The sequence below is a fragment of the Sorghum bicolor genome, chromosome 4, assembly GCF_000003195.3.
Source record: "Sorghum bicolor cultivar BTx623 chromosome 4, Sorghum_bicolor_NCBIv3, whole genome shotgun sequence".
NCBI lineage: Eukaryota > Viridiplantae > Streptophyta > Magnoliopsida > Poales > Poaceae > Sorghum > Sorghum bicolor.
This window is the reverse complement of record NC_012873.2, coordinates 51196075-51257022: the sequence shown is the minus strand read 5'-3', so window position 1 is coordinate 51257022 and position 60948 is coordinate 51196075. Positions and strand designations below refer to the sequence as shown.

General features: G+C 43.3%; 4 protein-coding genes and 1 long non-coding RNA gene across 6 annotated transcripts; 3 read left to right on the top strand and 2 right to left on the bottom strand.

Annotated features, from left to right (window-relative positions):
- LOC110434409 lies at positions 4165-6629 on the bottom strand. Its single transcript, XR_002451906.1, has 3 exons — positions 6544-6629; positions 4753-4836; positions 4165-4387 (listed from the first exon to the last, which is right to left on the bottom strand). It is a non-coding gene; the product is annotated as an uncharacterized LOC110434409 (long non-coding RNA).
- On the top strand, positions 11629-15351 carry LOC8059617 (heat stress transcription factor A-3). The gene is made up of 2 exons (XM_002453877.2): positions 11629-12469; positions 13868-15351. Exons 1-2 carry the CDS (start codon positions 12095-12097, stop codon positions 14981-14983), a joined length of 1491 nt encoding a protein of 496 aa, XP_002453922.1. The 5' UTR covers positions 11629-12094; the 3' UTR covers positions 14984-15351.
- On the top strand, positions 21166-22592 carry LOC8058633. Its single transcript, XM_002453876.2, has 2 exons — positions 21166-22154; positions 22235-22592. The coding sequence occupies exons 1-2, from the start codon at positions 21632-21634 to the stop codon at positions 22417-22419; spliced, it is 708 nt and encodes a 235-aa protein (XP_002453921.1). The 5' UTR covers positions 21166-21631; the 3' UTR covers positions 22420-22592.
- LOC8057260 (DNA repair protein RAD5A) lies at positions 22860-32241 on the bottom strand. 2 transcript variants are annotated; one of them, XM_002452147.2, is made up of 20 exons: positions 31578-32238; positions 31369-31502; positions 31134-31269; positions 30698-30751; positions 30474-30620; positions 30234-30385; positions 30058-30142; positions 29688-29945; positions 29359-29505; positions 28791-28946; positions 28557-28624; positions 26543-26665; positions 26238-26337; positions 26057-26169; positions 25617-25892; positions 25310-25510; positions 24999-25092; positions 24652-24723; positions 23398-23496; positions 22860-23230 (listed from the first exon to the last, which is right to left on the bottom strand). In XM_002452147.2, exons 1-20 carry the CDS (start codon positions 32112-32114, stop codon positions 23108-23110), a joined length of 3075 nt encoding a protein of 1024 aa, XP_002452192.1. In that variant the 5' UTR covers positions 32115-32238; the 3' UTR covers positions 22860-23107. The 2 variants fall into 2 exon arrangements, with proteins under 2 accessions (XP_002452192.1, XP_021315614.1); XM_021459939.1 differs by lacking the exons at positions 22860-23230; positions 23398-23496; positions 24652-24723; positions 24999-25092 and having other exon boundaries at positions 25369-25510; positions 25621-25892; positions 31578-32241.
- On the top strand, positions 40662-43079 carry LOC8059615 (suppressor protein SRP40). The gene has a single exon (XM_002453875.2). The coding sequence runs from the start codon at positions 41422-41424 to the stop codon at positions 42802-42804; it is 1383 nt and encodes a 460-aa protein (XP_002453920.1). The 5' UTR covers positions 40662-41421; the 3' UTR covers positions 42805-43079.

Here is a 60948-nt window from a genome sequence, read left to right as displayed (position 1 = left end):
AACTAGTAAGACCAGCAGGATCAACAAGAGCATTTAGATTAAGGCAAGTATAACCTGGGATCATCCTTGTTACCTATACACTTTTAATACATAGATCATATGCATGTGTCCACCTTGACAACCCTAGTAAAATCATAGATGATTGTTGTCTTGAATTCCTTGATACCTATTTGGATATGCATTTGAGGTAGTTCTTGCTAGTGCTTGATTATAATCCATGATCTTGTAACAAGAATGTTTGATATACAATAAACAATAAAATAAGCTTTCTAGCAACTTGAACATAAAGGGTGGAAAGAACTCTGGCTTTTGCTAGATTGATCTTGACCCTCCATAAGGACTTATCCCTTGGCAAAAGCTGGGACAACTCGTACAACCATGAGGGCTATATGGCTCTGGCTTTAGTCAAGTATGAGTAACTTTTCTAGCTCGTTAGTGGTTACCCATGTGGCGCAATTAGGGAATAGCAGACCGTGGATTCCTGCGGGTGAATCATATGGACTGACTAATGAAACCAAGCGGCCCTAACTTGTTAGACGAACCTTTGAAAGACTTCATGTGATCCCTGCCGACCTTCCTTAGTAGTGGGTTAAGAGGTCGACGGGCCTCGGGCGAAAGGGTAAATCATGACTCATGGGTAAAGATGTACAACCTCTGCAGAGTGTTAAATCTGGTATACTAGCCGTGCCCACGGATACGGGCGGCCCAAAAAACTAACGGAATAGATAGACACTGTTGAACCTGATTAGTGATGATAAATGATGGTTTATTATGTCGTTTATATGTATTATTCTTAATTCTTGTATACATTGATCATGTGGTTATGAGATTAATTATGCTACCTTGATATTTGCTATCCAATGATTAAATATGCTATCTACATATAAAAGCTAATTGCAGTCAAACCAGTGTCAGCTAATTGAGTATCATGAACCCCTGGTTATACTTGTGGAGTTCGACATAGACTCACTCTTGCTATTTTCCCCTTACTTCAAGAGGAGTGTTAGGCTTGGGATCAACCAGTCAGTTGGATCCTGTAGAGTAAAGTTAATACCCGAAATTTGGAGTTGACTATCCGCTGTTTGCTATTGAAGGTTATCTCTTTTATACTAAGTATGTTATATATTTATGCATTGTCTTTTGATATTACCCTTTACTTGTAGCTATATGTGAGAATTGACTTCTAAAACTCGCATATGATGTATATCTGTTTTGTCCTTGAAATCGTATATTACACCCAAGTCTCTGCAAACTCCCTTTTGCCTGTGCCCTCGTCAACTCGCTGGTACTGAGGTCATCAAATTGAGGGACGAGACGAGCCCCGGATGGGCAATAGGCTATTGTGTTAATTGTCTAAAAGATAAGAAATGATACTTTAACCCAACATAAATTGTATGCATATATACGCATATACAGTCATTTATTCATTTTCCCTCAAAATAGATGGGTATTTCTAGGAGAGAATTGCCCCGGTGGTCCTTCCAAAAGTTTGTGCACGAATATCAAAGCAGCCATGGGATTTTTGTTTTGATTAATTTCGTCTAGGGTTTTAAAATGGGCATGGCCCTGCCCTAGCTCTAAGGGAGCCCAGCCCATGTGCTTATGAGGTTTGGATTTGTCCGTGATATGTAGGTGTATCATTGGCAGATGAGTCCGTCGTGCGCTGCCATTCTGAGGGGCTGTTTGGTTCCCCTTGCTAAACTCTTAGGTGACTAATAGAACTAAACTATTTTAACTTTTTTTAGTCAATGTGTTTGGAATTTTAGCTATTAAATTGATTAAAGTTTATCTAGCTAAAATTTAGCAAGGAAAACCAAACAATGCCTCATTGTCGTCCCCTGGCCGGCCTCTGGTAGAGTGCAAATTTATCACAAGCTGCCGTTGAGTACTCGTTGTCTTCAAACCCGATTTGTGGCGGCTTCACCCCCCGGTGTCTTCGCGTCGCTCACCAGGACCGACAGTCCGACACCAGAAATAAAATGAGTTCAATTTGATGCATACACCAACATAAGCCATTATTGCTGAAGGAATTTTTTTTATTTATAAATTTAACGTTGGACTGCCGGCGCTCATCGTTCTCTCTCTCTCCCTTGTTCATCCAAATGTGCATGGAATGGAACCTCCACGAGCGGGAGGGGAAGCTCGACATGGCACACCCACCGATGTCGTTGAGTTAAATTGTTCTTGTAAGCTATAATATCATGATTTATATGGTGTTGTAATTTGGAGGTTTCTCTCTGCCTAGTTTATTCAACAAAGCAAAAATTATATAGTAAATGTAAGTCATTAAAATATACATCTTCTGTCCAAAATTATAGATCGTTTTATGGTTTTCAGGTACATAGCTTTTTGTTACACCTAGGTACTAGGTATATGATATGTTTAGATACGTAATAAAAATTATGTATCTAGAAAATGAAAATGACTAAAAATTGAAATGGAGGCAGTAACTTAGTTCAATTATACACTTTGATCGGCAAACAAAAAGTTTACACTGGTCCAATCCAGCAACGCCGTGCTCCTGTTTCTAGTGCACACAGCACACCTGAGCTCCACAAGACCTGACCAGCAGGGAAGCAGTACACGTGGATTAGCTGCGATTCTCCATGGATCGGGTAGGGCCTTCGTTGGATACGTTGGAGCCATCTACATACGTACGTGGCTCAATTTGGGCTACACGCCGTGAATTAGACAATAGGCGTTCTATGGGGCCCAACCGCGGAGGCCGAGTTTAAAATGCAGATGCGACCCAAAAGAGCTGCAAAATACCATCCGCTTTTCTCCTCCATTTTCTTTTCCTTTTCCCAGAACAGGGTAAGGGGTCAGTTATACCCAAATAAATAAAAATAAAAATAAAAAAGCAACGGGTATGGTTCAATCGCACGATCACGCCAGCCGGGCACTATGTTTTGCAACTTGCAAATTATATGTCACCTCTAGAGCATTCTCGGTTTGTTTAGATCAGATATGGGCCAGGCCATCTCAAACCCTTAGTCTTCGGCCACTTGTTCCCTGATGAGAAATATTCAAAACTACCACTTGTCACAAAAAAAAATTATGGGTGGTCAATTAAGATCCATGGAAAATTAATTATTCTAAAATAAGTGTACATCTCCTTTATCGAGGAGTCAAACTTTTTTAAGTTTGACCAATTATATACACAAAAATACTAATATTATGATGTATAATAAGCATCGTTACATTGATCATGAAATATACATACTTTCATAATATATTATTGAATATGTAAATATCGATACTATTTTCTATATAAAACTTAAAAGAATTTGACTCTTTGAAAAGCGTTATGTACGTTTATTTGGGAAGGAGAGAATATACGGCTCATGCAGACTTCTCTAGCGTAGTTGAGAGAGATCACCAGAGTACGCGTCGGGTAAACTACTTTGGAGGCAAAAGGGCTCTTCACCTACCCTTTTTTTTGCAAAAAGAGATTTCCATGACTACTCCTCTAGACTCTAGAACAAGGTAAATAAAATTGCACAAGAACGATCATAATCTCGTCTTGTAAGACAGATCAACAAAGTCCTAATGGTACCTCATATGAAAGAGAATCTTGCTCTATCCTTTCCTACGAAACTTCATACATATCATTGCTAGATGCTAAACAAGTGACTATATTTGCCCTAAATTGCCCCAACTTTCGTATGATGCTAAACAAAAGATGAGTTGTAATCATATAAAGGGTGGTGTTCGACTGTACACTACCAGATCACAGTTTTTTCCTGACGGCTAAAAACCGTCAGAAAAGACATGAAAACCGACAGGAGATACATTCCTGACGGCCCACCGTCAGGAATCAGCCGACATGAACAGCTCGACAGGAAAGACCTATTTTTTCTGATGGTGGGCCGACAGGAAACAATTTCTGACGGCAGTCCCTGACGACTTACATCTAACCTGCCAAAACCTGTTCCTGTCAGTGCAGCCGTCAGGACTTCCCGTCAGGAATATGAAACCGACAGGAATCCATTTTTATCCCTGTCATTTTAGGCCGTCATGAAAAAATGCAGAGCCGTCAGGAATTGAATTTTACAGAGTCATCAATACCCCCAGTATAATCCATATTTGTGCACTATATAATATGTATGTGTCCACTTGCAAGTCACAATCGGCATTAAAATAAACACAAATGATAATTACGAGGCTGCAATTCAATCACAAATCACATTCCAAATGGCACTTAATCTCAGTACATGTTCAATGTTCCGCCACCACTAGAAAATAACATGATATTCCTTGTACAAAGTCAAGATTACATGTTCACCACACTGCAAGTCCTAGTACTAACAGTTTCACAATATCTACATCATATTAATAACACAAACTAAGCAGCAACATTGTTTCCAGCATGGGACAACCAAGTTACCTACAAGGAGTAGAGTTAGAATAATCAACACATGTTGGAAGAGAAAACATTTGTACTATTGTATTTGGCTGTAGAGGTGCTATACAGGTTATTACTTGTATTAAACTGAGCTGTAACCATGCATGTCTAAATACCCGAACTATATTGCCATTCAAATGTTTCCTGTCTCCACTTAACAGAAAGAGGTGATGAAGCTATTTTTGACAATTATATAACAAAAGGCCTAATTTCTCAAACCAATGTAAAAACTATTTTCATTGAGCGAAATATCCAATGTTAAATACTTAAATTATTTTCTCAGTGACCGTGAAGTAGCAAGTTTTTAAGTAACTGTGAGTGCCCAAAAGGAATATATATACACTTACTGGTTCAAAATGCATCTACTATTCTTGATGCTTAATACACATGCCATAAATAATCCATGGATCATATCTTCACAGCTGGGCTGCCTGTTAAACACAAAATGGTTGTAACTAGCTGCAGAAAGAAGCAAGTATAATAGTACATATCGTTCAAGTAAACTTAAATTGAGTTAGAACATCTTCAAGGCATAGTTATTAGGACCGGACCGGACCGGCGGTCCGACCGGTAAAAGACCGAATCAGAGACTATAACGGTTCGGTTCACTTCAAAGACCGCTTATGCAATTGGACCGCTAAAAACCGGACGAACCGGCCGGTTTCTTGTAGAACCGGCGAACCGGCCGGTTCCATTCAAACCGGAGCGGTTCAAAAAGACTGGCATGCGGAAGCGTGCTCTGGCTGCTAGCGTGCATGCAACTGCGCCTGGGCGCTGGGAAGGGTGGACCATGCAGGGCCCAATATCTACTGTTACTCTGCCACCTGGTGATTCACGATTGGATTGGAGATTTGGAGTACTGAACATTTGCATGCATGCGTACTGGACTTTGGTCTTGGTGGGGCTGCAGCTAACGTCGATGCTTCCTTTTCATTTCAAAAAGAATAAACACTTTTTAATATGAGCTTTGAACTAATCAATAATATATTCATCTTAATTATTTCAACGAGCTTGCAATAGTGCAATCTATCTCATCTGAATGAATATTTAAATTAATATTCAACATCTAAGATTGTTTTTGTAACAATGAATATTTAAATTACTATTTGAGTTCTTTTTTCACCGACTTGTAAGTGCTCCGAATGTTCTTTTTTCATGTGTAATTTTTACCTATCTTGTAAAACAACTCTAGAGTTAGTTATATAGTTGTGTGTTTTATCATTTTATGTATGCATTGATTAAATATATGTTGCTAATTATTTGTTGTATATTATTAAATTACACCGGTTCAAAGTAATTGTGAGCGGTTCAATTCATCCGGTCCAAAATAATCGAACCGGCGGTTCAACCGGCTCTTAACGGTTGGACCAGTGAACCAGTGAACCGAAGCTCTCACCGGTTCGATTTCCGGTCCGGTCCTAATAACTATGCTTCAAGGTGATTTTTCTCTTGTATGTGACTGTCATTTATTCAGTGTCCTGAGTTGAGCTAAGCTAGTTGGGACTCAAGATTAGGTTACAACCAGTTGCACAATTAAATGGTCAGTTCTACTTGCGCAACTTATACTGCCTACAAGTAAAAGTTACAGTTATAACATTGCAGAACAATAATGTGTCAATAAAATATGTAGTTTACAATATAAACACTAAATTTGCAGAGAGAACATTAACAGGTTATGACAACTAAGCAAGTTCCTTCATGGTTGCACCTTAAATCTAATTCACCGCAAAAAAGGTAAAGTCATGGTGATTTGCTCAAATAGCACCAACTTTTGATAATTAAGGAACACTTTTACAATGTAAAAATTTAGCAATCGCTAGATATATATATTTTGTTTGCTATTTGTAATTTGTCTTGCACTAGAGGTTCTAGATAAATTCAACAGACACAAGAGCTAATTACAGGAAATGAGGAAAATATATTTTTATAACTTGTATACAAAGGCAAACTAAGTCAATTCAATTGTCCAGATCTACATGAGTTATACAAAACTGCATCATGGTGATTTGCTCTTGTATGTGACTGTCATTTTTCTTGTAATAACTAAAACATTAGCCAACAAACCACAAAAGTATTACTTGGAAAGAAACATCACTCCAGATCTGAGAGGGAGATTGAGAGAGAGAAACAGGACACACCTTATGCAGATCTGCAGGGGGCGAGGATACAGGCGGCGGCATGGGCATCGGGCAGACCTGGGGCGAGGGCCTGGGGAGCCCCTTCGAGATGGCGGCGGTGCACACATTGGGGAGGCAGCGGTAGGCATGGGAGGAGCCCGACGGCGGCTAGCGTGGGAGGATAGAATGGGGCAGGCGTGGGACTAGGGTTTCACGATTTTATTTGTCTCAACTTGGGACCCAAAATAATGTAAGTAGGCGCATTTCTGCCTGGCCGCGCACGAGGAGCAGTGGGTCGTGGGTGCGTCCTAAAGTTTTTTGCGCGTGACTCATGTGTGACCGGGAATCCTGTCGGATTAGACTAACCGTCAGGTGCATTCCTGACGGTCTTTATTTTTCATGTGAGTTTTCAAGAGCCGACAGAAATGCACAGACCTACTCCTGTCGGTTTTCAACAACTGACAGGACTAAATCAAATTTCTGACGGTTAAAATGGAACCGACACGAAAAATGAAAACCGTCAGGAAAAAGCCTGTTTCTGGTAGTGGTAGAAAGAAGCAGCTGCTACAAAGCTACTGTTGCCAGTATAGTGATACGAGAGAGGAGAAAAAGCCACGGCTTGAGTATACCTGGTGATATTAGAGAGGAGAAAGCCACAGCTGCAGCAGTAACTAATAATTCTTTCAGCAGTTGCACACCGGGCAAATCCCTAAGTATCGTACCTCTAGCTATGAAATATATAAAGTAAGGAGATGAAGAAAAAATGGATCCAGTGATTTTTTTTCTTAACTTGAGTCCTTTACGTGATTTTATAGTATTTTCGTGCCTCAAGAATTTTACTAAAACTACTGTTGTCCACCACTAACGTTATTTTTTAGTATTTTCGTGTCTAAAGGATTTTACTAAAACTAGTGTTGTCCACCACTAACACTAGACAGAGACATCAGGAGGGAAGGTGATCGTAACCAATAAACACAAAAATACTCCCTCTGATTTTAAAGAAATTAATTTTAGAGTTTTCTTAGACCAAACTTTTTAAAATGTAATCAAACTTACAGAAAAAAAAATAAGAATTATAACACCAAATTATTGCCATTAGATGCATCATAAAATATACTATTTTTCATAGTATACTTATTTGGTGTTATAAAAATTTATATTTGTTCAATAAATTTGATTAATATAGAAAAAAATTGACTAAAAAACTCTGAAAAAATAATTTATTCAGTAGCGGAAGGACTACGCCCTGTTTAGTTCTCCACCCAAAAAATTTTCATCCATCCCATCGAATCTTTGGACACATGCATGGAATGTTAAATGTAGATAAAAAATAAACTAATTACACAGTTTGGTTGAAAATAGCGAGACGAATCTTTTAAGCCTAGTTAGTCCATGATTAGCCTTAAGTGCTACAATAACTCACATGTGCTAATGATAGATTAATTATGCTTAATAGATTTGTCCTGTAGTTTCTAGACGAGCTATGTAATTTATTTTTTTATTAGTTTCTAAAAATCTCTCCCGACATCTTTCCGACACATCCGATGTGACACCCAAAAATTTTTCATCTCCAATCTAAACAGGGCGTTACCAAAAATAGTGTTGTCTGCCACTAGATCTGTTCATGCATCATCGAGTTTGGTTGCCCCCCCACACCTTTTCTGTCGTCTTTCTGTGTATCCATTAGCATTTAGCAACTTCCCCACTCCTAGTCCTATCACTCATTATTGCCTTCTCCAAGGTTCATGATCAGTCATTAGTCAAGTATTAGGCATCATCGCTTTTTCTTTTCCTTCTTGTCGCTTTCACAGTTGATTCTTAGCCTTGATTCTGTTTACATTTCTAAATATAAATATACTTTTTTACTTGTGGCTAGTAATTTTCATCACCAATGGTAAATCCAGAATAAAGGGCGTGTTTGGTTTCTTCATTTGGTACCATGTTGCCTTGCTAAGCGAGAATTCCAAGCAAGGTTGTGAGTTTGATTCTGTTGAGTGCGTGTCTTGGAGCTTGTGATGTCAACATTTAACTTGCTTCTCCCAAGCAACTTTTAAAAAAATGTCACATTGCATTCCTCGCACTATAATCGTTGTATTGCCATTTTACTAAATTGATTAAATTTAATGCTTCATGTCTAGTGTTACGCTAAATAACAAACGGTCGGTCATCCTTTTTAGCATTTAGACCATTTAGATAGTGTTTAAATGGAGTAAATGGTCTATATGCCTTTGTATAAGTTATAAACCCCTATACTTTGTCATTATACAAAAGATGGTTTATGACAAAATCACGAAAAGTATATCTATTATTATTGGTTCCCATATGCGCAAGTGTGAGAAGCTCACAAGTGGACACACGAGAAGGTACAAGCTGATCTAAAGGTTAAATGAGATTGTCTAGTTATCTGGCGACAGATTTTATATGGTTAAATTTGTTAGATTTTGTGGTACATGTAATGTCATATGGTATATATGTGATGTTCTATGATATACTTTGTGATGATCATATAGATACAAGTGATGTTCTATAAAATCTGATGGATTTAGTACCAAAAAAATCTGTCAAAAATAAATAGCATGTAGTGGCGGAGCCAGGATTTCATAGTTGGGTATTCCATGTATAAAAAAAATTTCAATGCATATGTGCAATAATAATAGGAGACAAAATTAATACAAAATTGATCCTAGTGCACAGCTCAAGTAGTAAATATAATTTTCTTAAAATATATGCTAGCTAAAATATTTGTTTATCCTGGTAAGAAGGCATCAGGCAAAGTGAGTCTAGTGTCGCCCCTGGTAAAAGTATATATATAAATTCTTTATCTATGTTACAATAACACAATGCAACATTTCTTTAAAAAAATCAGAACGCAGCAAAAAAAAGAAAAAACGAAACCTTCAATTCTTACTTTGAAGAATATAAAATATGTAGGATTTTTGTGTTCACCTTGTTGTTGCTTCAAGCCGTATACGAAAAAGGCCGTATATGAGAAAGGTGTTAAGGGGGAGCCGTATATGAGAAAGGCCGTATATGAGAAAGGCGTTAAGGGGGAGCCGTATATGAGAAAGCCTACAAAGACCACTGACCGCCGTCGCCGCTAGAGGAATGCCGTCGATGGGGTTTCTTTCTCATGAGTTCATGGGTTGCCGCTACTAGTTGTTCTACTAGGCTTAGAGCAACTTCAAAAGTTTAATTATTCTTGTTGTTTATGCCGAATTTGTATAGCAAAAAGTAGACTCCAACTAATATGCTATCTAATTTTATAAAATAGGAAGTTGGCTTTCTCTTGATTTTCGGTAGCTATATATAGCTTATTATAGACGCTAACTATAAGACTTTGTAAAATAACAAGATTGTCGTAGATCTCTCTTTTTTTTAGAAAAATTTCTATTCGACAAAATAGCTAAACAATAGAATTTGACAATTAATTTTAGCTAGACTATTGGAGTTGCTCTTATGGGCTAAACATATTTACAACATTCAATAAACTAACATATATACTGATTATACATGTGTATATATATATACATACATATATTTGTATTTATCATAAAAATTATGGGTATTCCATGGAATACAGGGGCATACCCCTAGCGCCGCCCATGATAGCATGTATGTTCTATGAAATATGTCAGATTTAGTACCAAAAAGTCTATCGGCAGATAAATAGAAAAAGTCAATTTAAATTTAAAAGAGGGCTAACTAATTGAAGAATATGGATAATACTTAAGTAAACTCACAAAAACTAAAGGATATCTTGTTTTGGTGTTGCTAGAAATTGCACAAAGATGGGATAGAATGGGAGAGGGAACAAAGAAAAATGAGAATGAGATAAAAATAGCTTGAAGCCATGTAGCCAACGGATTAGTTGATGATAGCTAATAAAAAGATTTCATGCCAATAATATATACCGTTAGGGCGCATGGGAGAGGACGACCAAAGTCGAATTGCAAAATCCTTTTTGACTAATAAGATAAATGTTATTATTAAAAAAGTTAGCTATTTATACTATTTACACATGTCACCTTATAAGTTTGGTTTAGTAGACAAGAGAGAGAGAGATCCGCTCCGCAGGCCTTGTGTGCCAGTATGTCACCTTATAAGGTCATGTTTAGTTCACGAAAAATTTTGGATTCATCTACTGCGTTTTTATTTATACTAGGTAATTATTTTTCAATCATACGCTAACTAGGTTCAAAAAATTTGTCTCATAAATTACAGATAAATTATACAATTAGTTATTTTTTATCTATATTAATGGCTCCATGCATACGTCCAAAGATTTGATGTGACAAGAAATGTTGAAAATTTTTGGAAACTAAGGCCTTATTTAGTTCCCTGGATGGAAAATTTTGGATACTTTAGCATTTTTGTTTGTATTTAGTAATTATTGTCTAATCATGGACTAGCTAGTCTCAAAAGATTCATCTAGTAAATTATAGACAAACTATGCAATTAGTTAATTTTTTATTTATATTTAATATTTTATATATATACCACAAGATTCGATATGATAAACAATCTTAAAAAGTTTTTTGAATTTCGGGTGTATAATTAAACAAGGGCCTTGTTTAGTTCCTGAACGAAAACATTTCGTGACACTGTAGCACTTTCGTTTGTTTGTAGTAATTATTGTTCAACTATGGACTAACTAGGTTTAAAAGATTCGTCTCGTCAATTTCGACTAAACTGTGCAATTAGTTTTTATTTTCGTCTATATTTAGTATTCCATGCATGCGTCTAAAGATTCGATGTGACGGGGAATTTTGAAAAATTTTGCGTTTTTGGGTGGAAGTAAACAAGGGCAAGACCGATTCATGAGCGAAATCGATGCAAACCGTTGTGACTCGTGACTCACTGGTCCTGATGCGTTCGTCGGCAGCGCCGGCTGTCGGCAGCCAGCCGTGGATGACGACCCCGTGATGACGCAAACCGGCGACGGCCACTTTCCACCACCGCCCCGGCCACGAGGGCTCCACGCCACCGCCGTCGCTGACACGGCCAGCGGCCACACCCTGACCCTGCCACTGCCACAGTGCCACGGCCCACGGCTACCAGACTCCACACGCCCCACCTGAACTCCGCAAGCAAAAATATCCCGGCCTCTCTTCGCCCCCAAGCAAACCCGCCGCCGCCCGGCGCCCGCGGGTCGCCTGCGCTGCGCTTTCCTTCTTCCCGCCAAGATATTTTTCCGGACGCTCTACCCTGCAGCTGTAGCGCGTGCGCGCACCGCCTTGCCCTGCGGTCCGCAGCCGCGAGACCGTCCAGGCCCCGGCGGCCGGCGCCAAGTGGCCCGAATCCCCCGCGGGGCCCGCCGCGATCACCCACCCAAAACCTCCCCCTCGGCTCGGGCATACACGGCCGTCTCTGAGCCAGTCTCCCGGCAGCGGCAGCCAGCAGTCCCCGGGGCTGTCCACGCGGAGCGCCCGCCGATGGCCGGCCCCGGCCACAGTATGTCGGTTCCACCCCCACCCGAAGCCTATAAATTCCTCGCCGCCCCGTCTCTCGCCGCCCATTTCCTCCGCCGCCTCCTCCTAGTCCTCAACCCCCGCGCGCGTCGTCGTATGCCACCATGGACCGCGCCCGCCCCACCGCCGCCGCCGCGATGCTGCTGGAGCCCAAGCTCGAGGACGAGGACGTGCCGCCGCTGCTGCAGCAGCTGGCGTCCCCGGGCCCCCCCTTCGTGTCCCTGGACCAGCTGATGCCGGCGCCGGCGGCCGAGCCGCCGCGCCCGCTGGAGGCGCTGCTGCAGGGCCCGCAGCTGCCGCCCTTCCTGTCCAAGACGTACGACCTGGTGAGCGAGCCGGCGCTGGACGGGGTCATCTCCTGGGGCGCGGCCGGGAACAGCTTCGTCGTCTGGGACCCCTCCACCTTCGCGCGCGACGTGCTGCCGCACAACTTCAAGCACAACAATTTCTCCAGCTTCGTCAGGCAGCTCAACACCTATGTGCGTACACAAACTCTTCCGTTCCTCTCTTTCTTCCTTCCTTCCCTTCCCTTCCCTTCCCTTCCCCCCTCTCACAAAACACACACGATTCGTGGCTCTGTTGTTGGAATGCTCTGCTTCGGCTCATGCCCATGCCGCCCCTCCCTGTTCTGTTGTTGATCATCTTGGATTGGATGTGCCTAAGTTAGATTCATGCTGCCGTGTAGACTACTGCCTATGGAGATATTGCTGCCCGTCGATTTGTTTCTCTTTTGGTTGTTGTTGTTGGTGTTGTATCGTGTGAATCATGTATAAACTGCCCTGTAAAATGGAGTGTGTACTCTGTTCCTGCTTTCTTGCTTGAGCTGAACCACGACATGTAACACGTATCGAAACTGGCCGCACCAAAATATAAGTTGGATTAGGATTCAGACAATCCTGAGGAGTAGATCCTGTGATGGGCAAGGTTAATCTGTTTCACGGGATGCGACGCTATGCAAGGTAAGCTTCACGATCCACATGTGCATACGCACCTCTGTTGCCATTCGATTCTTTTTTCTTGGAGTGTACAGCAGTAGGGCTAGACTGCGCATTCGTTTCCATTCCCCGTTCAAGTGCTGCAGAATGTTTTGTTGGTTGTTTGCTGCATTGTGTGGCTATGCATTTTCGGCTAAATACTCTGCCCCCCAGTCTTCGCAGGTTTGGCATAGTGCTTGTCTACCTCTTACAGCTTACAGTTTCTCAATGTTGCTGTACTTTCGTGAAGCTAACACACTATTATTTTGGGAAGATTTCCTTTTCTACTAATGAAATGAGCACCGTCTCAAGCTTGTTAGTTCAAAAAATTAGTTTTTTTTGGAAGATTAGCACTTCATATATACACCTATGTTTAAAACAAGTAAAGTTCCTTTGTATTAGTATAGGACTGGATGATAAGAATACATAAAGAGTAAATAAGCATGTCCCCCAATTGCTTTGATACTCTGTCCTGTCGTCTTCATTGTTAGGCCTAGATTTAGATTCTTGACTCCTCTAATGTCTATTTAGGGGTTTAATTGCCATGTCCTCCAATTTTATTGAGTTTTTTTCCCAGTCTCACTGGAACTCTGGAAGTTAGTTTCCTGATTGTCAATGATAAGGTTGGGGGATCCTAGTACTAATTCTTGATAGAAGTTTAGTTCTTGAGTAGTGATAACTGGAAGCTAGGTGAACTTTGAGGTGGAGATGACATTATGAATGAAGCTTTTGTCATATTACTGCATCAAATGGAATTCAGTGCATGTTTTATGTTTACACTCCTTTCAATAATTACGGTGTAGCTTTGTCGCAAAAAAAAAGTGTAGCTAATTCTTTTCTTTAAGAAAAAAGAATCTGTTTTGCTTTCTGGTAGTTATAACTTTTCTTGTTTCCTCTACTCAGGGTTTCCGCAAGGTTCATGCTGACAGATGGGAGTTTGCTCACGAAGATTTCCTGCGAGATAGCAAGCATCTGTTGAAGAGGATTGTCAGGCGCAGGTCCTCCCCAACAAAACAAAGCAGCATTCAGCCTGGTTCTTCTTCTGGAGAATCCATCCTGGACCCTGAGCTCCACACGCTGAGAAGAGAGAAGAACACGCTGCTTGAAGAAGTGGCAAGGTTGAAACAGGAACACCGCCAGACAATTGAGCACATGAGCACGCTGAATCACAGGCTGGAATCTGCAGAGGACCGGCAGAGGCAGATGGTCTCTTTCCTGGCCAAGCTCCTTCAGAACCCGAGTTTCGTGAGGCAGCTGAAGCTGCACAGGGAGAAGAAAGAGATTGACTCCACCAGGGTGAAAAGGAAGTTTCTGAAGCATGTTCCTCATAGCATAGAGTCAGGTGAGTCCAGCTCACAGCATGCCGGAGAGAGTGGTTCGCATTTCGCTGTGAGTTCTTCCATGGCTACAAGCCTGCACGACGACATCACAGAACTTCAGAATTTTCTCTTGGAAGACGATGACGTCAACTTTGGCATGGGTTCAGAAAACATGGGGCTTGAAGGCATCGATGCACCAGAGGATATTGGAGAATTGATTCAGGGGTTCGACACGCAAGAAGAACTTGAGCTGGGCAGTGGAGCTGAGCTACTGGAGATGCCTCCAGCTTCTGGTCCTCTGGGTCAAGATCCCACAATCGGCAGGTCCAAGGGAAAGAATGTGCTGTGTCCAGGTTTGGACGCTACCTCTTCTGAAGCCGACTGCCTCAGTCCATTGTCTGACAACATGGGGTTGCTTTCAGGCACCATGCTAGGGGCAGCAGGCAGGATGATGGACGCTGATGATCAGCAAGTGTGGGGCGTTGATGCCTCAGCAGCCCTGCAAAGCTCTTGCAGTGGCACTAGTCAACAAGCTTTCAGTAGCCATGCTAGTGATCCCTATCTGATGGACATTGCCAACAAGCCTGAGAGATTCTGGGAGCTTGATTTCCAGGCACTGGATGAAACTGATCTGCAGCTGGACAAGTGTGCTATTGATGACCCTGCTCTTCAGCAGCAGCCAAGTATGGAGAAGCCGTAGATGAATTTCCGTGTGAGACAGACAATATGGTGATACTTTATCCACTGATGAATGCTACAATTAGCTTATGGACGTTGATGTAGTTATTTTGATATTTGGGAGCGAGGCTGATGAGCTCCTAGATACGCCCACTATGGCACTTAGTAGTAGCAGCAGTAGTAGTATGTTTTTGTTTCCCATTCATTCACCCCTAGTGTTTTTGAATGGAAACTTTTATCCTATTGATTTGTTCAGAGCAGCTGTTAACTGCTCTGGCCGATTCTTTTTGCTCCCATTTATTTTATTTTTGTTTTTTCTTACTTGCGATTTGTGAATGTCTTGCAATGAGCAATGGAATTAAAAAAAGAAAGTCATTCTCAGAGAGCCAAGCAATTTGCAGATGTGCTGCTGAATGTCTCCTTTTCCTCCTCACTGGCTGTATTTCATCTTCGGAAATGAAATAGCTGAATTTTGTTTATCAGTCTGCTACCCTGTGGTCAGATATTTATTAAAATTTATGGTCCTCCTGCACCTGCAGTGATCGTGAGGAAACTGTGCCAGGACGTCTTTGTCAATATGAATATACAGGTAGTGCAATGCTGACCAAAATGATCATGAATATGTTGGCAGTGAACTGATTTGGTTGATCCAAGAACTCTGAACCGGCGTAACCTCATGATCCTTTGCCGACTACGCTGAAACTGAAAGATGCGCGACAGACTTTTTTCCGAGTCCACCATTTTGTAGACTCGGAGTGGTGATCAGTCCGGTGACAGTAGGCCATCGAAGCAGGGTGATCACAAGTATCAGTTTTTGCCCAGGAGTTGGTACTGAAACTCTCGTGGCTAATTTGTTTACGTGTTCATGTCGCCAAGTAATAGCCGAGTGAGCAGATATAATGGGAGGAGATTCCACCACGTACGTAGGTGCATCTCTTCCACAGAAGGTGGACGAACCCTAGTTGGACTTGAGAGCGGAGCAATCGAACCGGTTTTCCTTCTTGAATGACGCGATGATTGCCATGATTTCCTTCCACCATCTTAGCCTGACTTCAACACCTGGAACAATTTAATCATGTTAATGATTGCTCGTACAAATATCTTTTCTTGCAATAAAATGTCACACCAAGTCCTCTCTCTCTCTCTCTTCTCAAATACGGTGGTACAAGGGAGTTTTTTTTTTATTTTTCGCCAGGGGTAAAACGGTCTTTTTATCTCTAACTTAACACCGTTAGCTGCCTAAAACTGACAGAAGGCCATAGAGCCAAATAAATTTTGTTTTGAGGTCATAGAGCCAAATTCAAAAAAAAAAGAGAGCCATATACCTAAGATAAGTTTTTTTCCAGGGCCATGCACCTAATTCTCCCATAGGACAACCCTCAGAGCATCTCCAAGAGCCTTTCTAAAATCTATTCGCTAAATTATTATTTGAAGAGCCATTTAGTAAAATCGCTTTCTATATCTCTATGCCTTTCAACAGATTTTCTATATCTTGTGCGTAGTCCAAAGATCCATCACTTCATTTTTGACTAGCTATAAATCTAAAATATATGATGTTTATATTTAGATATCCGATTAAAAAGACTGTTGGAGGGTATTTTTTTTCATCAAAATCTCTATTTCTATAATAAATTAGAAAAAAATATAAAGAGTCTTTTGGAGATGGTCAACCGTAGCACTCAAACCAAGGCTACCGCAATCTCTCTCTTTTCTCGGATACTCTATATATTCTTTATATTTGACGCTGAATGATTCCAAACTATAATAATAATAATAGGAATAGTAATAGTAGTAGTAGTATACAACAACTTATATTAAAAAATTTAAATGAAATGTTAAATATAACAATTCAATCTTTGCATTTTAGGCTCGACTTCATTCACAAATTATCAAAGTACTATGTTTTAGTCCTCGAACTTTCCTTTTCAATTTAACTTGGTCCCTCGTACTACGTGGAATGGTGCACCGTCATGCCTAATCACAATTGGAGATAAAAATAATAATAGTATTTAAATAGAAATTTTATTACTGAATGCTCTAAAAACTCTTTAGCGGTCATTAATAATTCTAATATGTTGTTTTAAATGTTATCTTGTAATGGTGCCATTTTTATATATCCAACTACATTGCTTTAGTTGGAGTAATTATCTACCAGCACTATTTACTACCTCGACAATACATTGATGAATTAAAATAACATCATATCGATAATTTCTTTCCTTAGCTATTTCTAGTGTCAGGCTCAACTAATAATAAGTGACTGCGAGGATCTGAACAATTTGATCATTCATATTCGAGGATATTCATATCTATATTTATGTTCATTTTTACAAATATAAATATCAAAAGTATTCTATTTGACTCAACAGCTCGGGATGACACCAAGGACACTGGTACCTAATGATAACCCACCTAAAATTGTGTGGCCCTAGAGCTGATCAGGTGCAATATCATGGAGTTTCACATAGGGCAAGGGACGAAATTGAGCTGAAAATTGTTTAAGGTTTGAAACACAAATTTATAGTTTATGGATAAATTGAGCGCAAAATATAAAGTTTTAGGACTGAAACGATAACTTTGAAAGTTCTACGACAAAGTTGAGTCCAAAATAAAATTTTGAGTACTGGAATGGCCATTTTGAAAGTTCAAAAATAAAAATAAGTCTAGAACAATAGTTTGAAAGATGAAAATGACTACTCTATTCGGGAGAGTGGTATAGGCTTTTTGTCAGACCTAGGACTTGGTTGGGTACTTTTATACATATCTACATGTTGTGTTCCTTATTTAATAATGGAACAAAAAGTCTGGAATAAAAAATATAGGTTAGGGTTTCCCTGCTGACTTTAGTAAAAAAATAATAGAACAAGGTTTCGGCCACTACACCCCTGAAGGATATACAAAGCCATACAACAGACCACCAAGCACCATTAGGCTCACAAACCATAAAAAAAACTAGATACAAAAAAAAACAGACACTACCAAATAAACAAGAAAGAGAACCGAGACTAGTCTTCAATTCTATTCCTAACACCCCCTCCCCCCCCCCCCCATCCAAATTTGGTCTCCAAAAGTCTGCAGCCAACCTTTAAAGCAAATCTTTCTTCTTCCTTATATAGCAAGGACCACTACCGGATCTAATACATTGTCCTAAAAATTACATAAAAAAGAGTTTGATTTAGCATTCTCAAACACCATATCATTTCTATTCAACCAAATTGCCCAACAAAGCACTGCAGCACCTAATAAATTTTTGTTTTTAAGCTTTGGTGAAACCCCATTGAGCCTAGGAACAAACATATGTGAGATACTAGCAGGTGGTTTAATTCCAAATGTGATATATATATGTACTTTGTTCCAAAACAATCTAGAGAAATGGCAGCCAAAGAACAAATGTTATATGGTTTCTAATGAAGAACAAAAACAATATTTAGTGCAACCTTGCCAATTTATTCTTGCAAGATTATCTTTTGTGAGAGTAACACTTTTTTGAAGATACCAAAGAAAATTTTAATGTTCAACAGTATTTTAAGTTCCCATATTGGCTTTTCTTAGAAAAAAACTTCGTCTTGTATGTATCATAGCCAAATACATGGAGCGAACCGAAAAGATACCATTTCTATCTAGATCCCAGATAAAGGTGTCTTTATCATCATTAAGGTTAACTGTTACTACCTTTTGCACTAACTTGTGCTAATCCGCAAAATTCTCTCTCACCAAAGCACTTCTAAAGGTAATATTGAGTGGAATAGTACATACTTAAGACTTCTGCCATGGTGGCAAATATTGTAGATGGATGGATACTCCATGCATAAAGGGTTGTCTCCAATCCAAGTGTCTTCCCAAATCCAATTTGAGTGCCACATTGAATCGAGAACGAGCCTCCTGCCAAGGAATGGTCCTTAAATTTTATTAAGTTGGATAAAAAATGAGAGTCTCCAGGTTGTATTAGCAGTTGAATTATAGTTTTTGCCAAATATTTCTTTCTTAGCATATTTTGCCAAAAAATACCCTCCTCATTTAAAAGTTTATACAACCACTTACTTAAAAGGCACTTATTTGGGATGATTTTGAATTCCCAAACTTAGGTCTACACAACACGCTCTCCCTCCATGCTATAACTTTAACTTCTTATATTTACAAAAATATTTATGAAAAAAGTGATATACGTATATTTTTATGAAAATATTTTTTAAGATAAATCTATTCATATGGTTTTCCATTTGCAACTCGGCAACTTCAAAGTTATTTATATTTTTAATGTTTGATCCAAATCTTGTTCAAAACGACTTTATTTTTTTTAGTATGGAGGAAGTACTTCTTTCGTGTTCATCACGTTGCCAAAAGAACCGAGAACAATAATACTCAGAGTTTTTGTGTTCATAACAGTGAAATGATGTTTATTTTAGTTCAGCGAAATGATGTTCACTGTCTAAGAGGTGACAAACTGAAATTTCTCCTCGCGTGAAAGAAAGAAAGATAATTGGAAGAGTCTATGACATATGCATGGACATATATTTTTAAAGGCAGTATCTATCATAGATATCGCATGTTATTTGTGGCTGAATTTTCCGATTGCCATGTAATCACTAGGTTCCACATAGGCTATATATATCTATCTGCAGACAACAACTTATGTAGAGTAATAGTATACTCCGTAGATTAGTCTGGTGTAGTATGTCACTTGTCACATACAGCATCCGTCCTAGTACTATTTTCCAGTAGTGCCGCCGCCGCTAGCTGTATTACCAAGCCGTCGTCATCGTCATCTCAATCAGCAGATGCCGCCCGCCCCTCCCCCAGACGCGAGCTCCACCCCAAGTCGCCAATCTCCCTACTCCCGAGCTGTGCCGTACGTGTCACCAAGCGCCTACCACCGTCCGTCCTTTTGACGCAAATGGCCAATGCATGCCAGTCCTGATCGCATTATATATTATTCGCGTCACTTCACTGCACAAGCCTCGCTCAGATCAGCAGCAGACGGGACGGCGCCAAACGTGTCGTCATGGGAGATGGGACTATTTTTTTTTAAGCACGTTTAAGCGCGTATTTCATTAAGCAGTAGAAAGTTCGAAGGACAAGTTACAAGGTAACACCGATGTTACTCTCTGAAGCCGAACCCCAAGACAAGCAAGCCCCTAACCCCCAGCAAAACACGAAAAGGACCCTCAAGCCGTTGCACGCGCCAGCAAAGTAGCTAGATGTCCATTCCCAGCTTCACACCAAATTGCCGCTTCGTCCTTGATGAGAGCAGCCAGCCTTTGCGCGTCTGTAGCTCGTGCCTGGAATGTCCTGTCATTCCTCTCCTTCCAAAGCGACCAACCAACAAGCAAGACATAGAAGACAAAGCCTCGATGGAAGAATTTGGGCACGGCTTTCCTAGAGTTGATCCACCAATCCAGCGCCGAACGCTCCCCAGGCTGGGTATCCAAGTTGAGGTGCACCCTCCCCAGGCAGATATGCCAAACTTCTTGGCTGAAACAGCAGCCCATAAGAATGTGATCCAACGTTTCAGACCCCTAATCACAGAAGATGCAGGTATCTAAATCCTGCAAGCCATGATGAAAACGACGAGCTCCAGTCCAGCACCGGTTATGAACAGCCAGCCAGAAGAAGAAGCGCACTCTCGGCGGGGCAGCTGTCTTCCAAACCCCAAAGATAGGGGCCGCGCCTATAAACATGGCCCCATACGCAGAAGCGGCCGAGTAGCACTGATCAGGCGACAGTCTCCACGAGAAGGTATCAGGTTCTTGAGAAAGCTCAATATTTTCGATCAGGTCGCAGATATGAGCGATGTCAATGAGTATCTGTAACGACGAAGGTCCGCTAATATGCCGCACCCAAGCGTTCTCCGGCGATGCCTCTGCTGCAGTTGCACATCTCTTACTTCTTCGAACAGCCGTGAAAGCAGACGGGGCCTCCAACTCTAAACTGCGTCCATTAATCCATCTGTCAGTCCAGAAGAAAGTGGACTCCCCATTGCCCAAGTGGTGCACCGTTGCAGCCTGGAAGAGCGCAATCACCGCACGCTCACAGGACACCGGCGCTCTCCCACTTGTCCTATCTTTCCAAACCCATCGCACGCGGAGTGCCAAGCCTGCTTTCCTGAGATCTGTGATGCCTAGCCCCCCAACTCTTTCGGACGACACAGTTAGCCAAGCAACCTTAGACGTGCCCCGCGTCTTGCTCGTTGCCACCACAATCCCAAGTTCCCAACCCTACATGCACCATTTTCCTTCCCGCGGGGTTTAGGTTGATTCCCTGGCCCTTGATAGCACGCCGACGAGACGGCGACCTGCTAGTTTACATGTGTCAAAGCGAGGGTGCAAGCACTGCCGCGCCAGACTTTAACTCCGCCGTGCCGGACTATGGACCACCAAGCAGCCACCTGAATCAGCGACGGCGGCGCGGCGCGGCACGCCTCACACCGTCACACGTGGCGCCGCACGAGTCGAAGGCTCTCTCCTGTCCTGCCAACAATCAGCCGCCAGTGACGCCCAATCACCGGGGCCCCTGCTTTGCTTGTGTGTCTAGTATAAATGAGCTCAGCTCCGGCGACCTCTCCCGCCTTCCTCCTCTTGTTCAGGCCTCCAGCGATCGAGGTCAAGCTTGTAAGTAAAACCGGCCGTGAGCTGCTGCCCTGTCGCTGTTCTGTTCTGCCCAAATATCAAACATGCCCCCCTCTCTTGCGCCGCCGCCGCCGCCTGCGGCTGATCACAAGGCCTGGCCGAGGCAGCAGAGACACGCGGAGAAGAAGAAGAAGGCCGCGGGGTCGCCGGCACCGCGGAGGGCGTCGTTCCACGGGCGCGGCACGTCCGAGCAGGAGGAGCAGCAGCGGCAGCAGCGAGACCACCACCTGCTGAGACAGAGGCCCCGGACGCATCCGGACCTGCTGCTGCTGGCCGGCGTCAGGGAGCGTGGCTTCCGGCGAGCGGGCGTCGTCCACGCTACCACCACCACCACCGATGCTGCTGTCCCGTGGGGCAGCATCAGGGCGGCGCCGAGCAAGGCGCTGGTGACCGTCGCCGTGCAGCGGAGCATGTGGCCGCTGCACGTGATGGCGGGCGCCGAGTGGCGCGTCGCGGACCTGGTCGCCGCCGCGGTGGGGCTCTACGTCAGGGAAGGACGGCGCCCGCTGCTGCCGTCCGCCGACCCCTCCGCGTTCGGCCTCCATTACTCCCAGTTCAGCTTGGAAAGTACGTAGGTCACGCTGACGCCTACCTCGTGCTTGCCCTCCATCTCCATTGACATGCATGGCTGTTTTGCAAACAAACAGGCTTGGACCCGGAGGAGAAGCTCATGGAGCTTGAGGGCAGGAGCTTCTTCCTCTGCCCCAGGGCTACTGCGGCTCCCTCTACGCGCCCAGCGACTGAAGCTAGCAAGGCCACGCCCACCTCTGCCGACAGGCAAAACATGCTACCACCATGGCTCAGCTTCATGCACTTTTGGCCATTGTTGTAGCTTGCTTGGTAGTTTGAGTCTCTTACTCCGATCGCAAACGACACTTCGTCCCTACCTAGGTTAGATTCATAGATTAGTAGTACATACATTTGTACTTGGCCACCTTGCCAAATTAATTTGTTTACTGTTGAATTAATGATCGAGCAGACAACTGTCTTCATATTCCTGGAAAATGTTTAGTTCGTCTCTTCTTTTTCCAAAATCCAAACAGGTATTTCAATTTTATAAGACGATGTATTCGATTGATCCCAGTCGGCCAAGTTGGAATAGCCTCTTGCACATTTATTGGCGTTGCAAATCAAGTGGGGGAATGATTGAGGTTATATAGGTAGATTATCTTCATAGGAGCACACGCCATCTTCCAAGTTTCTTTTCGGTTGCTGTCTCAGTCTCACTCAGTGATGCGTCTTGGACTCTTGGCGGCCATTATATATGCACAGTTTACAAAAGAAACTTTTCTTCTGCCGATTGCTGACTCAAATTTTGTTCATGATATACAAACCACGCGTACAACAACAGCTAAACGCCCGAAGATGGAAGATATTTGGGCGGTGCAAATTTCCTACCCTCGCCTTACCTTCCAACTTCTGGCTTTGAGAAAAAAAGGACACCGGCCATCTTGTTTTAGCCATGGATGCAATGTGCAAGCATGCCGACCATCAGATGCTCAACAGCCCTTTTTTTCGTCTCAAGAGAAAAGCATCTTCAGTTCTTCTATACGTGCAGTGCGGACTTCTTGGTCAGTCAAAGCTCCAGAAATCATTCGCTGCTTTCGAGCCTGGACGGCCTCCATGCGTTCTTCGACAGTGCCCTGGATAGCCATATCATATCATATCATAATATCAATATCATATCATGATCAATCCAGAAAGTTACAGGAGAATCGGGGCATCAGAATGTCAAAGAGTCTGCCTCGTATACTCTGATAATAGCCCCATAAAAATATGGATTACGACAGATTTGATGGGAAAAATATACCTTCACAATGAATCTTCTGATAGAAACAGTCTTCGTTTGACCAATTCGATGGATGCGCATGACAGCTTGCTCTTCCACGGCAGGATTCCACCAAGGGTCCTTAAGCAAACATCTCATAAGACACTCACAAACAAGTGGAAGATAGCTAGAAGATACTTGTTAGCATAAAAAAATATGTTAACAGTACTCTGTATTACTGTTACACTCAGCGCCGGTCCAATGTTTTCTAGGGCCTAGAGCGAAACCGGCGATTAGGACCCCTTAATTTTAACATCGTGACAATAATAGTATAATGCACAATATATTTATATATATAATATTACTAATAAATAATTGAAATATATAAAAAATACATATTTTATGAAATAATTTATGCTCCCACATTTGAAATTGTAGATCATATTGAAATTGTCCTAATCAAACTTCTCTAGTTTTGATCATATTTAAAGAAAAGGTATTAAAACCTACAGTATCAGAAAAAATTGTTGCCTAAATATATTATATTTATATGGTATATTTAAAAAATCTTGTTTGATGTTGCAGACATTTGTGCATTTTCTATAGATTACTTTTTTTTATTACAATCTATAGATTTACTTAAGGTAGAGATGTTTCACTTAGGACAATTATCACTTGAACCGTGACTAGTGGATCTCAATTCTGAAGATGAGACGATAACTTATAGCGATGACAAATTTCTCTAGTGTGATGGTCGTTGTGCATCAATTTCAGCTTCTACCAGTGGCTGCTCCCCATGTACTTTTGGGGCAGCTCAAGCCACAAAAGCTACACTATGCTCAAAGCTATACGGCTCTACGTAGGACGGTAGGAGTACATACGTGTACACGCATAGCCGCTAGGGCCCCTTGGCATCGGAGGGCCTGGAATGGCCGCCCCGCTCGCCCAGCCCCAGGGCCGGGCCTGGTTACACTTACACTAATCAGGCAGGTGTAAGCACGGATGCAGCTTCACCGCCACGCAGCAAATGCATGTACTTGGTTCAATGCATCCATGGCATTGCCACCACCACAACACATTGATAAACCAAAAAAAATGAATGGATCAATGAATTCCATCTTTAGTTAACTCTGCTAATATCAAATATTAGCAGTAAAGATTCAAGGATGTTACGTTCAAAAAATAATAATTCAAGGATGTGAGACAGACAAAAAGGGGAGCACAATATCAAAGATATTATAACTTAAAACACAAAGTTTTTTGTTTGCAATTGCAAAGAAGTTCAATGGGGCATACCATGACAAATGCATTAGAAGCAGCAGTAAGGTTGATTCCAACACCACCAGCCTTCAGAGACATAAGCAGAACCTGCATAGGTCAAGTGCAATGAAGGTCCTAACACTTGTGATCTCTGTTATCATGTAAATTTTAGCAAGTAGTTAGGAAGTTAGGTAGGCAGTTAGGATAGGATCGGTAGGGTCTTCACGTCTCTGTGTAAGGCCTTGCAATATGAGGCGTCTATGGCGCCAATACCTCTTGTAAATATTTGCTACCTTCTTATCAATGAAAGCTGGTAATGGATCTTTCGAAAAAAAAAACACTAATCTAGAATGGAGTCTTGATCCAAGAAACAGAAGAAATACCAAAATGCCTTTGTCCTCTGAGAACTCCTTGATAACTTTCTCCCTTTGCTGAAGATTCAATGTCCCATCCAGCCTAGCAAATGAGAAATTATTCCTGCCATGCAAAAACTCAAAAATTAGTTGGTAAGATCAGTTTCGTCAAAACAATGAAGGAAGAAGACCTGCCAAAAAAGTAAACATGTAAACCAGAAGGTCTAGTATCGTGGGGATGGAGGTTCTTGGAAGAAATTATATGTATTTTAGATCTTACAGGTGGCAGCATGAAAAAAACATAATATGCTAGTGTTTCAAATAAACTGAACGCTACTTACCTAGAAAGTGGAATTTGCAAAAGATCTAAAAATGCAGTCCACTGGCTAAACACGATACTCTTGGCACCTGAACTGCGAAGAACCTCCAACTCCTGCAGGAGAGCAGATATCTTGGAAGATTCAACCCAGTTCTTTTCAACGTCAATTTGAAAGCGGTTATCAGTAGGAGCAGTTATAAGGTCCTGCTTGCTCATTGACTTTCTGCAATAATATAATCAAAGTGAAGGACATGACAAGATGACATGAAGAATTCTTTAAGAAAACTAAATGTACCAGAGAGACAGAAGAAGATTGAAATGTAAAATACCTACAGACAGGGCAAAGGCCTGCTGTTGCACTCCGCCAACTAGATAAGAGACACTCTCGGCATAAACGGTGAGCACATGGAGTTAATACTGCATCCTCAAAGGCTTCCAGGCAAATAGGGCACTCCCCTTCACCCTTTTGCAATTCTTGAACAACCTCTTCGATATAAGCTCTAGAGGGAATGCAAGAAGAATCACCATTAACAGCACCATTACCACCACGCAGAAAACGCTTTGCAAGCTTCTTTAGGTCTGCAAACTCTTGTGTATCCCCACGACTGTCAACCAAAAAAGCTCCATCATCAATAGGTAATTGACAACAAAATACAAGAAATATCGATGTTCAATTTTTAAAAGCTATTGCTATTCATGTAAGATATGAGCCCAAATTTCAAGTACCATAACAGGCTACTATTATGCATAGCATTGCATGTAAACAAACCTCATAACAAGGAATGGATGATCACAGCATTGTCTTAGGCGTAAAAGTAACTCCAAAATTGAAGCATAGTTGTGCAGAACCCTTCCTTGCTCAACAAATTGATCAAATTTTACCTATAACCAACACGAGGCAATTAATTTGTTTCTCTGAAAGAACATGCTTATCAGTAGAAGCACATTACCTTAGATCTTCGAAATAGAGCTTCATAGAAATCCTTCTCGGCCTCAGATAAAACACAGTATTTTACTTCAATATTTGCAGGGGGTAAATTAAGGATTGGCCTGCACGAAAGCATGCATGTAAGTTATGTGCCAATCAAATGATATGAAAAGGATTGTGGTTTAATAGAGTGCAGGCTTTTCAAATAAAATGTACACATCCTGGTTGTATCCCTTCTGAGCAATTTAATAAAGCAGAGGGGAGAAAGACAAAATGCATCATAACCCGGTGTGGAAAAAAATGCATCATAACCAAAGTTGAACATACCTGCCCTCCTTGTCTGTGCTGTTTTTAGTCCTTCTCAGCATTATTGGCTTCAAAATGGACTGCAGTAGCTTTAAGCCCCTTTCATCACCTTCTTCATATGGTTTCTGTACAAGTTTATTCCACCTAAACAGAAGGTGAAAATAAAAGTTACAAATACAATAGAAATATTCAATTACATTGCACAAAGAATACAGTCAGCATAACAAATTAACATACTTGGTACAAACAAAATAGAAGGGTAAATTTCATCAACAGTCCGTGAACTTGTCCCGTGTTCGCATCCAAGTCCCAGTACTCTCAAAATGAATTTTTGGCACTCTAAACCTGCTAACTGTACCACATGAGGTCCAAATCATCGGAACTTGACTAAACCGCACGTGTGGCATGCTGACTGTGCAATGACATGCCCCTTCAGCAGTCCTTAAACTTTCCCGCGTTCTCATCTAGGCCCCAGTAATCTCAAAATGGCATTCTCGTCTAGGCCCCAGTAATCTCAAAATGCACGTTTGGCACCCTAAACTCGCTATTAGTACCACATGAAATCCAATTCTTGTGAGAAGTGCCCATGTGTCATGTTGACTATGCAATGCAATGACATGTCTCTTGTCTCCTTTATTATCCTCTCTTTCCCACCAACGATGGCTCCTGGCCACACTGAGATTTGGCATTGTTGAGGTATGCTTGTACCAATGATGGCCTCGATGTCGATACTCCTTCATAGTATGCCTGGTCAGCTCGCTGAAAGGAAGAAGGCTAGATAAAGAGGAGGATAGGAGAGATGGAGTTGACAGTGTGCACCAGATGTGAGCCACATCATCGTATGATCAGCATGCCACAGATCGTTTAATGCAAGTTCTAAAGACTTACACTTAGCAACAAATTTAGGGTGAAAAAAATGTACTTTGAGAGTACCAGGACCTAAATGAGAATGCGGGACAAGTTCATGGACTGCTAATGAAATTTTCGCATCGGCATTGTCACAGTAGATAAATAAAAAAAACACTTGATCCCTGGGGTAAGGCCTCCCCCCAAGGCATTGACGGAAAGGTAGAAGATTCTCTTCCGTAGGATCGAGAAAAGGTCACGAACCCTGGCTATTCAGAACATGCCACTAACAGCAAGGACACACCTGCCAGTCGCATATCACGCCAGAAATGTTAGTGGACCACGTATTTCACTGAAAATAGCATAAGGAGTGGTCTCTTTTGGTGAGAACAGGGAGTTGAAGTGTTGAACTCCTGTCCTGTAGGTTGTACTTCTGCTTCCCTGCGCTAGGCGCACATACTCGCATTGTCGCACAGTCAGCATGCCACGTGGGCAGTTGAACACAAATGTTGAAGATTTGGACTTCATGCTCATGCTGTGCTATTATTAGCAAGCTTAGGATGACAAAAATGCATTTTGAGAGTAGTGCGACCTGGATGAGAACGCTAACAAGTTCAAGGATCACTGATGAAATTTACTCAAAATTATCAAGATTGGCGGACCAAAAGTGAATTGTATTTGATAATTTTCATTTTCAAGAAAAACAACAGTGCGGTTTGCATCTTGCAGCAATATCATCCTTGTAACTAACAGAAAAGTTTGTCAAGCCTCATCAAACAGAAGATATGGGTGCATTCACTACGAAATAGTGTAGAGGGACGGGGTGGCTAGCAGGGACCTTGGCTGCCCCCATGTTTAGTACATTCCTGTTACAACATTGAAATTTAACACTAATGCAGTAAGAAAAATCCTAATTGGATCCTCTTTATTGTTTCTCTCTTTCTGTTTGGCACCCTTAATATAATTGTTCTAATTCTCTGCCACTGCTGTGAAACAAATTAATCGTCTACACAATCTAAAATGTTCTCGTGATGTGTACAATAAATAGAAAATGTAAATAATGTAACAGACCATTATGAATTTCAAAAGTCCAATTAATTTATTTTTTTCTCGAACATGAGTCCAATTAATTTAGAGCTGTCAAATTCAACAAGAACAGTCAATGAAAACCAATAAAAAACACACTTACAAAGCCCAGTTCCTCCATGGTTCAACTTTCAAAAACCGGAAAAGGCTGTACAAATCCTCCAAGTTGTTCTGTCAGTAAAGTAAACTTCATAAATTTGAATGTGTGAGCACCTAGTATGCAAATACATGCGCGAAAATAAGAGTAAAATGTCTGATCCATTATCCTGCATTAGGGATAAATATGATATCTTCAGGGAGTTCTAACAAAGACTGATAGACCTGCACATATTCTCACCTGAATTGGTGTACCAGTGAGACACCAGCGCCGATCTGCAGTCAAAGCAGCCGCAGCTAGGGATATCAAACTTTTAGAAGATTTTATCATGTGTGCTTCATCAAGCACAACTCTGAACCAATGTACAGAGTACAAAGCCCCATTTTCCGTTGAACCCTACACAAGCAGATACGAAAAGTTCAGTAAAGAATAAGTTTGCATAATTCAAACCTAATATTAATAGCAATAGCCCCAGCAAGTTCCCCATCATTGCATGCACACTTTGGTTAACATGGCTATCTTCTTTATGCATGTATATGAACCAAATTTAAGCAAACCATATTTTACCAATAAGATTGCATAAGTATGACATGAAGGATCAAATGCAGAAATATGGGGGAAGGACGAAAGCAGAAAGACAAGCAAAAAGGCAATGCATTATCAAGTGACTGTTGTGGTAAAAGTATGCAAATGACCAGTCAATTGCATGGTCTGGTGCTATCTAAGTTATCTTAACCAACAAAAATGTTTACAAAAGCTTGAACATATTGAGAGTAAATTGAGAGAGAGATGAGATCTCAGAGCTTACATCCATTGAAAATTCTGATGACACAACACCATATGTAGTCAGGACAATATCACTCTGACCAATGATGCTCGCCTCTTTTGGCCTGTTTTGTCCATAGTGAACATATATACTCACAGTGCCTGGCTTAGTATGAGCTTCAATCTCCGCCTGTTATTCATAATATCAACTCTAGTGTTCAGAAAAATAGTTGCAGGAAACATTTACAGATGAAATTGGTAAAGCAAGTCAAAATTATGTTGACCTTTTATCTTTTACTTCTCTGCAGCAAAATGAGCACACATAAATGTAGCATAGGCAACAGTGTGGTGGTGCCACAATTAGAACTATACCTTCCACTGACTAATTAGTGTCATTGGACAGATAATTAGATTGCTTCCTCCAATAAGTGGGGCCTTAGGTTTCTTGTGTTTGCTAAAAGAGAAAGGGCTAGCAAGCTTCTTCACATCATCATGCGATTCACCCAACCCACTAGCTTCTCTAGGGATCTGAGCAGCATTCTGAGTTGTGATGCACCCTTTGCTAGAATCAGAAAGAAGAAGAGCTATCGTCATAATAGTCTTCCCCAGTCCCATTGCATCTGCCAGAATCTTAATTTTTGCTGAGTCAGTTAATAGAATTGGTCGTATATTTCAACCAGAAACAGTAGCTATCAATAGAAATGCTAAACATAAAGAAGTCCAATATTAAGAATGTCCTTACCCCTCCTCTAGAAAGTTGTAATGTACTAGGAAATTCAGTTGTAGCATCGCCTGAAAACACATTCAAGTACAAAACTAGCTCCCTCCTGAAATAATAAATGCAATAAAATGTGAAATGTAATGTTCAACTATTTGCTACAATGGTTATTAAAAACAGCTAATACAACACATACATACTTGTCCTCAAGTTTGTATGCTTCCCAACAAGGGTGAAGGGTTGTAGCGGCATCCTGGGAAGAACTACCTTTCTCAAGCTGCAGCATCCAATGCAGTGCCTGCTTTTGATAAGAGCGTAGATCACACAGCAGAGAATCAGGGGGAGCCCTTTCCTACAAAATATTGATTCAGAGCACACTGAGGTCAGGATAATATCAACTGGTTGCTGCAACTCTGCACAGCAATGTGCTGTTGAATTACCTCTAGTGCAGAGCTGTCTGAGATCCCAATTATATCATCCAAATCTGAATCTGAAACAGTTTCTTCGCCGTGATCGTCTTCATTTCCATCAGAAGACAACCTCAATCTCTCGGATGTCAACTTTGTGGCAGGCGCTCCTATACTGCTCTGTTCAGGCAGATAAAACATAAAAGGCAAATATTTATTATTTTGATAGCAGTGTAATGAATGTACTAAACTATTACCTTTGTTTCAATTGGTCGCTTCCTGGAATAAAGATCTTCTGGAGTAAAGGCGGCCTGTTTTGAATTTATGTCGAACCAAAAAAAATCAGACCATACTAAAATGCTGATTCCAGAGAAAGAGCAATACACATAACTTAAATGGAATTGTTTCTTTTAATGTCTTTTTATACCTTTATTCACATTCTAAAATCATATGATCTATACTGTTGAGGTAAAACGGTTTTCATACTTCTTAATTTTTTGCTTTCAGTATTCATCAATGACTATTCGGAAAATATCTATCAGGGATGATTTCAGGATACCAAAGAGTTCCTAATTACACAATTGTACAAACTTTGGCAATGCATATTTATACATTCACCTATACCAAGAGTTTTGAATTGATGATGCACTAGACGATAAAACCAACAGGAGATGATAAGAGCACACAGCTCACCTTTATAAAAGGAGCAACCCCTATCAATTTGAAAAGTGCAGGTAGGGGGTGAAATGTGGAGTCATCTGGAGCAACACGAGCTGCCTTGGGCGCCGATTGCTTTTGATCATGAAACATTGAACTGTTGATATATATACTAGAAAAGTACAAAACCTCAGTGAAGGTGGTGTAGTCAAGCAACAAAGATGCTAAAATGCAAATAAATTGGACTTAGTTTCAGTCGCAGTTCATTTACCTCACTGACAAGAGGACAGTGTCCATAATGGTAAGCACCTCGGGAGCTGATTTGCACGAGCCCTTGACTTTTAACTTGTTCTCCTTGAGAAGGGGAAGGAGGCACCTTGCCCACTCATTGGGGATGCGCCCCACCTAAAGAGTAACAAAGTGTTCATACTTCATACAATGGCTTGATGCAGCGTCAAGAATTGGGGCGGGCAGCAGTACCTCCCCGTGGCTTGAGGTGGAGAAGCGCATGATCTCGGAGGAGCAGGAAGCTAGGGCGGCACGGCCTGGACGGCTCTTGCCCACGGCGGCTGCGGCGTTGGGGAAGGTGAAGGTGACTGCGTCCCCTGAGGCAATTCGCCTGCCCTTGCAGGTGGACAGCCCCGCCATCTCGGCGCTCCCCACCAGCCACCAGTGCTCCCCGCCGCCACCGTTGGTTGTGGGTGCGGCGGGCTTAGATTTCTCTGCCGTGGGCATGGGCCGGGTAGGGGCTTTTCTTGGTGGTGGTGGTGGTGGGTTTGAGTCGACGAGGGCTTTGGCGGGTTTCCCCGGCGGAGGGGAGGGAGACGGCGACGGCGTCGGCGTCGGCGTCGGCGGGAGAGGTGGCGCAGCGTTGTGGTTGAAGTCGAGGAGGATGTTAATGGCCTTGGTGGGGTCGTCGCCGGCCATGTGGAGAGCACGGATGATGTCCATCTCCGGCGTGCCGTCGCCGAGCACCGCGCGCACCATGGCCACCTGCTCCTCCCGCTCCTTCCCCATCTCCCCCGCGAGACGGCGGCGGCGGCTCTGCTCGCACCCGGCCCGCGAAATTTTCCCCAAACTCCTGCCTCGCGCCGCCGACTATAGATTTCGCGGGAAGCTGGAGGGCTGGACCGATTTGCCCTCGCCACACTCCTTCGGTCGTTTAGGCTGTCTCCGACACCACACCCATTTGGCAACCCAAACCCAAAATGGGTTTCCAACACAATACCCATAGCCTCCAACAGAATACCCATACAGAAGACCTACTTTGGATATCAGGAGAGTCATAACCCAAATTTGGGTATCCTCTCTCTTCGAGACTCGTTTGTAGAGAGTGTTATCTTTTAGGTCTTGTGGTTGGAAAAGACTAAAAATAGGTATGAAACTTTTTAACTGTAGCGCTACCCAAAGGACAAATGGGTTTATATTTTGGGTGACGATTGTTGGAGATAGTCTTACTTTGTCCCTGGCCCGTGGGGACGGACAGGGGTTGTCGAGCAGCAGATCACCATAGTGCTGTGAGCCTAGCTTCCCCACAAGAACCAAGTTTCCAAAGGAAAAGGTTCTTCTGGTCTTCATGTCTTGTTATAATCTGATTTATCTCTTCAGACTAGGAGAACAAAATATTTGAACCCTTTAAATATCGATACTGCTAGCGCCCGGACGTCCGGCGCCAACAGCGCGTTCGGACGCCGAGCTCTCTACCCGCACCACATGGAGAAAAAAACCGTCAGCTCCCCAACCAACTCGCCCCGTGTAAAGGACCACCTTTCGTCCGCTCTCCGCACAAGAAGCCCATCCCCACCCCCACGAGCACGGGATCCGCCCGCCCCTCACCCCGCCGCACCCTAGCATATCCGTCTGCCGCCAACTCGTTCCCCACCGAAAACGACTCATGCCCCGCGCCCGCACAGAGAAGAAAGGCGACCCCACGTGCACAGATCTGTCCGCCCACAACCTCGCCAACCCAACACCTCTGACCTAACCACCAGCTCACCACCATAGTCTGTCCTCTAGCTATAACTATTGCAAACATCGAAAGACATCTAAAATGCAACACAAAGAGAAAACACTACTAAAACAAACGGAAAAAGCTATTGAAACATTGGAAACCATCTAATGCAACAAACAAAAAAATAAACTTCAACATAAAAAAATTCTATTGCAACATCGAGGGAAATATACTAAAACATTTGATAAAAACTTATTACAACATCTCAAGCACTACTAATGCAACATTCAAAAAAACGTATGTTGCAATAAAAAATCTACTGCAACATCGGGGGAGAATCTGCTGCAACAATGAGAAAAAACTATTACAATATCTCAATCACTACTAATGCAACATCGAAAAAAACACATGTTTCAACAAAAAAAATTCTTCTGCGACATCGGAGGAGAATCGGATGCAACAACAAAAAAAAAATAAAATATCTCAAGAACTGTTCTGCAACATCAGAGAAATACGTGTTGCAACAACCAAAAAAAAGGTACCGTTGCAACATTCCACATCATCTGTTGCAACATTGAAAATGAATCATTGCAAAACAGCGACGAGATCTAACTCACTGGAACACTAGCTACCACAAAAATCCTTAGATCGAGAAGGGGAAGAAGAGGAGGAGGAGGTGCAGCAGAAGGGAGCCAGATCTGGGGTCCAGTGGGAGAAAGGAGGGGAAGAGATACCTCAGATCTAGATCCCTCCCTACCTACCTCGTCGGAGCCACACATTGAGGTCACAGCACACGAGGATGCGAGAGCAGGGAGGGAGGGAGGGTGCGCGGCTCACTGGAAGCCACCCGCCGTGGCCCCACTCCGATGGCCATGGATGTCGCAAGGAAGGAGGAGAGAGAGGCTCATCTTCGATGGCGTGGAGGTCACATGGAGGAGGAGGGAGGCAGAGATGGTGAAAGCCCTAGTTTGGTTTTGGATAATTGATGAAACCCTAGTACTAACCTTTATGCTAAGTGTGTGTAAACTTAATGAGGTTGGTACATGCCAAGTGATGGAGCAAGAGATGATCATGGTGATGATGGTGATGACCACAAGGTGATCAAGTGCTCAACTTGGAAAAGAAGAAAGAGAAAAACAAAACTCTATGGAGATCAAGGCAAAGGTATTGCTTAGGGTTTTGGTTTTGGTGATCAAGACAGCATAGAGGGTGTGATCACATTTAGGATAGATAGCCGTACTATAAAGAGGGAAATTCTTTGGCTAAGCGGTTATCAAGTGCCACTAGGTGTCATTGTTCATGTGCATGCATTTAGAACCTAGTGAGCTAACTTAACTCCTTCAAAGAAAATGATTGTGAAAATGCTAACACACGTGCACAAGTTGGTTTACACTTTGTGGTGTTGGCACACTTTGAGAAGGAGGTGGAGTTTCAAGGGTAAAGAGAGGATGGGTTCCTCTCTCCCTCCCGCCGAGCTTGCGAGGCGGGATTCGGCGCTTTTCGAGAAAATGAAGTGCATATTTTCTATTGCGCCGGTGGGAAATTTGGAGAAGTCGCGGGAGTGTTTCTCGCTGAGGAACACTCACCGGACGCTGGCTCAGAGGCACCGGACGCTGTGTCTGAGCGTCCGGTGTGCAGGCTGCCTGGCTCAGCTAGGGTTAGGCACCGGACGCCAGGCACCGGACGCAAGCTGGAGCGTCCGGTGGTTAGCGTCCGGTGTGCGGGCGTTTTGCGACCCTCTCTGCGCATGAGTCCGGTGAGCACCGGACGCTGAGGGTGCGTCCGGTGGCTTGCGTCCGGTGACCCTGCGAGTTTGCGGAACTCTCTGCGCATGAGTCCGGTGTGCACCGGACGCGTCCGGTGCTAACTTGCTCAGCGTCCGGTGCACTACAGGTGACCGTTAGACTCTGACACACGGCTGACGTTGGAGCACCGGACGCTGGTGCTGAGCGTCCGGTGCCCCTTTAAGAGCGTCCGGTGACCCCGTATTTCGCCCAGTGAAAGAGCCAACGACTCTATTTGTTTGAGGGGTTATAAATACGTGTTTGGCCGGCTTGGGGCTCACACTCTTGGCATTCTAGCATACTTGACATCCTTGTGAGCCTAAGCAAACACCTCCCACTCATCTCCTTCATAGATTATACATCTTTGTGAGATTGGGAGTGATTCCAAGTGCATTTGCTTGAGTGATTGCATCTAGTGGCACTTGGGGATCGTTCTAGCTGTGGTTTTCTTGTTACTCTTGGTGGTTGCCGCCACCTAGACGGCTTGGAGCAGCAGAGGAGGATTGGCACGAGTTGGTGATTGTTCGTGGCCATCTTCCGGTGATTGTGAGGGGTCTTGTACCTTCCCCGGCGGAGAGCCGAAAGGTAACTCTAGTGGATTGCTCGTGTCATTGAGTTACCTCACTTGTGGGTGGGTTCTTGTGGTGTCCTAGTGAGGACGAGGTTCGTGCTACACCTCTTAGCCACCGAACCACCAAGTGTTGGTCGACACAACGGGGACGTAGCGTGCCGGCAAGCACGTGAACCTCGGGAGAAAAATTGTGTGTCTCCATTGTGATTGATTCATTGGATTTCTCCCGGTGATTGGACTTCACATTATTGATTGGTTCATCCCCTCTACGCGGCGGTATAAAGTTCGAACCATCTCTCTTACATTCCCGCAAACTAGAGTAGCTTACTTACTTGTATAGAAACTTTAGGTAGTTTTCTAGTGTAAGTAGTGACATAGCTCTTGTGTGCCTAGTGATTATATCAACTAGAATTGTTGGATAGGTGGCTTGCAAACACCCCATTAGAGCTAGAGCAAAAAGCTTCGCTTTGTTATTTACTAACATCTTGCTCTAGTGAGTTTGTAGTTTTTTAATAGGCTATTCACCCCCCCTCTAGCCATATTAGGACCTTTCAGATGGTGCGGCTCGCTGGAAGTCGCTGCCATCGCCCTCCTCTTCGTGTGACTTGGAGGTCGGAGGGAGGGAAGAAGGGAGGAAGGGAGAGGAAACAAGCGAGCTGGATCTGACTGTGTCTCTGTATTGATGAGCAGCAACGAAGGCAGCGGAAGCAGTGGGCGTCGAACGAATGGATAAGAAGCCAGGGCGCGTCAGGTGGATAAAGAAGCCACGAGGTGCGTCGTGTCATTTCACTGGTTCGTTTGGTGGAGTGGGTCCGTCCGATGCGGACGGACGCTCGACAAGTAGGATTACCGTTTAAATATTGAAAATAATTGTTTCTCTTAGTGGTTTTCAAGACGATTTGGGCCGACGAGGCGCCACATCAGCCACATAGAGGCCAATCAGACTTGTTGATAATTCAAGGATCAACTAGACTTTACCAAAGAAAAATATATAGAAATAAATCTTCAACAAACTATCTATTTTTTTTGAAAATATGAGGCTCAAAAAAATGTGAAACAAGTTTCGTATTTTAATATAAAATCATGTTTTATATTATGGTGCATGGATTATAATTTACTTATACGGTATCAATTTGATGCTTATTTACTAGTATATGATCTGCTATCTGTTACAATTAATCTATGATGATAACTCACACTCACACTATGTAGAGGTTTAATTGTTCATACGACTTTGACGACAACACAAATGTCATGTAATCGTCTTATATTTGATCCTAGTTAATATGAGCACATGTGACAACTTGATCCAAAAGACGAATATGGTTGCAACCTTTTTCTAGTCAGGGCAGGAAATGAATAATCTAGCTACTCGATTGGTGTTGGCTTGTACAGGCCCTACTAGATATCACCCTAACGCAAATAAACATCATTTTACTTCACTATATGTTTTTTTTAGAGACATCCATACGCAACTATGTTAGGTGAGATTTAAATAGTTAGCATAAAATTGACCAGGCCCGTACATTAGCAGATGCAAAATGTGTGACTGTTCAGGGCCTCGAAATATACACATTACACTAAGGCCTTGTTTAGTTCTGAAAAAAAGTTTTTGGTACTGTAGCACTTTCGTTTGTTTGTGACAAATATTATCCAATCATGGACTAACTAGGATCAAAAGATTCGTCTCGTGATTTACAGCTAAACTGTGTGATTAGTTTTTATTTTTGTTTATATTTAATGTTTCATGCATGTGCCACAAGATTCGATGTGATTGAGAATCTTGAAATCTTTTTGGTTTTCATGGTGAACTAAACAAGGCGTAAGGCCATACTCAATGAGAGTTTTATGATTAAGTTTTCAACATATCTATATTTTAGAAATAGTGCATTAGAGTTTTATGTGACAAAACTCTCTCTATTTCCATGAAACTCTTATCATCTCTCTTTATTACTATAACACTACATCAGCATATTTAATTTACATAAAACTCTATTGAGACTGCAATCAATAATTTGTTAATTGGAGTTGGCCCAACGTAAGGCCCATGGCCATCTGCCATGCCTAACCCACCAGCCTGCTTGGGTGACTCAGTCGTACAGATTGGCCCGTAACGTTTCATTTTCCTCTGCCGTCGCCTTGTTCGCTTGAGTTTATCAGTCTAGCCATCCAGCAGTATTTTTCTCTCACAATAAATCAACAAACAGTACTTTCTGCTATGATTTATCAGTCAAACGACAACACGTCGTCACCTTGGGTATGCGCACGGCTTTTATGGTCAGTAGAACATAAGGTCAGTGAATGATGCTTTTCAATAGAACATAAGATCAGTTTGTTGCTTTAGTATTTTTTGTATTGTTTACTATATGTTCTAAGGACTACGAGAATAATGTATATTTGAAGCTTTATAATGAAGTAAAAGTATGCTTTTGTTATATTATATTTTAAAAATTAAAGCCTGAATTGACACGTGGTAATGATGAGGAAATAAGTTAATGAATATTGCGAATTGATTTTGTTCCTTGTAATTGAACCCGGGAACCAGGCACCCTCGCCGATGTAATAAACAACTCCATAGGAGGGGATACGCCATGCTAACTGGCCAAGACGAACCAGACCCAGAGTACCTTATCGACTTAGCTAACACGACTAGACAAAATATAAATATAGAAATTGACTCAGTCCGTTGTAATCGACTAGAAAATCAGCATGCAAACCGATCAGACCAAGCTTTATCCGTAGCCTTACGGCTTACCCCTCGAGCTATACGAGGAGGGGTAAGGATCCCCTAATCAGCAAACCATAGCAATACTTAAATAAACAATACTAGTTGTGATCTCCTACTTGCAACTAACCTGAGCATACGATGCACAAGCGATATATAACATTATAAGGGCACCATTCCTTGAACCAGTATAACCATAGAAGTCTCTTTATCCCAAAACAAAAGTCTTTGCTTCTTGAAAAATCAATCTTTTTAAATCTTTGACGAATTATGTATAAAAGAATATTAACAATTAGTATCATTAGATAAATCGTTGAATATACTCTCATAATAAACTTTTCTAAAGATATAAATAATGCACGTATTTTTTTATAAATTTAGTCACTGTTAAGAAAGTTTGACCTGCACGTATCCTACCATGACTTCTACTGTGAGATGGAGCGAGTATGTGTTGTTATGCTACCCCCTTTGATTTAATGTGTATAATACATTGATTACTAGTTGTAGCCTTGAGGTAAAAACACCGACAACTAAGATAAAACATTATTAAATTTAAAGCATATGCCAGTGTTAATTCACTTTAAGTTATATTAGTATCTCATTTCTCATGGCAATAAATTGTGTAAACCGTTACTTTGGGTCAACTAAATACATATTAAATATCTAGATAGGTGCAATACAAAGATAGAAAATGCATATAGATTAATTTATACATCTATGACAACCAAATTGGTATTATGGAGTACCGTAGGAGGGAATAAACGTAATGAGAGCAGAGACAATCACTTTGATTAGTTTTACACATACTAAATTTATTCACCAACTATTAAATATTTATGTAACATATAATCTTCTAAACCGTGCTTCTCGCAAAAAAAATCTTCTAAACCGTGTTGAAGCACGATTTGATAGGCTAAAAATAATCAATAATATGATTACCACTCCGCAAAAAGAAAAAAAAGGAAATGCCAATACCGAAACGAAGGGGAAAAGAAAAAACAAACCACCACTCACAGAGTCACAGTTCAAGACTGTTGTCGTCGGGGTTTTTTTTTTTTTGAGCAAATGTTGTCCTCGGTTGATGGGCTGCACGGGCCAGCAGGCTGCATGGGCTGCGTGCCGAGTGGGCCGAAGGTAAATCAAAAGTCAAAGCCCCAAAGGAGGCTCCGAAAAAAGATTCAGTCAAAGGACAAGGCTAGTTTTTGGACAGTTCTGTGAAATGGAACATGCAATTGGGCCTTGTTTAGATTCAATTTTTTTTTGATTTTAACACTATAGTATTTTCATTTTTATTTGACAAACATTGTCCAATCATGAAGTAACTGGACTTAAAAGATTCATCTCGCTATTTACAAATAAACTGTGTAATTAATTTTTGTTTTTATCTATATTTAATGTTCTATATATATGCCGCAAGATTTGATGTAACGAAAAATCTTAAAAAGTTTTTGGTTTTTGGGTTAATTTAACAAGAACTTGGTTCAGCGTAGCTGTCCTGTCGGCTTATGTCTGCTCGCATCAGGAGAATTAGAAGGGAGTAATCGTTGCATCAACCGCATACATACATGTATACATACGATTAGTTGTTTATTTATGGAGGTAGGCACATGCATGCGGCTGCGAGACCGGCGCCAGTGGATTCGTGTCATCCGTGGATGTAAACGCGAGGAAGCTACAGGAGCAGTTGCACGTTGCTGCTGCCTGCTACGAAGGATGGAATTTGTAGTATAGGGTAGTAGGGCCTTGTTTAGTTTCTAAAAATTTTACAAAATTTTTCAGATTCCTCGTCATATCGAATCTTTAAACGTATGCATAAAATATTAAATATAGATGAAAATAAAAACTAATTGCATAGTTTGATCGAAATTGACGAGACGAATCTTTTGAGCCTAGTTAGTCTATAATTGGACAATATTTATCAAATAAAAACAAAAATGCTACTATTACTATTTTATAAAAAATTTTAGAAGTAAACAAGGCCCAGTAGGGGAACGGATTAACCGGGGGAGTCACGAGTCAATCCCACTCCCACATGGACATGGGCGGGCGAGGCAGTGTCGCAGTCGCAGTCCACCTCCGCCCACGGGAACATGGGATGGGACGGCATGCCCGTTCCGGCGGGCGGCCCGGGCATGGCACGTTGCCACGCCGCCACGCAGGGAGGGAGGTGAGCCAAAGCGAAAGTAGACAAAAAAAAAAAAGCCTGTTCTGAGCCGTACGTACATCTGTATGTAGGAGTACTGTACATGCGCGAGACCTACGTACGTACTCCATACGCAACCTGTTGCTCTGTAGTACAAGTAGTACCAAGCCCACTCTAGTCTCTGACATGGATTTAGGCCTGAAACCCAAAATTCACATGAATGTGGATTGCCTTTGATTTATTTGCGTACGTACACGTACTAGTATAAGACAAGGTGCCTCGTTTGTACTTGTACCGCAATTAATTAATTAATTAATTAATATACTGTACAGTTCTACTTATAATGATGGCGTTCGGGACCGGAGGCGCAAAGGCAACAGTGGCCACGTCGCTGTGGTGCCCCCGCGGCGAGCGAGTACTCCTACATGTGTACAGCATGCGAAGCCCTAGCGTACGTACGAATACGATACGCGTGACGCCGTGACGACGTAGCGGCCCCGCGCATGAAAAGCAGGAGACGCCGTAGCCTCCCCCACGTGGCCTCCTGCTCGGGCACCGCACCAGCTGCTGCTGCCACCACCCCTCCCCAGTACCGGGCCTGGCCTCGTATTCCCGGCCCGCATAAACAAAAGGCGCCCCCCGCGAAAACCCAAATGGCATGGGAATGGGTCGGGATGGCCGAACCGAATGGCGCCCCGCACCCGGCCTCTCCCCTCCCGCTCTACCCGCGCGCCACATACACGGACAAACACAAGGGGAGGTACAGAGCAGAAGGACCCATCACTCCCACACCACACCACACCACGACGACCAGTCCACTCTCATCAGTCTCTCTCTCTCTCTCTCTCCTCTGCCCCTGCAGGCTGCAGCAGCCTGCAGTGCTCGTCTGGTACAGCTGCAGCTCTCCATCCCTCCGTCCGTCACCCGCCGCCCTCCCTCTCGAGTCCGGATCACAGTCCAGCGGTGGAGGCGGCAAATCAGTGGCGTCCAGCACCGCCAGAAATAATCCACCGGCTAATGCCGGGGATCGTCTAGTACCGAGCTTGGTGTAGCTGAAAGCTCAGGCTAGATCCTCCCTTCCGCCCGGTCCGCCGGTCAAGAAACACAGGCAACAGAGAGCGAGCGTGTGTCACCGGAGAGGAGAGGAACCATGGGGGAGAAGCAGGCGACGGGCGCGGCGGACCAGGACGACGGCACCGCGCCGCCGCCGCCGCCGCCGCCGCCGCTGGACGGCGTCCAGTACTGCAGCGAGCACCCGTACCGGCCAGCAACCGCCGCCGCCGCGGCGGCGGTCGCCGGCGGGGGGATATGCGCCTTCTGCCTGCAGGAGAAGCTGGGGCGCCTGGTGTCGTCCTCCAAGTCCAGCCCTTTCTTCCCGCTCGGCGGCCACCCGCCGCCGTCGGGGTCGCCGTCGTCGCCGCCGTCGTTCCGCCGCGCCGCCGAGCCCCCGGCGCCGCCGCTGCTCCACCCGTCCGGCGCCGCCGCCTCGCGCAAGTTCATGTCGTTCCACCGGAAGAAGACGACCTCCTCCTCGTCGTCGTCGTCGTCCTCCGCCGCTGCCTCCGTGGGGGGAGGAGGCGGGCTGAAGCGGAGCAAGTCGGTGGCGCCGAGGCCCGAGCTGGAGCAGTTCGCCTACTCGTCGGCGTCGTCGGTGTCGCTGGCGGCCGAGAGCCCGCGCAAGAAGAGCTTCTGGTCCTTCCTCTCCCTCTCGTCCTCCTCCGCCTACGCGCACCAGGCCTCCACGACGTACACCACCAACACGGGTGCCGCCGCCGCCGCCGCCGCCGCGAGGAGGAAGTCGGTGTCCGTGGCGTCGGCGGCGTGGGCGTCAAGGGGTGGCGGCGGCACCGCGGGCGCGCAGGACCAGCAGCCGCGAGGCGGGACGTCGTCCACGCTGGGGCGGACGCTGGAGGCCATCGGCGAGCCCGAGAGCCCCAGCCAGAGCCAGGTGTCGTCGTCTTCCTCCTTCGGGCGGAAGGTGGCGCGGTCGCGCTCCGTGGGCTGCGGCAGCCGCAGCTTCTCCGGGGACTTCCTGGAGCGCCTCTCCAACGGCTTCGGCGACTGCACGCTCCGGCGCGTCGAGTCCCACCGCGAGCCCAAGCCCCACAAGATGCGTGGCGGCGGCGGCGGCGGAGGAGGCCTGCGCCACCTCGGCGGCGCTGGCGCAGACGACGACGACGACGAGGAGGAGGACGACGTGTACGAGCACCAGCACCGGATCAAGTGCGCGGGCTTCTTCGCCGGCCTGGGCCCCGCGTCGTCCTCCTACTGGCTCTCCGCAGCGGAGGGCGCGAGCGTCGGCAGCGGCAGCACCAAGAGGTCGGCCGGCCGGAGCCACCGGAGCTGGGCGTGGGCGCTGGCGAGCCCCATGAGGGCGCTGCGGCCGACGACGACCTCCACCAAGACCATCACCGTCGTGCCCCCCAGCCACGTGACCGTCCACGGCAACGGCAACTCCTCGGCGTCGGCATTGTCCATACCATCGTCATCGTCAGAGGCAACAGCTTCGGCAGCTCCACTGGCGGCGAATTGAAATTCGAAGCTGCAGCATGGCCGGCGGGTTAATCATCCCCATCTCGCTGAATTGATTCGCCTCGTGTAGATCTCGTCCTCTCTCACTCCCCCCTGCCGTTCCTAGCGTGTGCGTGTGTAGTTTCAACAAGAACTGATCATAAAGTTGGAAATCGTGCTGTGGAATTTGAGTCTGATCGTGCTGCTGGCCTTGACGTATTGTCTGTTCATGTGGGCACTTTGCTTAGGCTAACAAATGTTAGGAGTACACCTGGATTTGTTGATGTGTTCGTCAAATCGAATCACCGCCCCTTTCTTTGATCGTGTTTCTTCATAAGCTCATGCAGCAGAACTTTCGTCAGTTGTTGCTGAACAACCCGGCATTGTTGTGCAATCCGATTTTTGAAATGTTCAGCGTGTGATGACATGTCTAGGAGTAAAACTCGTTGATGCTTCCAATGATCCACCATGACCATCCCATCCATGTGAAGGGCCTTGTTTAGAGCCTGTTTAGATTGGGAACGAAAATTTTTTGGATGTCACATCAGATGTGTCGGAAGAATGTCGGGAGGGGTTTTTAGAAACTAATAAAAAAACAAATTACATAGCTCGTCAGGAAACTACAAGACAAATTTATTAAGTATAATTAAGAGCATCTCTAAGAGCTTGGCTAAAATTAGTTGCCAAATTCTAATATTTAGCCATTTTGTAAAATAGACAACTTCTTAAAAAATAAGAGGTCCACAACAGTCTTGTTATCAAATAGCTAGTGTCAGTGGTAGGCTATATATGGCCAACGAAAATCAAGAAATAGCAAACTTTCTATTTTACAAAACCAAATAGCACATCTCTTGGAGCCTATTTTTCTGCTATACAAATTCTAAAAAGCTTTCATAATAAGAATAGCAAAGCTATTGGAGTTGCTCTAATCTATCATTAGCATATGTGGGTTACTGTAGCACTTAAGGCTAATCATAGAGTAACTAGGCTTAAAAGATTCGTCTCGCGATTCTTAACTAAACTGTGTAATTAGTTTATTTTTTTATCTACATTTAATATTCCATGCATGTGTCCAAAGATTCGATGGGATGGATGAAAAATTTTTGGGTAGGGAACTAAACAGGGCCTTAGTTCAGAAAACTGAAAAGTTTTCGGAACTGTAGCACTTTCGTTTGTTTGTGGTAAATATTGTCCAATCATAGACTAACTAGGGTCAAAAGATTCGTCTCGTGATTTACAGTCAAATTGTGTGATTAGTTTTTGTTTTCGTCTATATTTAGTGCTTCATACATGTGTCGTAAGATTTGATGTGATAGGGAATCTTGAATACTTTTTGGATTTCGGGGTGAAGTAAACAAGGCCAAGGTAGAAGGTGTCCATAACTCCGATGAGAAACACACAGTACTGACGCTCACCCTCATAAACGACGACGCATTTTGGGCCTTGTTTACTTCCCAGAAAATTTTGCAAAATTTTTCACATTCCCCGTCACATCGAATCTTTAGACGCATGCATGGAGTATTAAATATAGACGAAAATAAAAACTAATTGCACAGTTTGGTCGAAATTGACGAGACGAATCTTTTGAGCCTAGTTAGTCCATGATTGGATATTTTTTGTCAAATACAAACGAAAGTGCTACAGTGTCGATTTTGCAAAATTTTTTGGAACTAAACAAGGCCTTGGGTGGTTGGGGGATGCAGTGCCAGTAACCATCTTGTCAGTTGAGTGGGTGTGCAGGGCACACTGGTCAGGGCAAGGCGACACACGTCCGTACTCCTACCTGTAAGTACAGAGCACAGTTTGACTTGACTATTAGCGATAAACACGTCTGGGTCGTGCCCACTGACCAGTGGTGGCGTTGCAATTTTGCATCTCGGCTGGAGCCGCACAAACCTCCAGGGCGGAGCACGGGCCATGGGCCGTCCAGGGAAAGGTCGCTGTGGGCGGTCACCGATAACCAAAAAGGCAGTCGCGAACTCCGAAGGCATGGAAAGGTGAAGACGCCCTCGTGCTCGTGGCGACGCAACGCAAGGAGCGAGGCCCGGCCCGGCGCCTGCGGTGTGAGAGCTACGCATGATGGTTACAGAGGCCAGGAGCCGGGGACCAATCGCCAATTCAACCAGGCAAGGCAAGGGAGGACACGAAGCGGTCTGGTGTGGTGGTGGCCGGCCACAATGGCAGCTCTGCTGGACAGCGGTGCTCGCTCTGCTACTGTGGCACCCCGGGGGTGGTGCTCCCCTGCAGCAACGCGACAGCGACGCTACGACAGGGCCCGGGGGCACAGCACACTGTTCCGACTTCCGAGCGCGCGGGCGGGGACTGCCATGGGGAGATGAAAGGTGGTGGCGGGGGGGAGGGGACGCGATGGCCAGCAGGAGGAGAAAGCCCGCCCCAGGAGAAAGCACGACGGAGCACGGTCAAATTGGTGGCGGCCCGGCCTGCTGCGTGTGGACCGCTCGTCCTTCTCTGGTGTACTCCAGTAGGAAACAAGGCCGCGGGGCCCGACCCGATCCCCGTCCCCGCACCCGCCGGCTCCCGGGCTTCGGCTTTATAGTGCGCACTCATTTCCCGGATCTTGTCTCGGCGTTTCCAAGGCCGGCCTCCTCCTCTCCTGTGTTGTTGTTGTTGTCGTCGTCGTACGTGGTACGTACGTACGCTGCATGCTCCTTGGATCGCGACGCCTCACGTACTCGGGCACCGCGGCCGCGGCAACCAACGCCGCCGTCCTTTCGTCTTTTTTTCCCGGCCTTGTCGAGGCCTTGTTTAGTTCTAAAATATTTTGCAAAATCGACACCCGTAGCTTTTTCGTTTGTATTTGACAAATATTGTCCAATTATGGACTAACTAGGCTCAAAAGATTCGTCTCGTCAATTTCGACCAAACTGTGTAATTAGTTTTAATTTTTTTTCTATATTTAATACTTCATGCATGTGTCTAAAGATTCGATGTGACGGGGAATCTGAAAAATTTTGCAAAATTTTTTGAGAAGTAAACAAGGCCTTAGATGCAATTTTTTTTTGGATTTTGACACTGTAGCATTTTCGTCTTTATTTGACAAACATTGTCTAATTATGGAGTAACTAGGCTTAAAAGATTTGTCTCGTGATTTACAGGTAAACTGTGCAATTAGTTATTCTTTTTATCTATATTTAATCCGTATTTAATACTTCATGCATGTGCCGCAAGATTCGATGTGACAGGAAATCTTGTAAAATTTTAGGTTTTTGGGTGTATCTAAACAAGGCCTATGATGATGATGGGTTAGCGCGCGCGCGGAGGGTGTACTAATCCATCATCCATGCACGGCACCGGATGGATCGAATGACCGGTCGCTGGCGCCTGGCTCACCTGGGCTGGCGGTATGATCGATCGGAGGCACATCAGCGTACGAGAGTGGTGTGGTACTTGTAGTGCAGACGACGATCGTTGCTGACTTGGCCATGCTCCATGGACCAGCGCGGCGCCCAGCCGATCAGATCAATCATGGACGAGGAGGACTCCTGCCCTGCCGGCGCCGGGTTTCTGGTTCTGGCGGTGGCAGTGGCCACAGCCGTCGAAACGGTGGCCCGTGCCCGAGCCGTCCTTGTTCCCGGTACAGGCACAGCAGTCCTACCACCGCCGACGCCGAGGGGCCCGAGGCTCCCCATGCACATGCGGCTGGCCTGCTGCTCTGTTTTCCGCCACTATCCCTGCTCTGATGGCGTGGAAGCACTTTACATTTTTCCTTGTGAAATTACCAGTAACGAACACTTGGGCGCAAATGGGACGCATGCAAGCGGGCGTAGGTACGGCTCCGCGCGTAGGGCTGTGTCAAATGCGTGGTAACGCAGACAGGGCAATTATGGTTTGCATGGGCGCCATGAGTAGTAGTACTGCGAGAGATCACATCTACAGTAGCCACTAGGTTGTTGTTCAGCTTGGAACTCGGCACATGACATGCACCAACGCGCGAAAGGCCCGATCGAAGCGGCTGGCCAAGGGCCAGCGCAAATGTATAGTTTTACGAAGACGAAACTTCTCTCATCGGTTAAAACTTCTTTATTTAATGATTTTATCAAATTAGCAATTTTGTTTGTATAACACTTTATTTAATATGCATAACACTCTTATAAAATATGCATTAAGACTAGCCTTACTATGGCCAGGAGCTTATTGCATCAGGCATCGCCGAACCGATACGATAATAGGCGAGGACGCGAGGTCAAAATGAACAGAGAGGCGGAAATGAAACATTCCAATTTGTGACATGTTGTTTTCTAGGTTTTATTGTGGATTTCAAAAAATGAAAACGGAAACGAAAACAAAAACGACAACCATAACAGTATGGAAGCGATAAGTTGGTAATGGTTTCTACCGTCTTTTGGCTATCAGTTAAAAGACTGGGGCTTAGTTCCTAAAACTCTAAAATATTTTATGGTTACTACCGTTTTCCGAACGACTTATCATTTTTGGAACCGCACACTCCCATAATTTTGTGTTCTTTGGAACCTATTATCTATCACGGATTACATATATGTGAACTTGTATACATAGCAAAACATGTTTGTTAATAAAAAAAGAAGTAAAACATGTTTGGAAACTTAGCTTGTCATTTCTAGGTACGGTATAACGTAACCGTTTCGGGCTATGCATTATCGGTTACTCCCTCCATTTTATTTAAACTATAAGATGTTTTGATATTCATAGATTCATAGCTTTTACTATATAATCAACATATATGTTATACTTAGATGCGTAATAAAAGCTATGAATCTAAAAAATCAAAACGTCATCTAGATGCATAATAAAAGCTATGAATTTAGAAATATTTAAATGCCTTATTATAACTTTGGGTAGAGGAAGTACCATTGAGTATTGTCACGGTGTATGCCTTATTATAACTTGGGGTAGAGGAAGTACCATTGAGTATTGACACGGTGTATTGGATATAATAGTGATGATATATTCATTTTTGATAATATCATTCTTATTTTTGTCTGTTCGTTTGTCTTATAATAAGTCATATTTTTTTTGTCTGTCAATAGTGTTTTTATTTTTCTAATTTTCTTATAAAAAATTAGCGAACACTATTTACATCCACGGAAGACAAACAAATAGACTCTTAAAGAAACATTTTAGACCGGACCGTTCTCTTTTCATTCCAACGACTATTCGATCAGCAGTATTATGAGTCTACGAGTGCGAGCATGATTTGGTTCCAGGTAGCGGTGGAGAGGCCAAAGCTGGAACCATGGAAGCAACGAGCAGGACCAGCTAAAAAGCCTTTTTCAGCAGCGCTGCAGCAGGCTTGATACAAGTCGACAAGGCGGTGTCTTTGAAGTCGACAAGGCTGATACATTTCGGGTGCAGCCAGCCCAGGCGTTCCAGGTTCCATGCCTTTGTGGTTTGTGCTTTGCTCGCTCCACTCACACTCCACAGGCGACAAGGATCAATCATTTGCTGGTTTACATTACCCCTGCGCCTACACCAACCACATGTTCCGTTCCCTAGCTTTGCGCTTGTCCTCCTCCTGTTTCGGTTCGGCCACCGCCACGGCCGTTTGTTTGCACGCACGGTCGCCCGCGCGCACGCACTGCGTGGTGACAGGGGACGGCCAACTGGTCGTGGACACAACAATTGGCACGCCACCCCCCCTGTCCATGTCCACCACTTGCCTGCCCCTGCACGTACGATAGATAGGGCCATGAAACTGTGAAACAGAAATTATGCATGTACAAGGACAAAAGGACATGCATGGTTGTTTCATCCCAGGCATCCCATTCGTCTCCTCGACCTCGAGTAGTGAAGCAGAAACAGTTGATGCGAGCATGAGAAGGCCGGGACAGAGTGTTCCGTTTGTCTCACATGCGATGCGAGCATCATCCGTCGCGGTACCCGTTGTAGCTGTACGTCAACACCGGAGGCCGGAGCCCCGTACAAATAGATACTCTACAAAGCACCTCGAGACTCGAGCGGAGGGCCAGGCAAGGCAATGCCTTTGCGACCAGATCAAGCTCACCTGTGTCATTCAACAGGACACGACATCAGATCAGTTTTAGCCAAGCAGATCAAGGCATCGTCATCAGTCATATAGGAGGGAGAACACATGGATGCCACGAGCGGCCATTCACCTCGGCTGGTCTTACCATTAGTTAATACAGGAGTAAGTGCTTTAGGATTCCCCCGGACAGTGAGCTCGTCTGATGCAGTCTCACATGCAGCGACCATATTTATTCGCGAGTGAATTGACCAAGGATTGGAATGAATGGTCCCCTCCTCCAGCACAGCCTCCATTGCAATGCCAATGCACTACTCGTGCTGCATAGTACTAGGCCTTGTTTACTTTCTAAATATTTTGTAAAAATTTTCAAGATATATTCTCCATCATCTCGAATGCACATACATAGAGTATTAACTATAGATAAAAAATAACTAATTATATAGTTTATTTGTAATTTGAAACATGAATATTTTGAGCTTAGTTAATTCATGATTGGATAATATTTGTCAAATACAAACGAAAATCTACAATGTTCATTTTTTTTTTAAAAAAATTGCACCTAATTAAGGCCCTAGAGTACTACTTCCTCCGTCTCAAAAAGACGGATGTTTTTTACTTTGATCAATCATGTTTGACCGCTCGTCTTATATAAAATTTTTGTGCAAATTCTAAAATAGATAAATTATTATTAAAGTACCTCCAATGATCAAATAAGTCATATCAAAATATACGATATTTGTACAAAATTTTTTAATAAAATAAATGGTCAAACAAAATATAAGTCAACAACAATGATCTTTTACAAACGGAAAGAGTAGACCATTGTGATGCGGTCTAGTACTGCTCCTACCTGATGGCATTTGATGCCGTGGCTGCAATCCCAGGCTCAGGCCTTGTTTAGTTCACCTAAAAACTAAAATTTTTTCAATATTCTCCGTCACATCGAATCTTACGACATATGCATAGAGCATTAAATACAGATAAAAATAAAAACTAATTGTACAGTTTTACTGTAAATCATGAGATGAATCTTTTGAACCTAGTTACTCTATGATTGAATAATGTTTATCAAATAAAAACAAAATGCTACAGTACCCTAACCTAAATTTTTTTGGGAGCTGCAGTTTTGCCAAGGCTACAGTCAGTCACCCGTGTGTGATTTATAGGGATGTTAAAGTTTAACATGTATTATAGCATTTTCGTTTTATTTGGTTATTAGTGTTCAATTATATACTGATTAGGCTTAAAAGATTCGTCTCGCAAATTATTCTCTAGCTATATTTTTAGTTTCATAAATAGTTTATATTTAATATTCTATGTATGTGTCCAAATATTCGATAACGGGAGTTAAACTTTACCAATACTAACCAAACAAGGCCTAAACTTTAGAACTGCCTAACTTTCACTCTTAGCCCATTTAAGCTGACGCCTTGTTTAGATGTACGCAAAAACTAAAATCTTTTCAAGATTTTCCGTCACATCGAATCTTGTGTGCGCACATGTATGTAGTATTAAATATAAAAAAAATAACTAATTACACAGTTTGCCTATAATTTGCAAGATGAATATTTTGAGCTTAATTAGTCTATGATTGAACAATAATTGTCAAATACAAACTAAAGTGATACGGTATCCAAATACAAAAAATCTTGACATGGCTAGGTTTAACAAATATGGAACCCCATAGGTAGTCTGTGATATTGCCTATTGAATATAAAAAAACAAAGACGAGTGGGCATGCCGCCGAGGCTCGTCGCCCGTCCTCTGTTTTCAAACTCAAAAAATGATTCAGAGTGCAATTTTACTAGGTGCTTACTTAGTAGGCAGTCACGCAAGAGAGAATCACAAAATTGTAAATACATGTTTGGTAGGGCTTTTTTTGGGCTCCGGTTCTAACTCCTTTAGAGAAGATCTGCTAAACATTTCTTTAGAAAAACTGTTTTTGAGTAAAAAGCAGAGGAGCTCTATCAAATAGGCACTAAATCTTGTCCACAATAGCTATTTTTTCTACCACGGCAACTTTTGCATAGGTGAAACTAAAACTCACATACTATATGATTGTGAGTACAAGCTTATGCTAAGCCTAGTCTCAGTGGAGGTTTCATCAGGATGTTATGCACATTTATTAGAGCGCAATATCAGTAAAACTGTACTTTTTGCATGAAACAAATAGGAGAGAGAAGGAAGTAGTTTCACCATGGTGAAACTCCGCGGGCGTTGTTTCCCACGCGGTGAAACGGGATGAAATCCCCACTGAGCGCCAGATTGTTTCACCATCTTGCATGTGATCCAGTCATTTTGCAGCAATTGAATGCTTTGCTTAGCCTTGAAAACAACAAGTGAAATGCTTCATTGCTGGGGTTATTTCATAGATTGTTTCATTTCAATCTTGATGACGTGTTGGTATGTGAAACCGTACACTGACACTGTCCATTGAAACTGGCCTAAGAGCGAAGAAAAACAAGATTAGTGAACACATAGCGTTGGGGTTTTACAAACCAGAGTAGCAATCATACAAGACACATTCAGCTCACCGATAGTATAGCCAGTAGTTGATTGGGCTTGGAAGTTGGAACTCGGCACATGACATGCAAGTGTGCCGGGAAGGCCCGATCAAAGCTGCAGCTACAACTAGGAGCTTGTTGTATCACAGCATCAGGAATCGCCAAACCGATACGATAGATAATAACAGGCGAGGACGCGAGGTCAAAATGAGCAGGAGGAACGAGAGCTGGAAATGAAACATTACTCCATTTGTTAGATCTTGTTTTCGAGGTTTTATTGTGGCTTTGAAAAAAAAACAGAAACGAAAATCAGAATATGGAATAACGGAAGAGATAAGTTGATTATGGTTTCCACCGTTTTAACAATTTGTCATTTTAGACAAGAACAAAAAATTACCAATAATATTTTAGACCGAAAATTTCCAATAACATTATACCGTTTTCAGCACATCGCGCACTCCCATAATTTGTGCTCTTTGGACCTTATCTATCACAGATTTCACATGTGTGAACTTGTATGGATAGTTGTTTGTTAAGAAAAAAGAAAGTGCAATATGTTTGGATATACTTAGCTTATCATTTTTTTAGGTATGGTATTGTGTAACCGTTTTTTACATACTATGCATTTTTTTTTTTAGATAAGGGTGTCTTCTCATTACTCATAAACTGTTCATCAGCTATTACAGTGTTGATATGGAAGAGAGCTCAAAGCTTGCTCAGATCCCTCAGTACAAGCATACCCAAGGATTGCTAACTCGTGAGCAACCTTGTTACAATCTCTAGGAGCTGCTAAGCAAAGGAACGAATTAAAATTGGTAGACACCAAACTATCTGTCTGCAGAATAAGATTGGAGATCCCTGCGTTTACAGCAGCCTGCACTCCATGCATACAACCAATTACCTCGGCCAGTGGAAAGCGTTCAGAAGAAACTCCACTCTTCCACGCCCCGCACTTACCACATCGCCATCTGAATGACCAATAACATATCCCCACCCACCGTCACATGAATTCGGAGAGAAAAAAGCATCACAATTCACTTCTGACCATTCACACTTCATTCCTACGACTACGAGTCTATACGAGTGAGCATATGATTTGGTTCGAGAAGGAGGCGAAAGCTGGAACCATGGAAGCAACGATCAGGACCAGCCTTTTTAGCAGCAGGCTGATACGCAGATACTACTCCTACAGCGAGCACCGAGCAGGTATCACTCCTCTCGGCGGAAAAGTCGACAGCAGCAGGACAAGACGGTGGTGTTTTTGAAGCGGTTAGAAAAGAGAGCCGCTGTCACCGATCAAGAACAGAACTAGTGATGCCTGCTGAACCTGAACCTGTTGAAGCTGAACACGGTGAACCCGATGACAGGGAAGCAGGAAGGCAAGGAAGGGCCAGGCGTGAACCAAGGCCTAACAAGAGAGTTGAGTGTGTTTGATTGGCCTTTAAACCTGACTTTTTATTTGAATTGCTTATGGAGAGGCTCAAACATAAATGGTAGGGGAGCTCCTAAAGCTGCATGGGAGATGGTTTGTAAAACCAAAGAGGAAGGGGGACGGGGTGTCATCAACCTGCAACTACAAAATCAGGCACTACTAATGAAGAATTTGGATAAATTTTTTAACAAGAAAGATATACCCTGGGTGCATCTGATATGAGAAAAACATTACAGCAATGGCAGACTACCTAGTAATATCAGAAAAGGCTCCTTTTGGTGGAGGGATAACCTCAAACTGCTTCAAACATTTAAGGATATGACCACAATTCAAATCAAGGATGGTCGAACATGCCTATTCTGGAAGGACAAATGGCTGCCAACTATCCTAGAACAGTAATTTCCACAGTTAAGCTCTTTTGCGAAGAGGAAAACAATATATGTCAGCAAAGCGTTAACAATGAACTCGGTTAGCTTGCTACTCAATCTGCCCATCACTCAAGAAGCATACTCCCAGCTAAATGACTTATTGCAGATAATTTCAGACACTACTCTGGTTGAGGAAAACGACTCCTGGTTCATCAATGGAAGGTCAAAAGGATTCAGTTCTGCTGATGCATACAGAATGTTATTAGGACAACATAACACTGAGCCCATTTACAGATGGATCTGGAAATCCCATTGCCAACCAAAACTCAAAGTCTTCTGTTGGCTTCTTGTCAAAGATAGACTCAGCACGAGGAATATTCTAAGAAGGAAACATATGAACCTAGAATCTTACAATTGTGAAATATGTTCTCAAAGAGCTGAAGAAACAGTTGAACACCTATTCTAGGATTGTGCCTTTGCTAGGCAATGCTGGGCTTTCATCAATGTTGAAACAATCCAAGGGGGAAGCTCAATACAAAATGTGACAGCTGTCAAAATTCAACTACAATTACAATTCTTTATGACTACTGCAATAGTATTGTTATGGACTATTTGGAAGGTCAGAAACGAGCTAATCTTCAACAATAATCAGATCGGTCTACAAGAGTGTAAGACAATGTTCCTCCAAGAGCTAGGGCTGACATCCCTAAGAATCAAGGAAAGCTTGACAGACCTTTTTCAGCAATGGATTCAGGGGATACAGTAGAGCATTGTAGTTACATGATCTTTTTCCTCTCTGTTTTTTTATTTCTTGATTCTCCCTTCTGGTTTAACGCTTAACGTCTAACCTTTAACCTGTAAAACTGTCTCTTTTTGCATTAATAAATTTCACTGTAGGGGCTGAGGCCTCTCCAGTTTCAATAAAAAAAAGGGTCTGTCGTATAGTCAGGCCCAGGCCCAAGTACAACCACGACCGGTTCTGCGTGATTCATTCCCTTCACCTTCCAGTCTTCACTCCCGTTCTCTTCCGCTGATGGTCCTCTCCGCCGGTGGTGTTCCCCTGCTCGTCCTCCCCGCCATGGTGACCAAGGGGAAGCTCAGGGCCGTGCCCGCTGTGGAGGCCCCAGCGGAGCTCTGGTGGGCGCTAGCACTAGCCGAGCTCCACACCCTTGTCGGCCGCCATGCTCGAGCTCGTCAGTGATTGAGTTCCTCTCACTACCTCATCATTCCTCGTCCTCCTCCTCCACGTGCGCTCCTTCTCCGCCCACTGGTGGTCCTCCTCCTCGTCGGTTCTACGAGCTCGCGGATCTAGAGGTCGAGTCACCGAGGAACTCACGGATGGAGGTGGCTTGGGCCACCGAGAGCCTAGGCACGCGCGGCCCGCATGGTCATGAGCAGGGCACTCGACGGAGAGGTGGTTTCCCAGTCCGTTAGTACCCGCCGTGCTCGTTCTGCACGTCGTGGTGGTCGTCGTGCCGACTTGCTTGCCATGGTCGTGTCGACCTACTCGCTCTACTCGCCGTGGCCTTGTTCTGCCCGTCTGTGTTGCGCTCGACGAGGCACGCAGGGTCGTCGTGCATTGTCCGTACCGTGCTCAACGTGGTGGAGCACGGTGATGGGTAGGAGACTGACCAGCCATGGTGGTGTTCGATGAAATGTCTGAGGGCCGGCAACCATACCAAAAGGATGTAATTCTATGCATAATAAGATAGACAATCAAATACACCTAATGTTAGCCAGACTAGTACAATGCACATAACCAAATAACTATAAATTAATTTAGTTAAAGCAGACTAAAGGTAGTATAACTTAGTTTGGCTAGCCAAACACATCATTACTGGCCACAATGGGTCTAAGCATCGCCAAGCCCTTGTAAGGGCAGTCCCAATGGTAGAAACTAGACACGACTTCCATGATAGCCACATCAGCAAAATTTTTTTTTTTAGAAATCATCTTTCACAATGGTAGTTTCTCCACCTAATAAATGCTGACTCTTTTTTCTTCTCTCTCCTTTATCTCTTTCTACCTCCCTTCCTTCTTAACCAACCAAAGGACTCCAGAAATAGCACCGGAGAAGCAGCACGGAGTGGTCGGCATGCGTGAGCGGAGGCGTGGGCAAGCAGTTGTCACGCGGACGTGGGAGCGCAGGCGAGCTCACGCTGCGGCCAGCATGCGGAGGCGCTCGCAGCGGTGTCCGACGACTGCTCGGGCCGATGAGCGCACATGACAGAGTGGCGGCGGCAACTCGAGTAAGCGAGCCTGGTGGTGCCCGCGCAACGGACGGCAGGAGGCGGGTCGTGGCTCATGGCGCAGCGAGCTCGCGCAGTTGACAGCGGGCGGCAGAGCAAGCGAGCACGGCGTCGTTGGGACGAGCTGGACGGGCGGCGCGAGAAGGGCGGGCGTGCTGCTGCAGCGGTGGTCGGCGAGCGCGAGGCCCGTGGTGTGAGCGCCTCGCAGCAGCGCCGACGGGCAACGCGGGCGGCACAAGAAGGGCGGGCGCGGTGCCGCCGGAGGTGAGCGGGAAAGGCTGCGCGGCGCTACGGGCACGAACGAGATGGACGAAGAAACCACCAGTTTCTTTCCAACAGTGATTTTGCCGTTTCTTTGTGCCTTGGAGCGAGCGTCGACGTTGTTTCTGGGTGAAGAAACAGTTTCTACGTTTTTCCTTCTCTTTCTTCATTAATTAATCTGCCATGTCAACATTTTTGCTTAGGCCTTGTTTAGTTCACCTTGAAAACCAAAAAGTTTTCAAGATTCCCCGTCACATCGAATCTTGTCGCATATGCATGAAGTATTAAATATAGACGAAAACAAAAACTAATTACACAGTTTAGCTGTAAATCACGAGACGAATCTTTTGATCTAGTTAGTCCATGATTGGATAATATTTGTCACAAACAAACGGAATTGCTACTGTACCGAAAACTTTTCACTTTTTGGAACTAAACAAGGCTTTAGGTGGCATGTCATTTAAGAGAGATAGAAACCACAATTAATTTCCATTGGACTGCCCTAACGGGCTAGGCTAACGTTGCCTTGTACAAAGGGAGAATGAGAGAGCTAGCGAACTTGAGTTTTGACGTCTTGTAACCGAACCCAGCCGCGACTGAGGTGGCGACGGCGTCCGGCGGTTTGCCTTCTAAACATAAAACTCTACTGCCACCGTAGCTATCCCTGATCCCGGTGACAGCCGCGCCCGTGGCCCAGACTGTGCCCGGCCTTGTTTAGTTCGTGGAAGGAAATGTTGTTAATACTATAGCATATTTATAACTATAACAATTATTATTTAATTATAAATTAATTAGATTTAAAAGATTTATCTCGTAAAATACATGTAAACTATACAATTAGTTATATTTGAATCTAGAGTTAACGTTCTATGGTCCAAACATTTGATATAATGAGACAAAAAGTTTTTGGGTGAAAACTAAATAGGCCTTCATGAAAGTGAGCTCGTCATTTTGGGTTCCATTCTGGTCTTGTTTAGTTCTAAGATGAAATATTTTTGGTGTCATATCGGATATACCAGTACACATTTAAAGTATTAAATATAGACTAATAAAAAACAAATTACATAGCTCGTCTGAAAACTTTGAAACGAATTTATTAAGTCTAATTAATCTATTATTAGCATATGTGAGTTACTGTAGCAGTTATGGCCAATTAGGTTTAAAAGATTTGTCTTGCGATTTACAACCAAGCTGTGCAATTAGTTTTTTCGTCTATATTAATGCTCCATATATGCGTCCAAAGATTCGATGAGATTGATGAAAAGTTTTTAGGTGGAAAACTAATATTTAGTTTTCTTAGTGAAATTTTTTTGGTACTGTAGCATTTTCATTTGTATTTGACAATTATTGTTCAACTATGGACTAACTCAGCTCAAAAAATTCGTCTCGCAAATAAATTCGTCTCGTAAATTACAGATAAACTATATAATTAATTAGTTTTTAATTTATATTTATTGATTCATATATATACTGTAATATTTAATGTAATAAAAAATCTTAAAAAGTTTTTGAATTTGAGGCGTTCCGTTTTGGTAGCTCCACTCACTCCACGGGGGACGAGGACCGACCGAGATCGCTTGTCATGTAGCGCTAGCAGCACAACACGGAGCCACGGACCCGACGTGGACAACCCTGGAGCTTTGACTCACCAACAATACGCTACGCCCCCGTCACTCGCCACCATCGTCCACACCTTGCACCCTGCAGCTTGCGCAAACATGATCAGATCTTCAGCGCGGCCATGCACGCCTCTGCCATAAGTACCACTTGACCAGCAATTCCAGTTGCAATTTGCAATGCAGCATGCAGTCTTCTTCCGGTCCTGTACGCTGTACCATACCAATCACTCCGAGCTGCTGCGCCGCGAGGGGATCAAACAATTGCTGGTTTACATAACCTTTGCCTACACTACACCATCTACACGTTCCATTCCTTTGCGCTTGTCCTCCTCCTGTTTCGGCCATGGCCACGGCCACGACCACAACCTCTTGTTTGCTTAGAATAAGCTGCATGTACATATCATGCAGTAAGTGTGGAGCCTGTTCACTTGAGTTTATCTATTAAATTTGTCAGACATTTAACAACAACGAACACTACTTTCAGTTATCGCTTATCAAGCAAGCGAACAGTTTGGAGACGGCCACTAGTCTGGTCGCGGACCAAACATTTGGCACGCCCTTTACCCCTCGGTTCATGTCCACTTGCCTCTGCACGGTAGATAGGGCCAATTATTTTTTTTTCTCACACGGGGAACCCTATTTCCATTAACTTGTACCGGAAATACAAATTGTTAGAACCAGAAGGAGACAGATCGAAAATAGAAGCTGCTAGATATATAACATCAGGACAAACCGACCTAAAAAGCCTGGCTCATCAACACTAAGATCAGTAGACCATTTCCAGCTTTGTTTCAAATTAATGAGAATGTTTGTTGCGCCAAATTAAAGCACTTTTGCCACAAGAGACCAAATAACGAGAGGAATGGGAACATTGAAAGAACAGATGAGAAATGTTTTCATCAGAGAGTCACGAAACATACAGCTATAGGGTCCCCGGCCGATAGATAGGGCCATGAAATGAAATTGTGTAGTACACCGAGTTTGGTCTCGTCTCGTTGGTTCTGAGAACCTATATTACACGAACCGTGCGATACGACAGAGATTATGCACAAGGACAGATGGACATGGTTGTTCCATTTCATCCCGATCCTCCTCGACCTCGAGTGACTTGATCCGGAGGCCGAGAGGATAGACGACCAGATCAACAAGTTAGTCCACCTGTGTCATTCAACAAGGACACTGTAGTACTACTACACTACAGATCAGTTAACCGAGCAGATCAACGCTACTCAAGGGCCAAGGCACCGTCAGTCACAGGAGAACATGCATGGGTGCCACGAGCGGCCATCATCTTAACAAGTGTTAGATCTTGTTTAATTTTCATCCAAAAACTTTTCATCCTATCACAATACATATTTTGACATATGTATGAAGTATTAAATATAGATTAAAAATAACTAATTGCACAGTTTACGTATATTTTGTAAAATAATTTTTTACGTTTAATTACTCTATAGTTATACACTAATTATCATAGTTACAAATATGCTATAGTACTTAAAAACTTTTTTGTTCACAAGCTAAATAAGGCCTAAGCAGGATTCCCCGGGCAGTGAGCTCCTCTGAATTCTGATGCCGTCTCACATGCAGCGACCATATTTATTCGCGAGTGGATTGACCAAGGAATGAATGATCCCCTCCTCCCCCACAGCCTATGTCACTGTTCCATTGCAATGCACTACTACTGGCAATGCAGTGTAGAGTAGACCATTGCAACACAAAAATTCACTCCACACACAGAGATCATCGCTTCATTGTAACTGTAGTACATGCGTGGTACATGCTCCCTCCACTCTAAAATAAGTGTCATTCTCGGTTTTGAGGAGTTATACATTTTAAATTTTGACTAAATATATACTTTCTCTGTTACAATTTAATTGCATGTTTATAAATTAAATGGACAAAATACTATTTTTTCTCGAAAACACAAGAGAGTTACGTAGCTTGTTTGCTTGAGCTTATCTGTTGAATCTGCTAGTCATTCAGCAGTGTTTTTTTCTCACAACAAATCAGCGAACATTACTTTCAAACATGATTTTTCAGACAAGCGAACAAGCCAACAGCCAACACCGCACCTTTACTCAAAAAACCACTACTCGCCTATTACATCAAAAAAGACGACCTCGACCGAGAAAGACAACCTAGTTTGCACTTGGCACTAGAGTGAGGAGATACGAAATTCCTTTAGAAATGGGGTAAAATACTATAGCTGAGAAATTATAATTCTACCCCTAAGAAGTGCAACTGACATCCCTGATGATGGATAAAGCAATAGAGTGAAGCCAACGACAGTACTAGAGTACAAATATGTGGCCACAATTTCAACAACACATCAACAGATAAAAAAGTAACAGTAGCAATACAAGGTATGACTAAACGTGTGGAGTCTGTCGAAGTGCAATTACACAGCCCTCTGCCCAAATTAAGTGTTGTTTTGGATTTTGTGCCACAAATTTGTCCCAATTTATAGAAAATACGTACAATATTTATATCCTTAAATAAATGTATTAAAAAACTAGACTAAAAAACTTTTTAATGATACTAATTATGTACCATAAATATTAATATTTTTTAATATATATTTAGTCGAAATTATTTGTCGAGAAGCACAAACAACACTTATTTTGGGATCGAAGGAATATTCTCTATGCTAGCATAGGTTACAGCTACAAGTGCACTCCTTCGCTTCAGATGCATTGTGTCCATTCATTTTAGGACATTTTTTGAACTGCAAACATGCAGTTATTACAGGGTGAAGGGAGTATAAGAAAGTATTAATATTTAGAATATATAATTAGTATTATTAGATAAATTATTTAATCTATTTTTATAATAAATTTATTTAAAGTTAACAATATTGTTATTTTTAAATTTAATCAAGTTTGACTAGCACAAATCGAAGGGAGGGCGTACGCGGGAACGCGCTGGCATGCCGTCCTTTTCGGTTGTTGTCTTGCTGAAACTGTAAAAATCCACAAGGTGCAGAAGATGCTTGCATAGGGCAGTCAGGATAACGGCTTTGGCGCTTTGTTTGTACTTTATTCGGTGTCACCGAGCGAAGACGAACCAGGCCTCCCTATCACTAGACCCTCTGTCGGAGGAAAAAACGCAGGCACGCACAGCTTGCTCGAGACTCGAAAGTGACTGATGGCCAGACCCAGCACACTTCCTAATGATTTCTTATACACAGTTCCATTTGCAACGGATGTCAGACTATCAGGCAATGGGCTAATGGCACAGTGATGAGCACAGAAGCACCATCTGTACTTTTGGGATTTTAATTTGGCAATAACAACTCACTGGATAAAACCCTGCTGACAACTTAACATCCGAAACCTAGGCCAAGTTAAACAGAGAGGTCATAAGGCCAAATCCTAACAACTAATATCTATTGATGCAGGATTGATCCTAGATTACATATCAGCTAGGGCTAGATTGCTGGGACCCTCACAGATTGAAGAATGCAGCAAGGATGTCATACTTTTGAAGTGAAAATAGAGAGGTTTACGAGCAAACCACCAAAGCATAATCAACAGGACGAAGAATGGTCGGTTTCCGAGCAAACTAGCAAAGGAACCATCGAAGCTCTTGTCTGAAAAGAATGTAGTTGAGGCAAAAATATTATGAGTTGCCCTAGATCGGCTCGCAAGCCTATGACATCATCCTTGATTGTCGGATCAAGTGATGAGCAGGAATAAAGGTTTGAAAAGGACATAAACGATGATTGGATAGTTGAGTCTCTCAATCAGC

Coding starts and splice junctions, on each gene's coding strand:
- LOC8059617 (XM_002453877.2), top strand. CDS start 12,095: ATGGACCGCGCCCGCCCCACCGCCGCCGCCGCGATGCTGCTGGAGCCC. Junction 12,470..13,867: donor TCAGGCAGCTCAACACCTAT/GTGCGTACACAA, acceptor TCCTCTACTCAG/GGTTTCCGCAAGGTTCATGC.
- LOC8058633 (XM_002453876.2), top strand. CDS start 21,632: ATGCCCCCCTCTCTTGCGCCGCCGCCGCCGCCTGCGGCTGATCACAAG. Junction 22,155..22,234: donor CTCCCAGTTCAGCTTGGAAA/GTACGTAGGTCA, acceptor GCAAACAAACAG/GCTTGGACCCGGAGGAGAAG.
- LOC8057260 (XM_002452147.2), bottom strand. CDS start 32,114: ATGGGGAAGGAGCGGGAGGAGCAGGTGGCCATGGTGCGCGCGGTGCTC. Junction 31,270..31,368: donor ACTGTCCTCTTGTCAGTGAG/GTAAATGAACTG, acceptor GTACTTTTCTAG/TATATATATCAACAGTTCAA. Junction 26,666..28,556: donor CCATGGAGGAACTGGGCTTT/GTAAGTGTGTTT, acceptor CCTTCTGTTTAG/GTGGAATAAACTTGTACAGA.
- LOC8059615 (XM_002453875.2), top strand. CDS start 41,422: ATGGGGGAGAAGCAGGCGACGGGCGCGGCGGACCAGGACGACGGCACC.